The sequence below is a fragment of the Cygnus olor genome, chromosome 1, assembly GCF_009769625.2.
Source record: "Cygnus olor isolate bCygOlo1 chromosome 1, bCygOlo1.pri.v2, whole genome shotgun sequence".
Lineage (NCBI taxonomy): Eukaryota > Metazoa > Chordata > Aves > Anseriformes > Anatidae > Cygnus > Cygnus olor.
In genome coordinates this window covers 97276334-97348422 of record NC_049169.1, presented here as the reverse complement: position 1 = coordinate 97348422, position 72089 = coordinate 97276334, and the positions used below count along the sequence as shown (strand labels likewise).

The following is a 72089-nucleotide window of genomic DNA, read 5'->3' as shown; positions in this document are numbered from 1 at the left end:
CTGGTCACTTGAGCCTCAGTTTCTCCCCAAAGCCAGAAGGCATTTTTAAATACCTTGATGTTTTGGTTTAGCCCAGAGATAATGTAACTGGGAGAGAAATCTTCTGTGACTTAGACTGCAGCAGCACTTAAACAGGTCTTGCCACGTAAGTTTGAAAATCTTCATGAGGAAACTGCCATTTGTTCAGGAAATAGTGGACTGCTGATACTGAGATGTTTTGCAGTGAGGAATGGGCTTTGCCAAAGCTTGTGGCAGAAAGAAGGCACAGATATGCTGCCTGGCTTGCGTCTGTAAGATCTCAGTGAATCAGCTCCTTCCCTCACTTCTGAGTTCTCTGCTTTGTTAATGACTTCTGTTTCCACTAAGAGTCTTCTACTGCGCTGGCTGCTTCTGTGTTTCCAGGCACAACTGAGATGAGACTCTCAAGTCCTTGTAGGTAGATTTTTCTCAGCAATCTGCTTTGAAAGGCCACCCATCGTTCAAACTTCTCAGCTGTCCGGGGACACTTTTCTGCAAGTCCAGCAGGTCCTCTTTAACCTCCTAGGCAGATAACCCCTAGGAGCCAAGCACTTGAGGCAATGTGAAATATTCTAAAATACTTGTCATGTTTTTTCTCCCTTTCTTAACTTGAAGTAGATTTCAACCCCATCCATCCCCCCCACACACACACCAACAACAACATAAAAAAAAATAAATCAGTTCTCTTGGGGAGTAGGTGTGGAGGGGAACAGCCTTTTCTGTCTGGCTAGCTTTAGCCATTCTCTCTACTCAGTAATTTACCATCAATTTGTCTGAACTTTCTCTTGAAGGGTACGCATGTAAAACACTGTCAAGACAAAAACATCTCCATGTTCCCACCAGTGGGAATGTTGCATACCTCCGTGGTCCCGATGTCAGTATTTATGCCACGGGCAAGAGGTCCACTCAAATGCTTCTCCCAACTACTGATGCCCAGTGATCCTTTCTGGAAGGGGACTATCAGTAAGGGAAGTTTTGGACTTGTTGGGAGTGAAGCATGGAAAGTGCTGCGGAAGCAAAGGAAAATAACCCCCTTATTGGCTGCCTTCCTATTGAAACCCCACTGCAAAACATCCTCGATGTGCCTGGCGTTGTTGGGGTTGCGAGTGATGTGACATCCAACCCATGGAAGAGTTGCTTAGCAACTGTGTCCTGCCCTGAGGCTGCCTGCAGCCGCCTGTGATGTTCTGCTTTGATGATGGAAATTCTTCCATCTTGTGTTCTGGGGGCTCTCTGTGTATCCCACTGGGTATATGTTTTGTGCATAGATTTTTCTATCAAACTTGTCTGATCCTACCAGCTTAGATGCCAAACTCACCTGCTCTCACAGTTTGAATTCATTTTTACTAATTAAGGTTGAGGATTGTTTTTTTTATGATCTGGCTTGCGCAAGGAATTTGTACCAGTTGAATGCAAGTAATCTGAAAGCTAGATGGTTAAACTATTTTTTTCACCTCTCTTGTGGAAACTGCTTTTACACGTGTTCTTGGGGTGATGTTCCCAATAGGGGGCCAAGCAGGACAGCACAAACAAGGGAGAGGTTTGTCCAAGTCTGCTCAGATATCTAAAGCTTTTTTTTTTTAATTAGTGAACCTATTAGCTCAAACACAAAGTAAAGAGACAGTTATTGCCGTAACACTTGTTCCAGTAAGCACACATTTCATTTCCCATCTGGGTTGGGCTGAAGGCACAGGACAATGGAGCTGAGTTGGTGGGAGATTTATTATCACTGTCCACACAGAAGAATGGCACCACCAGCTCTAAGACTTGCTAGTTGAGATGATTGTCCCATTACTCTTCTCTGTTTCAGTCCAAACGAGCTGGTTTAGCTTCAAGAGTTAACACAGCAAATCCCAAACCTGCCAGAACGGACCGGGCAGTAACTTCTGGTGGAGGGCAATTCACCGCAGAATCCCCTTTCCTTGGCGTACTGGATACAGCAGAATATCCCGTCTGCAGTCTTAATCTTGCATTTGGGCATCTGCCGTGATTCAGTTAGTGTGGTAACTCATCGAGCCTCAGTAATTTAAATGCTTTGGAGAACGGTACCATATTCTTTTGGTACCTAAATCCCCTAGGAGTTGTTCAGAAAAAAATAACTCCATAAAAGTGCTGAGTTGGCCAAGTCTGTGGACACAGCTAAAAAAAAAAAAAAAGTCTCCCTCGTGTGCTACTTCTGCTAACAGCTCTTTGGAGAGGCAGCAAGCAAAGGGGCTGAAGATCAGAGCAGAAAATGGAAGTAGACAACTCTAGCTGTGTTTAGGTGAAGAGTTGTTTGCTTCCTGTGGTGTTTTCTCAGGATCACTGTCAGAGTCACCACAGGAAGAATTTTTCCTGTGTTACTATTGTCTCTGGGGATCTGCATGATAGGCACAATGTATTTGCTTGCAAGCACTTTAAATAATTGCCAGAGCTTTAAGTCCCAGGGGAGGTCTAATCCCAAACTGAGGCAGCTCAGTGGTACAGGTCAGACCCCTAGAGACAGTGTTAGATGAACAGGTTCACCTTACAGGGCTGGGGATGTCTCAAGCAACTTACAGGATAGTGGTGTTATTAGTAAACACATGTTAAGATAGTTTGTCTGCATTGTTATTACTATAAGCATTACTTTTACCATTGCTCTACATGTTTTGCTTAACACCTCTCATTTATACATCCTAAGGCTGTGTCTGCCTCAAGAAATCATGAGCTAAGACAGAAACAGAGGCATGGGGAGTCAAGTGACTTGTGGTGCATCTTTCAGGCTTGTGGCAGAGCCTACAGGTGCTCTCATCCAGAATCATCAAACTCACTCCCTGGGAGTGAAAATTAAGTGAAAAGAAAGGTAAAGGTTGTAGGAGAAGTCAGCTTCTTTTTTTGGACTAAATGATAGGTTTGGAAAAATACTGCAGGGTTTTTGGCACAACAGCCAAAAACCTAATGTGGTTCTTGCTGGAGACCATGTGAGAAGGTGGCCACCACAGCCTCCTGACTTTCAAGACTCTGTGCTCTTCTCAGACTTCTCTTCAGGCTTCTCACATGTTGGTTCCCGTAGGTGACTTCAGGATTTGGAATACGGCATATTTCCATTCACTACGTTTTGTGTAGGGAAGCATCTCTGTGGTGTGGTATCCCTGGCTGGTGGGACCTGCTCTGTGTAGACCCAGTGGTGAAGAGGCCAGAACATACTCAGCTGTAGGGCATGAGCGGAGGTGGTTGTAGACTGTCAACTGGAGGCACTTAAGCCATTACAATTCATTGGTTTGTTGATACTGAAACCTCTCTTGGGATAGGGTCACTGAACACTAGCAACCCTACTCCTTAGCCCCTGACTTCTCCTCAGTGTCAAATACTTCCAGGTGCTCAGGAAACTGTATGGATGAAGCTATTAATATTGTCCAGACAATATAACTACACTGGACACTGAAAACCAAAGGGACCTGAAACCTGTGCAGCAGGCCTATTCTGTGTTTTATGTGGAAAACCTATTAATGCTTATGCCAGTCATCTAGAGCAGGGACTTTGTTTTTATTCCTTGCAGCAGGCTCCATATTCACCACAGCTACTCAGCTGTCTGAATGTGTATGTAAAGCAGTATTATAAATCTGTGGTGCTAGATGCACGTTTTCATTCCTATTACACTATATACATATTTTATTATGTTTATCATTAATATTCAGCATGGGGTATTAACAGAAGTCAGAAGCAGTCAGTTCTGCTATGGTTCCTCTGATGAGCTTTTGGAAACCCCTTTTGAGAGCTCAAACCTCTTCATTTCTGCCTTGTCTTGTATGAGCTCCCTCTAATGCTCATGAGAATCCGCTGCATTTCCTTATCCATCCCTGTTCCATTAGCCTGAGATACAGTCAGGAGCAAACGCACAACCTTTTGGCACAGACCCAGACTTTGCCTAGCAGGATGAAAAGTGACTAGGATTATAATTAGCATCGGTTTTGGTCTTTTGGTTGCAAAACTGGGAGTTGGCCCCCTCAGCCTTTTCCTTTTAATAGTAATTAATTATTAATTACCTCAACAGAAGAGGAGGGAAAGGAGAATTACTGGTACTGTGTGGAATAGATATGATGGAAGAGGTAGAAAATTGTCTGGTGGGAAGTCGAGACTCCAGAGTCTGATTTGAGGAAATGCTTGACTGGTTTATTACTGCATCTTAAACAGGCTCTGAAGTCCACTGGAGAAAAGGATTTCTCCCCCTCCTTTGCCTGCCATGGGCAAGCACATGCTGGAGAACTCTATTTTCCTCCTCCAACCTGACCTCAGCACTGCTCTTGAGGCAGCTGGATGCTAAAAGGGCCTCCTGGTTAATAAGACAAGTAAAAAGCCCTCCATGTGTCACACAGTGCTTCAGAAAAGTCTGCATTGTCCCACAAGTCACCATGGCAGAAATCCTCTGTGGATGAGACAGTAAAGCTCTCTGCGGGCTTTGACACTTCCTTGCCAAACTATGGAATAGGCCCAAAGACAGCAACTAGGATAAGGCTTACCTAAATGGGAGCCATGTGAAACAAAAACTGAAATTAAGGCACCCCCAAAGTTGAGGGAAAGTGGTAGAATCTTTCTCAAACCTCATATCTGACTGAGGTAGATGAGTTTGGTGGTGAGGTAGATCTTGCCCATTGAAAATCAGAATTTCTTGTAATGATGTTTGATGGCTGTCCATTTCCTTATTTCTTGAGAGAAAACCTCCCTTATTTTCCCCTCATCTTGTAATTTCCTCATGGTTCAGTGCTATCGATCAAGGCAGTCTTTCTCGTGTGTTCTCTGTTTTACCTCGTGGTGTGAATTGTGCCTCACCAGCTACCAGCTTCTGCTCTCTCGCTGTTGTTTGGCCCTTGACTCTTTCCTCTTCTCCCTGACACAACTCATCATTAGCTCTGTTCTGTTTTCCTCTGCCAGTGCTAGCTGTGGAGCTGGTGTTGTCACTCCTGTGTGAGCAACACTCAACTCTCACATCTCCAGCTTACCCTTTCATCTCTCTTTTTTGTCTGCCCAGACTTCACCAAATCTCAGCTCTGCTGTAACTTCTTGCCTCGGAAAGCTTCACATAAGGAACTGTCTGTGCCCAGGTGAAATGTTCTTCCTTCTTGTGTGGAGACAACACGGACTGTTATGCAGGGTACTCATCACAGGGCCAATGAATTGGTGCTGTGCTTTGTTATGCTTCTTGGGCAAATACTTATTTCTCAATGTCTCTGTTTGCCAAGGTGTAAAATAAGGGTGATGGTGATCTGTCTTAAAATATTTGAGATCTGTAAGTGCAAACTGGCAAATAAGTGTGAGGGACAATTGTCAGTCTCTCTTCTAGCACCACCTTTTACTAAGATATCGCATTTACATTATTCATTACTAGTTTATCCACCTGTCAGGTTCATGCTTCAGCATCCCAAGCACACACAAGTTGCTTCTGCCACATCCACCCTTTAAGGTCTATTGTCATCTACTTGTCACTCTTTGACCTGTTCACAATTACCCCTTATGATATTCTTCCAAAAGCCATGCCGGATACAGCCCCAGCAGTCAGGAATACTGCAGTTCTGAAGGAAGGTTGAATAGCGCAGGAGAGAGGTAATTCCTCAGAGAGGAGTCCAGATCTGAATTACTTTCCTGATTCCCCCAAGCCTCTTGTGAAAACCTGTGATGTGGGTCATTGATTGACAGTGATACAATCACATATATCTGTCCCCCATTCCTCATTGTTGCTCCTTACTCTTCCTCCTCACTCTCATGCTTGTCCCCAGACACTTTCCTCCTGACTGCTCCTTCTCTGTCCATTCCCTACTACCACTGCTTCTCTGCTCCTTCTGTTTCCTCCAGGGCATTCCCATCTTGTTTCCCTCACCTTTCCACCCACAGTCAGAAACCTCATCACCGTGCTGTGTGCGCAATACTGTAGCTGGCTATGCGGACCTTTATCTGTTCTTTTACTCTCCTCTGTAAGGAGGTGCAGGATTATTTGTGTGAAGGATGCTACATGGAAATAAATTGCTCTGTGTAGTTTTCCATTATGCGAACTTACTGCGCCAAAAGAGAGCTGTTTGGCTGCTTTAATATCGGCTTCTCTTCACCACTTGATGGTGCTCTTAGACATCACAATTCTTTATTATGCTGCAAGTAGGGCCAGTGCAGCCAGCATCTCCAAATCTGGCAACTAACTGAGGGGCTTGAGTATCCTAGAGCTCCCTAACCCAAAACAAAATTCAAACCCACCTTTAAACTAGAGGCCTCTTTTTCAGTGACGTTGGAAGTAGTAGGTTCCTAAATTAACTGTTAGGATAAAAGGTTGGTTTCATCTTTTTCTATTCCTTTCTTTTTTCTTTTTTTTTTTTTTTTCTTTTTCTCTCAGCTAGCTTATTTTCCCTGTATGGGCAACCTTTCTGCTATTTTTGAGGGGGTTCCCACCTTTCAGATTTTGCCTCCCTCACGTTGCTTTCACCCATCTTCTTCCCCTGATGCCTCTTCCATGTGTCCCAGATGCATCTTCCTGCTTGTTTTAGCTTTTTTCCATCTCCTCTTCTTCCACTCTTCCCTTATCGAGTTCACAATCCTAGCTATAGAGTTCAGTACCAGACAAACATAACGTTCAATGTAATTTTCTTCCTCTTCCCTACAAGATGCTCAAATCTTGCATCTTTCTGCTTCTGCTACACGCACCTTGCATTAAAAAAAAAAAAAAAAAAAAACACTCCAAACTCATTCTCTCTTCTGCATCCTTCCTCTCATGACTGACTTTCTAGTTGTGTTGTTGGGAGGAAAAACATGCCCTGTAACTTAGCAGAGGAGTCTTAGTTCAGAAGGCCTCAGAGAACTTCCTCAGGCATCTGTCAGAGCCATGGAGAAAAACATTTGAACTGCAGTGAAGAAATTCTCCTAAGCAGGTGCACAATGATTCAAGTGTGGAGTTTGTGTTATTGGGTATATGTCTTATAAGCAGAATACCATGTAGCTTTAGCTGCTGCTGTTAAGGTTTGAGGATCACCAGTGCCATTTCAACTTGAGTTAAATTCCGTTTTTCACTCTAGATAAATGGTTAAATTTTCTTACAAAATGACAGCAGGCTGCTATCCAAACCAGAGGCCATACAGGCACTTTAGCAATGCAGGGAAGAAAACTTCAGCAGGCCCTGAAAAGATAGGGTGTATATGTATGTGAGAGAACAACAAACTTCAACACAAACATGGGGAAAGAAGGGAGTTGAAGCACAGCCTGTTTAAGCAGCTGGTAGCCTGACCCTAAGGAAAAGCTTAGAGAGTTTGATGCTATAAGCAAAGAAACTCTCTCTGGCTTGTTTGATTTCTTCTGCGTGGAAGAAAATAAGACTCCATGCATTCTTTGGGAAAAAAAAAAAAAAAAAAGATATAAAAGAATTTTCCAGCTCTCAATTCCCCTGGAATAACCCTCAAGACCCTAAATTTTTGGTTAGCTGAAGTGGGGGGGCAGAAGGGAAAATGATGCTATGAATTTTTTTTAACAAAGAGTCAGAACTCTACAAAATGTGTTTTATCTGTGAGTCTCAAAGCATGGTATAAAGAGTGTTTTCTTCTCCCCATTTTATGGAGATGAGGTGAATACTGAGGTCACTCACTGAGGTGAGTGTTTTGACAAGGGACTTCTCATAACTCATGGAAATTGAATTCTTAACTCCCTATCCCTGCCTACAGCTGTGTACTGTACTGCCTGCTGCACTGTCAGCAGTCCAAACCACAGTGAGGGAAGGGTTATCTGCTGCTTAGAGGTGAGGACCTTGTTCTGAGAGGTTTTACTGATACCACTGCGTGATCCTGAACAAATTGTTGCCATTTGTAGGGTGTAAATGGGGGTTCTGCTCTAAGTTGGGAGCCCCATGGTTAGCTCTCATGTCCCCATCTGGAAGAACCCCACCACCATGAAATATATTGGCATATTTCTCCTGTGAGACAGGGCCTCTGCTGTAAAGCATCATGAAGGTGATGGGGCTGGTGGGTCAGACTTGCCACATACACAAGGCAGCATTACAGTCTTCTGAACTGGTCCCTTGTGGTCAAAGCCAGTTGATTGATTATTTTTTCTGTAGGAGAAGCTTCCAACCCATGATGTCCCCATAGCTCTGAAATGCAAGACAGCCCTCTAACTGGGATAAGGTGTCGCGACTGAACCCGTGTGTGTGAGATCAGAACCCGTCTCTTGGCACTTACAAAATGATTATAATAATATTGACTCAGTGGGGCATTCTGACGATTAGTGAAGGACTGTGATATATTTTGAAACCTGCAGATGACAGTGGGAGAACATAATGATCTTATTCCTCCTTTAGTTCTTCTGTATATGGATCTCAGAGTACCTCATTAACATTATTAAACTCAGAATTCTGTGCGAGGGCATTAGGCAATTCAATGAATCTGTGGTCGCAGGAATAATTTTTGGTTGTCTCCACGCTGTACATCACGGTGACTTCTATCTTCGTTGAAGCATCAGTGATAAAACTCAGGTCCTCTTGCTCCAAAAGAACAGTCACCTGCCACGTGGGGGGGAGGTTGTGGGGAAGTAACATCTCCATTAATTATGATCATTGTGCGGACTATGCATCACAATTAGTAAATAGTGTTTCTAACCAAGAAGTAGGATGCAAACGGCCTGTCTGCGCGGCCAGTGTCTTAGCAGTCTCCACTATTGACTCACGTTAATTCCCCACAGCCCTGTGAAGGAACTGGATTTGCCTTACCTCTGAAGAAGCTCTGTGTGGGAAGCTTCCCCATTCCTTGGAATAGATTCAAGGAGTCTTTGAGTTTAGCTTCTCCTGAACAAGGAAATAAAACAAAAAGAGGTATCTTTCATACATAGCCGTTCAGGTTATGCTCGCTGTTAGTGAGTTAAGGTACATTTATACCCTTACCTCAGGAGTCCTGAATTCCCTTCTGGATGTACTTGCTTCTCTCCAGTAATGAAATAATGTAAACTCCACGCTTTGGTCCTCTGAATCACATTTGTTAGATACTCTATTATGATTATGTGACCATCTCCTTAATGCCATAGTTGGCAACACACTGCAGTCAGACTGTCCCCATGCTAACCCCATGGTTTCCCTCAGCTTAGATCCAGTTTCTTCAAGAGCTACTTTGCTAGGTCAGCCCAACCTCCACAGAGGGATATTTTGAAAAAGGACATTACTAAATAATATTAACCTCTGCATTGCAAGCACAGTGTAGGCTCCAATGCCTGCTCTTTCATCCTAAGTATATATATAAAGTATTATGTACCTCACAAGCTGTCAGGAGAACAATGGCATGAAGGTAAACTGAGGGGATGTTCCTTCCACTTTCTCTCTGCCATGAACAGGCACATCTATGTGTTCAAGTGCAATCAAAACAAACAAAAACCCCTCATTTGAACTGGTTGGATCTGAGCTGGCAACCATCATTTTTGTATGAGTGAGAACCAAACATAAGGTAATATTTTAATGTGTCCAAAAGCTAACTCCTGCTAGGGCAGCTTCAGCAGGCAGGAGGGATACGTGGACTATGTACACTTGAACTTGTCGATCTTAGCACAGTTTACAGTACCGACATTTGAATAATCATTCTGGGGTGTTAGGTGGAACACCTTGCTTGGGTGACAGTAGTGCACTGGGCTGCTCCTCACTACTCTCTGGAGAGTAGCACAAATGTTTATTTCTGCATTAGCTGTACTCCTGACAGTCACAACTGCTTGAGAGAATATGCATATATAGGTATATGTATAAATACGTACATATATAGCTCATATAGTTTTATACAACAGGTGTGGCTGTGGGATGAGAGCACCTCTGTAGAGGTGCAAAGTGAATGCCAACAGCTTCCAGAATGACTAGTTTCCTCACTACTCCAGGCCTCAGAAACATTTTTGCTTTGTTTCAGGGAAAATCGCATACTTCTCTAGCACAGCAGTTGTACTGTGCAGCACTAGAGTAACAGGGGAGGAAGGAGGAATCTCTCTCTCATTCTGCTGTATGCTTGTTCAAACGCTGACTGGTAGGCTAGGAATGGGGCTGTTTGAGATATGAGGTCTCTTTCTGGGCCGGTGAGATTTATCTATACGTGCTCAGATCTGCTCTGAAAGAGAAGGCAGGGTTGCCGCTTGCCTTGCTTGCGATCACTGCCTGGCTCAACGCACCTCAAGCATCCCCTGGGGCTCCTGACAGCTCATGCTGGGGGGGGACAGCAGCTGAAGGGATGAGCAGGAACAGGACAGGGCAAAATGAGTAGGGAGACCTAAACCATCAAGAGAGCTCGTGTAAAATCCCACTTTTTCCACTGCTGCGCTGTAAGGGCCCAAACAAATTGTGTTTTTTCATCGTGCCTCAGTTTCCCTGTTAATTAAATGGGGATAATAATACCTCTCTTGCAGAAGCAACATGGTGATAGATCAGACAATACCTTTAAAGTGCAGTGAGATCCACAGATAAAAGGTGCTGCGGAAGAGTATTGTTAAAAGTCCACAGTGAAACCCCACAAAACCTCCTGAACTGAGCCCTCTTGTCAACCTGGATATTTTCACTGCACCTTTGAAGATGAAACTCTGCCGCTTACACTACTTTGCTCCAATTCAGTAGGTTTTAAGAGGCCACAGGGGGACCTGTTAGAGTTAAAATGGATTGAAAATGTCTTTGAGCCTGTAGAATAATGAGTATTTCTCTTTCTTTACGTTTTTGGATCCAGATGAGATGCCGTTCAGTGGCTGTCATTCTGCCAACATATGCCTTTCCATTGCATTGAAACCTGAACTCCTAGGGTCAGGTATATGCAAGCAGATGAACACTTTTTTGGAAGTACATTAAGCAAAAGAAACTTAGGGAGGAAATTTTAATTACTTTTAAACTCTAAGCTACATCTTGTTCTACCCATTATAAACCATTTTGATTCTGCATTACGCAGATGCTGGCTATTCCTATTATCTGCATTAAGGTGATGATCTTCTTAGTGTCTGGGCACATTTCATGATTATTATTATTTCATATCTCAGCAGTGCCAAAAGAAGAGGAGAGGACATTAAGATGCTAGACTAAGGCCTGATTCCCAGGCCTGGCACTGACTTTCTGTGCGAACTTTGGCATGCTGCTACGAGGCCTGTCTCTGTGCTCCATTTTTTCATCTCTGAAATGACACTTCCCTGCTTTATGGGGTCAGTGCATTCACTGGTGCAAGTCGGGTCTTACAAATACTATACAGAGGCAAAGGCTCTGATTCATGTCCAGTTGTGCTAGAAGCTGTACGGGTATCTGTGAGGGGGTGTCTCTGTCTCACAGGGCTTGCAGATGAACGTGATCTACCAAAAAAGGAGGGGGAAAAAAAAACGCATTCTGTTATTCCATAAGAGATGAGACTCAGCTAAAACACCTACATTTTAATAGGATGGAGAATGAAGCACTGGAACAGGCTTGTTGGAGGCTGTATGGGGGTCTCTCTCACCATAAGACTTTAAGGACAATCTTGATTAGGATTGCCATGGTTACAGGTGGGATGGGGGAGAAGCTTTCCTTAGACTTTCTTTTTTTTTTTTTTTTTTTTTTTTTTTTTTTTTTTTGCTTGATGACCGTAGCAATTTCCTCTAGAAATGGAACTTGGCCAGAGTTGCGTCATTTTTTATTTTGTATTTTATTTGTGGAATCCTGAAATATTTTAGGGGGAGATGTGAGCTCTTTTTAGGAGCTATTTGTTCAGCAGGCTGCCATTAGCATAAGCAAACCTCCTGATTTTGGTGGACCTTTGGGAATAGTTGGTGATTTCTCCTTGGTCTCCTGTGGTCTTACCTGATGTAAACTGGACCTGCTTTAAACAGCATGATGGACCAGATGACCTGCAGTGGTCCTTTCCAAATCTAAGCTACGTTATGAGCATATGATTCACTTTGTTGTCAGAAAGTCTGAAAGATGAAGCAGACTTAATTTACCCCTCTCGTTCACACAGATAATCAGTTCACGGAGGCTAAATGTGTGCTACAGAATTGTAGAAATGCTGATTGGAAGGGACCTCTGGAGATCATGTAACCCAGCTTCCCTGGGACCATCATCAATACCAGAGCAGTTCAGCCAGGGCTTTGTTTAGTCGAGTCTTGAAAACCTCCAAGAGCAAAAATCCCACCACCTGATTTGCTCTGCAGTATGGTTACTGGGAAGGTTGCCAAAAGTCAGTAAGCGTGCCCTCTTTTTGACATCTGACATGAGCAAAGTCCAAAGATGGACTTCGCTTAGCCAAAAGCCCTCCTTCCTACAATCGCCCCATGACCACCCTGTTAGTCTAGACAATCCATGCTGATTGTAATTATGGCTTGTTGGTGATAGTAAGAGAAGCTCATTTAAGACACCTGGTCAATTAGTCCCTTTGGGCTTGGAAGATCCTGGCCACAATGACAAAAAAAAAAAAAAGTGTACTGCAGTCTTTTGCAATGGTCTTCATTTCTTCCTACTTGTCCTGGTGTCCAGTTTCAGTACGAGCAAGCCAGTGCTTATTGCCCCCAGAGAATGCAGACGCAGACATTTTCTGCCAGCCAAGTCTTCCCGCTGCAATCTCATGAAACATGCCCTTGTTGGCAGCAGGTTACAGGCATCCACCTGCGAGCTGAGGACTCGCAGCAGATGGGTCTAAACCACAAAGTTTGGTTTTGGATTCAGTTCTGGAACTGAACATTGTGAGCTGGTGTCAAGAGTAGGGTTTTTATTGGATTTTTTTTCCTTATGCTACACTTTCTACTGAACTTGTGCTAATTTAGAGCTTAGCTCCCCATTGGCCAGATCTCCGGGTGAAATTTTACAGGAAGTGACAAGAAACTGGGGAAAAATAATTTCCAAACCAAATGAAAGTCAGAAGTAACCGAGCAGCTCCCAGATGAAGCTGGTGAGAGCCTAAAGGAGATTCAATGCAGACAGACACATAAATAGGTGAAATACTAAGCTTGCCTTTCACATGTGGGTATCTTGAGTCTCTGTCTAAGCTTGTGGGAGCTGAATAATCTCACTTTTGAAAACTCAACAGACTTCTGTATGCATCTGTACACTGTGAAATATGCCATGATTTGTACAGCTCCTCTCCATTCTTCCCAGCATCTGAGCACGTATGCCTTTTTTCCTTTTTTTTTTTTTTTTTTGTAAGACATAGGAGAAAACAGGGAAATTTTGCAAAATCTATTTCAAGACAGTAATTTCCTAAGTGCTCAGAGCTTGTCTCTTTTTTTTCTATGTTAAGCAATTTATAAATAAAAATAAATTCACACTCACTCTAATATTTGCTTGTACTTGAATTCTATTGGCAAGATGTGTGAAAATTGCCTGATGGTTGAGATCACCAGCAAAACCAAAGTTACAGGGAGTAATTACAGATAGCATTATAGAACAGAAGGATAATTTGATCTAAAAATTCGATCTAATGCTCTTGTGCAGGGACATATTTCTCTGGGAGAGGATTTTGTAAAACAAAAGAAAAAAAATAGTATGGATGTGAGCTGGGGAAAAGCAATTATTCTCTCATAATATGGGAACACAGTGTGCCTGGCTCAGGAGAGGTATGAAATACAGGAGAAAGAAGGGGCTGCAAGGAGCCTTTATGAGCCCCAGCAGGTTTACTCAGGAAGGTTATTCAAAATGTGCATGGAAGACAGAAGCTCCTGAGCCCAGTGGGGCAAAACAGATGCATGAGGAAGGATATACAGCACATATACGGTGTGGGAGGAAGTTGTGTTGACATTTTAATGGTGAATGTGAAGGAGGTCCAGGATGCATCTGGCCTCCTTGAGATCTCTGCCCTGCCCACAACACTGACCAGAGGGGGCAGGAAGATTCCAGGGTTGTAAGGCAGAGGCTGAGAGCATCTGGAATCCCTGCAGAGGGGATTGCCTAGTTTTGGTCTTTTAAACACTTTCCTGGGCTGGGGAAACACTGGCAGAGGATATGCACTTCACTTAGTGCCCCTACTGAGATTCTCCAGGGTTGGTTGAAGACTTCGTGCTTCTCACCACCTACTGACTGCAATTCCCCACTGTGCAACCCCAAAGTCACAGCAAGGCTGGTCTATGCTCTACAGAGACACTTTGTCCCATTGACTGCCTTCATCTTAGTTTCATACCTCCCTCTTAAAAATTGGAATCTTACACAAACTGTAGTCTCAGAGAATGGCCTGAAAACAAAGGTGTGCAAAACATTTCAAAGTGTGTTATATGAAAGTTTACCAGTAAATACTTACCCTTCTCTGGCCTGACCTCCAGTGTCAAGGTGGCACAGGGCAGCAGCAGTCCTGATGCACATCTATGCTAGAGCAGTGTCCGTTCCCCACAGGCACTCATAGGTTAATGGCAATATGCAGCTCTGCTTGCAGCTAACAAGATTTAAACACGGGCTAATGACTGCATGTTTTCACTTTAATCAACGCACAAATCGCCCCTTTATTATTATGGGTATTTTTTTTACTCCAATTTAATTTATAATTGAATTATGCTGCAGCCTGTAATTGTTGATATCCACATCTTGAATTCCATGTTCGCTGTGTGCTTCACCCTAACCTTTCAGTGAGGGGTCTGAGCAGCACAGTAAGCAAGTTGGTGCATAGCACTGGGTTCAACTGTTGATCAGAGCATGAGAGAAATGGGCTTGATAGCCTCATGCTGGTCTGCCAGTGACGCTACGTTCTGGATCCACAGGCTCCTTCTCCCTGGCCGATGCTAGAAAGCACATGCCAAGAAGGATAAAGATGAGACTTCAAGAACCCAATTTGGTAGTCTAACATGATAATCGCCCTTCCCCCTTCTCCCCACACTGCTTTTGTTCCCCTCATTAAATGTCACCATCCTGACAGCCAAGCTTTTGGCAGGAGATTGTGAGAGATCTCCTGACCCTGTTCAGTGCAAAAGAAGTTAGCTAAGCTTAAATTACTTTTCAGCACAAAGGGCAATAACGCAGAAATAGGTGGATTCATAAGAACTGCCTTCCCACAACCTGAAGTTCAGTGTGCTCAGAGTCCTCCAGGTGTCTAACTCCTCCTGAAGTCGATGGAAATTGAGCATCAGCACAGCTACACACTTGCAACTAATATGATCTCAAAGGCAATGTTCCCTTTAGCATACATAAGGGCAACGATGGTTTGAAATACAGTTTTGTCAAGACACCTTAGCATTAGTCCTGACTAGCTGAAGTGTTGGAATATCATTTTTCTGTATGAGGCATTGAGTGATACTTGAACAACACATTAGTGAAAATGTGTTAAGTAATTAGACTTTGAGGATATTTTTTACCAGTGGAGACAGCTAAGGCTAGCTCTTGGTGTGGCAGTAATTCAGCAGCCTTAGCAAGAAATGCAGGTCTAGTCTAGGGAGCCCTGGACTGGGTGAACTAGGGGGCTGCAAGCAATGGCTGTGCTGGTTGTGGGCAACCCAGGCCTTGGATAATGAAATATGGACATCTTGAAAAATCAGGCTTCTCAAATGGCAGGCTGTTCCAGTTTTGAACCACAAGCAGATTTTGCCCAGATGTTGTCAATGGCATGAGTGCCACTCTCAGGAGGACCCTAAAATCTCTTGCTGTACTCAGATCTACCCTTCCTCAGCTGTGGGGGCAGTGGGTGCCTCCCTTCTGAGTATATATAGACATACTTGTCCAGCAGATCTTGGTAGAAATCAGTTGAGGACTATTTATAGCATATAACTGCTCTTTAGGTAAAACTAGAAAATGTGAATACTTTTTAACTCTCTTAGTCTGTAAATTCATACAAAGGAAAATATAAAGAGGAATCAAAGAGCATCACAGACTCCCTGGGAAGTCTCCTAGCCAGGAGATCGCTTCTCTTGCTCCCTGCAAACGAATGCTTCATGGGGTACATTGAAGTCTGATCAAGAGCTCTTGGCTCATGCAAACTGATGCTGGGTACAAATGCTGTATTAATGTCTGACAAGAGAACTGAACAGAAACTGCCCTAAGTATAGCCCCTGGCTGTATATATGTGATGCTGGCTGCTTGATCCTTCTCAGGTACCAGCACAGATACGAAGCCCTATCTTTATTGAGTTGGCTGGTCAGCTGCTCTGGGAACTTTCTGGGGAACTGAAGCATATTCTGCATTCCAATGCTAGACTAGAAGGGAAGGTTTTGGCAGTGCACGTCTCCTGGAGGTGTATCCCCATTGCCAAGACTAGGCTAGCTTCAGATTCCTCTCTCCTCAAGGCCCCACGGCTTGTTTCAAGACCCCGACTGTATGCACCAAGGGGTGTCTGGACTTATCCACATTGGAAAATCTCCTACTATGGGAGTGCGTGAAGAATTATTCTGTTAAGCCTTGGGACCTGCATGGACTCCCTGGGGGGACTGCTTAGTGGCAGATTTTCTGCTCACTAGTTACTTCCCCATGTTCCCCAACAAATGATCCTAGTGCACATTAATGCATGGTAGTTTATTCCATTTTCAAACTTGCCTCACCTAAAGGCACTCCTGTTTTCTGGCAGGGTATCCATTAGGGAATGAATGAAAGGTAGCTGGTGTGCTATAAAAAATCACACCCTTGCTTATTGCACACTAACTTCACTTTATATGTGGAATATTCCAGAATGAAGAGTGTTTTCACTTTAATCAATGCACAAACTGCCATTTTATTATTATGGTTTATTTTTTTCTGATGTAATTTATGATTGAATTATGCTCCAGACTGGAGCATAAAAAATACTTTTATTCCAGTATAACTACTCCCCTTTGGAAGCAGAGTCATTATAATGGAATAAAGTCCATTTTATTCCAGAACAATGTAGTGCTCTCTACTGCCAGCAAAGGCCTGAATGTTGTAATTTATAAAGAGGGGAAAGTGAGGGTGAGAGCAGGGGGAAAATTAAAGCAAGGATAGTTAACTGATAAAGGTTTTGAGAATATCATGCACGTGAGGACTGAATATAGCCCATAGTGAGGAACACTAAACATCCACAAACTAAATAAAAATAATAAAAATGCCTCCCGCCTTCACCTCATACATCTTACTAGGTGGTAGAAGGGGTTGCAGAGAAAGGATTGATGTCTCTTGCTAGGAAGTGAATTATTCAAACTCCTGGCTGCAGGGAGCTCCTACAGTTATGAATCCCAGTCTTCTTCGTGGTTGCCAAGGCAAAGGTAGTCTCCAGTTTTCTGTGGGAAAAGGGCATACTTTGGGCTGTGATCCCCTTTGCTGCCGAAGGTTTTGATGCCATCCCAGATGCACCTGAGATGCCTGGAGGCCAAGACCTGCTCAGGGCTGGGTGGTATGGGCATAGGGGAGCATGTGTACCTCAAGTATTGATATGCACGTGGTCTCCTGTGCACTCACAACCTCTGTGCTCCTCTCCATAGGAATTGCTGTGGTCATGTTCAATATTTGTAATGGCAGTTTAGCGGGTCTCACCCCTCCTCCAGGACTACCAAGAGGCAATCAGGTCCAATTAGTCCACTGAAGTCACCAGCAACCCCAAATCTCAGGTTTAATAGGCCCTAAACGAGTGCTTTTTGCTCCTTCAGACGGCGAAGAGTTATTTTAACCAGAGGGCAATTACAGTTCGCTAAATTCAGCTACAAAAGGAAATGTGATCACATTCGGTGTGCTTGTTTGTTAGTAATGGGCCAAACTGTCACATCTGTCACACCACTGCTGTGCTCTTGCACTTCTTGGATGAGGACTTGGTGAGCTTTTAGGATGCAGCGATAGAAGAGAGATGGTTCTTTTCTCTCCTGTCAATAATTCCCCATGTGGCAATCAATCTGATCTTGCTGAGGGCCAGGACCTGTCTCTCAGAGATTTCACGTTATGATGAAAAGGAGTGAAAGATGCTTTTTTCTGCCTGGTAGCATGAGGAATAGTATCCTTATTTCATAGCCCGTGCCCATACCCACACCCTACACAGAATGCATGAGACCACGCATCTCTGACCATGTGGCTTCCTCGCTGACCCCACACATCATCTAGAGGTGTGGAAAAGTCTGTCAAGATCATGCACAGCCTATCCTGGTGGTGCCACTAACACTGACACCAGAACAGCAAGATGATCTGACAACATGATAACTTGTTTCAACTCAGCTTTTACTTCCAGATTGGGTAACCCGTGCACAGGCAGCATGGTAAGGGCCTCTGTAGGAGCCCCAGAGAGATACAGGCTGGTGTCACTCCGTGGTGGCAGTGTCAGGAGAGGTGGGCACGGGGGTGGCAAGGGAAATGTATCTGATATGTCAACTGTATACAGTATCCTTCAAAATATATTGTCTGTTTGCTGAGCAGGGGTTAGCATGTCTAATAAAACTTTTGGCTACACATAAGGCAAATAAGTACTAAAAGATTTAGGTGTAAATTCTGTCAGGATCAAATAAATCTGGCTGCTTCTGATAGGTAGGCTCAGCAGTGTTTGTGGGAGAGGAGTCTGGGATGAGACCTTAACAGACCTCTCTCTGCACTGTGAGTATATTAAAAGCACTGAATCCAGCTGTGATCTCCTGCCTGTCAAGTCTGCTCCATCCCGGAGATGGAAACGTCTGACAGAGATGTTTACAAGCCACTTAAGGATCCTTCACGCGACCTTGCAGGCTGGGCAGGCAATGTCATGCTCAGACAAAGTCTCCTTCTCGGGAATGTCTGGTGGCTTTGGAAAGCCAGTGAAGCTCCTGCCTGGCTGCAGGCACTGCTTCAGCTACTTGAGTCCAAGTGGGAGAGACCCTGCCAGTTTTGCCTGTTTCTGAGTGCTTCTCTTTGGCTACTGTCACTCATATTTTCTTTACAAATCTATTAGCTTTACCAGGCCCATTAAACAGCTATTAGTCTGCCCGTTAGCAGATGGTTTTGATGGTTTCATGCACAGGTCTCAGCCTGGGCTCATTCTCTGTTAAGAGACAAGGAGAGAAGGGTGGGATTAGGGAGCCTGGACAAGGACTGCAATGTGGACAGAAAGAAAAGGGGCAGAGCTTCACCTTGGAGAGCTTCACTTCACTTCAGAGAGCTCCTTCACTTCAGCTTGGAGAGCTTCACCCAAGAGGGGCAGAGCTCTTTGGGAGTCTGTGTGGGGAGGGATAATTGGAAATTGGGCTGAGTTCTGGGTCAGCAATGGTTGCTCACCCAGCAGTGGAAGTGCATACACCCAATTGCCATCAGGCTCTTAGCAAGCACATCATTTCCTCATTTTGCCACTAAGATCACCTCAGAAATAAAACTAAAAAAACAAACAAACAAACAAAAAAACTAAATCAGAACAACTGCTTGTGGTATAGGAAGATCCTGGAGAAACCCACGGAAGGCTGCTCCAGACTGCAGGCTCTGCCTGCCTGCCAGGCAACTGGCTCGACAGCTGCAGGGCCATGCTGGGCTCTTTGGAGCACTGGGACCAGTCCAAGCATGCGTGGCCCAGGCTGGCGTCAGAATGGCTCTCATCACGAGCACAAATCACACAATTATCCCAGCCTCAGCCTGTGCTGTGCTGCTGTCTCTTTGCATTTTAGATCACCTGGAATCAGCTGGGTCCTCCCTGTGGGTATCCAGGGAGGCAGAGCTCTCCTCCCTGAGCAGAACCTTTTTCTTACAGCCAAATAGGGCCCTTTGTTGCCTACGGGTGGAGATGCAGGCTTGGGTAGGCATGAGGAGACAGCAGTCATGGCTGCAAGGGAGAAAGTAATGATTATGCTTCAAGAAGTGGCAAAAATTGAGCAAGAGGTGGCCGAATTTTAAAAGCGATAGTCCTGCACTGATATTCATGTATTACCCAGAAAATTCTAAGTGGATTTATATCATAAAGCTCTGCCAATACTGCTGATCCTACCCTGCAGCATCCTCTCCAATTCCGGTTCTTCCCATCTTTACCAAATATGCATATGTGCACACAGAGAGTTTGCCCAGCGCACCCTCTGCCCTGACCCTCTTCTCTGGCAGCTAAAGCGGTTCTGGGTATCCCTGAAGTCTGAGGAGAGGCAGCCAATCATGCTGAATTGTGTTTAGTGGAGCCAGGTTATTGTGATGCTGAAAAATGAGGACAAGATTGAGGCCATCAAGCTCATTTTTATTGTTCGTTGGAACTCCAGATGTGAAAGCTAATGGATTTGGATTGGTTGCTAGCAGCAAAGCCTCATCAAAGATCCTTTTTTTTCCTAAGGGCATTCAGTGCAATTCACTGATTGATTGGAGGCTTCAGACAGTTTGAATGTGGATCTGTGTTTTGGCTGGATCAGGCGCTCGAGAGGAAATCCAGCCTGCTGCCTTCAGGCCTGCATGGGACGTACTGCAGCCTCAGCTCTAGCAGGCTGGGAGGCTCTCAGTGAAGATGGCCAGTTTGCAGACTGGCTTTGTCACCTTGCTGGGTATAGACAATGAGGGAAAAGGAAAACAGCCAAATCTCAGGACTAGCGACTTCCCCAGTGGAAGCTTTTCTTACAGGACAAAAGTGCAGAGAGACAAAGTAGGCTTTGAGGAGAGGAGGTGAAGGACAGAAAGAAACAGAGAAGTGTTCCCCTGTGGGAAGGTGGAGGTGTTTATGAGGGTGAGGGGTGCTAAGGTGTCTGGAAGAGGCTGAGGACTCTGCAGGAGGCATGAAGGTTTAGGTAGGCCAGGTGAGCCGGAAGGTAGCATCAAGATGGCTTCTGTAACTGCAATAACACTGGGTTGTGGGTCACAAAGGACTTAACTGTGACTCAGGCTAAACATACTGTCGGAGTTTCTGATTACAGTTTTTCAACTTTTACTAAAAATTCCTCATTCTCCATCAGGAAGCCAGGCGAGTTGCAGATCTGTGTGTGCCTGTCAGGTGCCTGCTGCTGCCATGCCAGCTTGTCTTCTGTTGGCATTCATTTGGGTAGTTTGTTTCTTTGTCTGCACAAGTAGTTAATCACATGGAGAACCTAATTAGGTGGTAACGAACCCAGGTGTCTTACTTCTCTCAGTGTAATAGGACATCTGCCACTGCTCCAAGAGCACTTTACAATGACTGACTAACAATGGCTGTAATGTATGGTCATGAAGGGAGAAGAGCCTCCTTTACTGCCTCAGCTCAGATGTGGTTAGTTGGGAAAGTCTGAATCCCAGTTGCCTTGTCCTGTGCCAAAGATGTTGTGCTCCTGACTGCTGCACAAGGTATACCCCAAACTGGATGGTGTGGGCAAGAGAGATGCGAGGAGCCACTGGATCTCATAGTTCAGTCAGGAGAGGAGTGGGGAAGGCTGGATGAGTCCCCATGTCACAGCAGCCTCTGCTGGAGCTTGGTCCAGGCAAATCACCCACCAGCACAATTTTGATGTGGCACACACATGTCTCTGCTGAGTTAGAGCATACAATGCAGATGCTCTGGGGGATTTATGCTTTTATGCTGACTGCACGTCAATGACAGAAGGGCAGATGACACTCAATCCACTGTGAAGCTGGAGAGGTGCAGAAAGACGGTAGCTGATCTCACAGAGAACCAAAGCCCAAACTTGCACTGTCAAAATGTTCTGGTCAAATTTCTTTTAACAGAGTGAATTTATACCAGCTCAGCATCTGGCTCAACATAGCTGCAGAGCCTTTGATCCAGTTCAGAAAGCCCCGGGACCAGATTTACCTTTTTAGTCCAACCACAGACCAAAATGATTTGTTTTCTCCACCTGGCACCCAGGTGGGCTAGTGCAGCTGCCATCAAATTGTGGCCTGTTACTAGAATAGGGTGGCAGAATGCTGGTTGGTCCTGTGCTGTGGCCAAGCCCTGCCAAAAGTGCCGTGTTCTCCGTAACACTGAGCAAATCGTTCACAGCTAACAGTTTGGTGGATGCATTTCACTTCTTTCTCTGTCTGAGGAAAGAGGTTAGAAGTTTCTCAAAGCTGTGCCTTCAGCCTTTACCTGTAAGCCCCTTAGTTCTCTGGCTTGCTGTTAAATTTAGCTGTGTTGTGGTTGGGTGATGGGTGACAGTCGCATCAGGTTGCTTCTGCTCCCACCCTCCATATCCCTCCCCAGTCTGGCTTCCAGTGAGAGTGCTCGCAGGAGGAAAATTCGTGGTTCCTTTTTCAGTTAGTCTTTGTGTGTGCATTAACGTAGCCTTTGTATCTCGAGAGCATTTCTGGGAGCTGAACCTTCCCTTCTGTGGTCACAAGAGGCCCCGTGTCCTACCACAGCGAGTAGCCAAAGGTAGCGTGTGAGAAGGAGAAATCAATTCTAATTGTGCAGCATTACACCATGACAAGGTGTAAGATGTTTCTTCCTGACCCAAGCTGCTGATCGGCAAAAGCCTTGAAGCATGAGGATTAATAAGCCTACCAACATCTATCTTAACTAGCATAATTGAGAAAGCTGTTTCTATTCGTACTACTGTCTACTTCCATCTTTTTTGGAATGTGCTGAACCGTATCACTCTAACCGAACAGGATACAAATCCGTTTAGCAAATCCATAGCTCCTTTCCTAACCACATGCAAATACTTTCTCCTTATCTTGCTGACAAAAGTGCTGTGGAAGGGGAAGTACAATAGGGCGCACTCGATGTGCGTACCTCCCCCGGGCAATGAGGGAATTTTGCAACATGCTTCAATGAGATGCTCCAAATCCCTCTTGTTTGAATTGTCCCAAATTTGTTGGTGCTTAATCAAAGTTAAGCCACATTCTAGGCTTTTCTCCCTCCTTTTCAGCAACTAAGGAAATTTCATGCTCATGAAGCTCGGTGACTAATAGCAGTTAATAGCGTAGCAGCAGATGGCATACGAGCTCTGCAAGCTCCTAGGCTGGCTGTGCCAATGCCCCCCACAAAGCAGCCCTGCTGTTTCCATCTAGAGCCCCTCACCCGGCTCCTCCAGTGCCACCCACTGCCTCGCAGCCCCCCCATCTCCCAGCCCAGGGGTCCCCATCCCAACACTGCCAGTTCCCACTGCTGCCCCCCAGCTCTGTTGCCCCCCCACTTCCTGCCCTGCAGCACCCCTCGCTAATCTCCCTTTGTTTTCCTTGGCTCACTTACTACTTGCCAAGACACCTCAACTGTGTACATTGCGATTATACCGAAGATACCAGCACAGGCCCCTCATCAGCTATTCTGGCTTTGTGGCTACAGAACCAGCAAATGATAAGGTCTCTCCTATTTCATAAACATAAATGTCATGGGTCTTACTCCACAGCTGTTCTGAACTCCACACTTACTTTGAAACCAATGGGAGTTCTGTGCACAAAGCAGATCCCGAATAGTCAGGGTCTGTCAGCTCTATAATGTCACAAAATATTCCATGTGTGCAAATATTTGGATTATTATTTATTAGGTGTCAACAAAGTGCAAATATCAACCTGCCCCAGAGATGCATTATAACTTTCCAGGGTGGGAGGATGGGGGAAGGCATCGAATTCTCATAAAACAGCCGCACGCCTGATACCAGCTCTGAATGCTTGTGATAATACCCGCCGCTTTTCAAGTCCTTTCCATCAAATGACTTAAAAACCATTCCTGAATTAAGGCTGACATTTTCATTTAGAGGTGGCTGGTGGATGGAGGCAGTACATCACTAATTTGAGACACTCTGGGTCCGATTTCCAGAAAAGTCGCTACTCACAGCTTCTGTTTGAAATTGCAAACCTTGAGCAAAACTAAGATACCTCACAGAGCCTCTTCTTTGAGATAGGCAGGGGCTTGTTCTCTAACCATTTCACTATTTTTCCTGTCTCTTTTGTTGACTGATGCTGCTTTAGCCATACCTTTTCCAAAAAGCTATAAAAGGCGTCTGAGATTTTCTGCGTATTGCATGACGGAGTTGGATGCTGAAGACACTCTGGGCTTGTGATTCCATTTCTTGCAACCAGTACTTGCCTTCTGAGTTTGTGGAGCATTGCCAGCTCTGTCCTGGAGTTTGAGACCTCAAGAGGTTGCTGGAAAAGGTGATTTACAAGTCACTGACAGATGCAGTTGGGTAACCCAATTGTCTTGGCTCACAGATTTGGAGTCTTGGCCCAGAACCTTCTTTCACGGGGGGTGACACTTGCTGATCTGTGAGAGTAGTTTTTCACTTCTTATTCTTGATGTGAGGCAATGATATGTGAATATGAAAGCAAATACTGGGTATGCTGAGAGGAACTTGACCTTTATATTCCTCTCAGTCACAAGTTGATTTTGAGATTGCTCTCTTTCTCTCCTTTTTTTAAACAGCTGGCACTTTCTGTGTCCAGAAGGAAATATTTTATTAGAAAGATTAGTGTCTTGGATGCCTTGTGGCACCCTCTGGTCAGCAACAAAGCACACCACAAATTAAAAATGGAGCAGATGCCCCTAGGGAACAAAGAAATGGAACCAGTGGGATATTTTTTTTAACTACTTCGAGGTCTGCATGCTTTTTCAATGTCTGGACTGTTACTGATTCTTATAGTCCTGTGTCTTCAGGCCCTGCTGTCTGTCATGTGTAATGCACATCATACACTGTTGGTGAGCAAATAGCTTCAGTTAATATCGGAAGCTCCCACAGACTTCTTTGCTAAACCCATGCCATCATAAGACTCAGGACCACTCAGCTGAAAGTCCAGGCTTTTTAAACGTGAAAGGAAGGTCTCTAATGTGTCTGCCCTGGAAGGTTAGAAAAGTAAGAGTTTCCAGCTGTTACTGCAGAGTTTATGCAGCAGAGCTCATGTGCATTCCTTATCTGCTTCAGTGCAAAGTCAGACAGCTTAAATAAGCTATTCCTGTGCAGGATTTGGAGCAGGAGGACACCAGTGACCAGCTCCCATGTGTCAGCTGAAGGGACTATATCCTCTACAGTGCTTCAGCCCCACCTTATGCCCTTCTCACAGTAGGTCAAAACTAAACTAGGGGGCTAGCAGGGCTCGTTGAGAGGGCTTTAAACTAGGAAAGAAGGGGGATGGGGCTGAAAGAAGGCCTGTTGGAGCTGTGCCAGGGGGAACAATGGCAGAGCCGGGGAGGATGGCAATGGCCCAGCTGAAGTGCATCTACACTAATGCACGCAGCATGGGCAACAAACAGGACGAGCTGGAAGCCATCGTGCAGCGGGAAGGCTATGACTTGGTTGCCATCACGGAAACGTGGTGGGACCACTCTCATGACTGGAGTGCTGCAATGTCTGGCTATAGGCTCTTCAGAAGGGACAGGCAGCACAGAAGGGGTGGTGGTGTGGCTCTCTATATTAGAGTGTGTTTAGATGTTGAGGAACTTGAGGCTGGGAATAATAAGGTTGAGTCCCTATGGGTTAGGATCAGAGGGAAGGCCAACAAGGCAAGCATCCTGGTGGGGGTCTGTTATAGACCGCCGAACCAGGATGAGGAGACGGATGAGGAGTTCTACAGGCAGCTGGCAGAAGCCGCGAAATCATCAGCGCTTGTTCTCGTGGGGGACTTCAACTTCCCAGACATATCCTGGAAGCACAACACAGCCCAGAGAAAGCAGTCTAGGAGGTTTCTGGAGAGCGTGGAAGATAGCTTCCTGATGCAGCTGGTTAGAGAGCCTACCAGGGGAGGTGCCCCGCTAGACCTTCTGTTCACGAACAGTGACGGTCTGGTGGGAGATGTGGTGGTTGGGAGCTGTCTTGGGCAGAGTGACCACGAAATGGTTCAGTTCTCTATTCTTGGCGAAGTCAGGAAGGGGACCAGTAAAACCGCTGTCTTGGACTTCCGGAGGGCTGACTTTAAGCTGTTCAGGTCACTGGTTGGCAGAGTCCCTTGGGAGGAGGTTCTGAAGGGCAAAGGAGTCCAGGAAGGCTGGGCGTTCCTCAAGAAGGAAATCTTAACGGCTCAAGAGCGGTCTGTCCCCACGTGCCCAAAGACGAGCCGATGCGGAACTAGACCGGCCTGGCTGAGCAGAGAGTTGTGGCTCGAGCTTAGGAGAAAAAGGAGGGTTTATAATCTTTGGAAAAGAGGGCGGGCTACTCAGGAGGACTATAAGGATGTTGCGAGGCTGTGCAGGGAGAAAATTAGAAAGGCCAAAACTCATCTGGAGCTCAATCTGGCTACTGCCGTTAAAGATAACAAAAAACGTTTTTACAAATACATCAACGCAAAAAGGAGGACTAAGGAGAATCTCCATCCTTTACTGGATGCGGGGGGAAACTTAGTTACAAAAGATGAGGAAAAGGCTGAGGTGCTCAATGCTTTCTTTGCCTCAGTCTTTAGTGGCAAGACCGGTTGTTCTCTGGATACCTGGTACCCTGAGCTGGTGGAAGGGGATGGGGAGCAGGATGTGGCCCTCGCTATCCATGAAGAAATGGTTGGCGACCTGCTACGACACTTGGATGTACGCAAGTCGATGGGGCCGGATGGGATCCACCCGAGGGTACTGAGCGAACTGGCGGAGGAGCTGGCCAAGCCGCTTTCCATTATTTATCGGCAGTCCTGGCTATCAGGGGAGGTTCCAGTTGACTGGCGGCTAGCAAACGTGACGCCCATCTACAAGAAGGGCCGGAGGGTAGACCCGGGGAACTATAGGCCTGTTAGTTTGACCTCGGTGCCAGGGAAGCTCATGGAGCAGATTATCTTGAGGGTCATCACGCGGCACTTGCAGGGCAACCAGGCGATCAGGCCCAGTCAGCATGGGTTTATGAAAGGTAGGTCCTGCTTGACGAACCTGATCTCCTTCTATGACCAAGTGACGTGCTTGGTGGATGAGGGGAAGGCTGTGGATGTGGTCTACCTTGACTTCAGTAAGGCTTTTGACACCGTTTCCCACAACATTCTCCTCGAGAAACTGGCTGCTCGTGGCTTGGACTGGCGTACGCTTTGTTGGGTTAAAAACTGGCTGGATGGCCCAAAGAGTTGTGGTGAATGGAGCCAAATCCAGTTGGAGGCTGGTTACTAGTGGAGTCCCCCAGGGCTCAGTGCTGGGGCCGGTCCTCTTTAATATCTTTATCGATGACCTGGATGAGGGGATTGAGTGCACCCTCAGTAAGTTTGCAGATGACACCAAGTTAGGTGCGTGTGTCGATCTGCTCGAGGGAAAGAAGGCTCTGCAGGAAGATCTGGATAGGCTGGAGCGATGGGCTGAGGTCAACTGCATGAAGTTCAACAAGGCCAAGTGCCGGGTCCTGCACCTGGGGCGCAACAACCCCAAGCAGAGCTACAGGCTGGGAGATGAGTGGTTGGAAAGCTGCCTGGCAGAGAAGGACCTGGGAGTACTGGTTGATAGTCGGCTGAATATGAGCCAGCAGTGTGCTCAGGTGGCCAAGAAGGCCAACAGCATCCTGGCTTGCATAAGAAGCAGTGTGGCCAGCAGGTCTAAGGAGGTGATTGTCCCCCTGTACTCGGCTCTGGTGAGGCCGCACCTTGAGTACTGTGTTCAGTTTTGGGCCCCTCGCTACAAGAAGGACATGGAGGTGCTCGAGAGAGTCCAGAGAAGGGCAACGAAGCTGGTGTGGGGTCTGGAGAACAAGTCTTACGAGGAGCGGCTGAGGGAGCTGGGGTTGTTTAGCCTGGAGAAGAGGAGGCTCAGGGGAGACCTCATCGCTCTCTATAGGTACCTTAAAGGAGGCTGTAGAGAGGTGGGGGTTGGTCTATTCTCCCATGTGCTTGGTGACAGGACGAGGGGGAATGGGCTAAAGTTGCGCCAGGGGAGGTTTAGGTTGGATATTAGGAAGAACTTCTTTACTGAAAGGGTTGTTAGGCATTGGAATGGGCTGCCCAGGGAGGTGGTTGAGTCACCATCCCTGGAGGTCTTTAAAAGACGTTTAGATGTAGCCCTTAGTGATATGGTTTAGTGCAGGACTTGTTAGTGTTAGGACAGAGGTTGGACTAGATGATCTTGGAGGTCTCTTCCAACCTAGACGATTCTGTGATTCTGTGATTCTGTAAACCCATCACTGTCAACTTCATAGTGCAAGGTAACGAAAGAGAGGAATTAATGGAGGGATAAACTGAAAGCTTTCCGTAGCCTTATGCATTTCCTTCTACTTGATGGCTCAGTGAGTAGAGGTGAAAAATAATTCACCGTGGCTTGGAGTTTGCCCATCACACAGACAGAAATAGATAATGGCACGGGGAGATGCCAGAGACAGAAAATTCCATGACCAGCTTTATTACCTCTCTTGCACCACAAGTTGTGGTAAGTTTTCCCCATCCTACTTTGTCTCATGGAGATGGGAAAGGGATTTTCATTGTACATAGGATGCGCAGCATGACAAGTTTGGGATTTTGGTGGGCACTGAAAGGCAATAATATCATGTAAGCAGTCAATAATTAATATTATATTATTCTGAGAAAACGTTTTTTTTCCCCCCCTCAGCAGGGAGCAACTCCTTTGCACACAGCTCTGTTGTCACTTGTAGATCTCCCCCTTCTTTCTGTCCAAGCATGCATGGTGATTTTTTTTTTAATAGCTTGAAGCATTGTAGTACTGCCAGTCCATCGATTAGTAAAGTGCCCACGTGGCCCTGACTGTAAGCTCTGTTGGGAATGTTTCACTGTGAAATCTGCTCCCTGCTCTCACAAACACCTGTTTGCCTTTCCCTTGGGGCTGCAGTTGGGAGGCATCAGAGATCTGCAGCAAATCTTCATTGCACATTGGCTACAGACATCCCCCAAATGGAGAGTGAAGAGGACACAAGGGAAAACGAGAGAGATGGTGTAGGCAAGAGTTTGGTAGAAATTGTGGTTTGAGTGAACAGAGTAGTATGCAGCGGCCTTTACTAAGCACTGTAGTGGGAAAATTTTACAGTCTGCCTCTACCCAGAAGTGTATCCATCTATACAGCCCTGAGGCAGGAGCAGTGTGTGAAAATGTTGGATGCTGACTCGTGTAACGCTGTTTGGAAGCAGGTACCAACTCTACAAACTTTAAAGCTCTTATCCCCTAGGAATGTTGCTGTGTAAGTTGTTGTGACTTGATGCACATATTTGAGAAAGCTATGAAAGAGAGTGATGTCATTACTTTTGAGCCACAGTAATAATCTATCAATAAAACAGTTTTCAAGATTGTCAAGGAAACATCTTTTGAAGGAACAACAATGATCATTCATTTAGGCACAATTAAGAACCTGAAATGGAACAACTTGAAACATGGGCTCTTAAAATAAAATATCTTCAAATAAAACAGCAACAGCAACCAGACACGCACACACACACACACACACTCAAGGATAAAGAAGCCAGTAGCTAGTACCAGGCTTTTTCAGAAAGCATATGAAACACAAGCTAATATAGATGAATCATTTGCTTGGGACATGCTCCTAGCATCCAGATATTGACTGTTTATGGGCTGTGTCACACAATGTTCAGTCCACCAGACAAATAATACACATTGTTTAGCTCCACTTGGAGAGTTTGTCTAATCCCTTTTATGGTAGCTTTTCTGCCCAACACAGGGTTAGATGGTTCCTCTGCAATATCACACCTCTCAATTAGTCCTGGTTAGTTGACAGGTTCTGAGTCTCTTAACAGCCCTGGGAGATAGGTAAAACTAGAAACTATTGTTTCCCTCCAATGAAATGTCAACCTGATTAGCATTCTGGAAATCCAAGTTGGGGTTTGTTTATTTTTTTTTATCCCTAGCCTCTCTTATATGTGCCAGATACCTCTGGGGATATTGCTGGACAACACTCTGTTCTTTCACTGGGCTATTGACTACATGCCAAATAAGATTTCTTTCCAATCGAACACTTCTGAAGATTTAGACACTGTCTCTATCACAGTTGGTGGTATCTAGTAAAACAACTCAGTTCATTTACTGCACCTTGCCTGGGTCACTGGGGAAGTCAACTGCTTGGGACTATTAACACCCCATAAAAATACTTTCTTAGCTTTAAAGCAGTCTGCACCTAAACTTCAGCAGCTCTGCGGTGACGGGCTGCCTGAAGGCTGCTGTTGTGAGCCTAATATGTCGCTGATCCTTTGCAAAACAAAACAAAGAGGCAGCACCTAAACAGCAAAGCTGCAGGATAGTACTGAGAATCTCTCATGGAGACTTGAGGGGCACTGTTCCCAGGGTCTTGACAAACCACAGGCACAATGGCTACACCTGCACTTACAGAAAATAGCATGCTAAGCTCATCACGTCCTAAATTTTATGTCCTGATCTATCAAGTTTATGACAGCAAAAATGATTATTTGCATAATAATGTTGCCTATAGAAATGAAGTAATTCTCTGTCTACTGTAGGATGACACTATTCCTCCATATTGCTCAATAAATATCTGGTTTGGGCTCTCCAGCATGGGCTGGGTTTGTGCTGCAAATTATGCAACGTGATTGAGTGCAGTGGAGCTTTGCTGAATTAAGCCATGTGAGCATCAGTTCCCAAGGCCATGAGAACTTGCATTGGTTCAACAGAATTGGAGGGATACTGTGTCTCCACAGAGATGTGGTGTCTGCGTGGATAGCCCTGCAAACTGTCTTTGGTTCCAACAACCATAATGCAGCACCTGGATTCAGTGCCAGCTTCTAAACTCTTGGGTATTTTTCCAGGAACTTAGTTCTCAATGAGCTCCACGTTGCACTGCCTTCATTGTTTGCTGAAAGCTAGCACAGGCATGTGTGTATGTGCTATTATTTCACCTTCAGTGATGCCATAATGATGTAACCATACCTAAAATAGAGTGTAGTTAAGCAAAGGCTGCTGTGAGTGGAGATTGTTCCATCATTTCATACTTGGTGAAAACTACCTGTGTTATTAGCAGTAAAGGCCATTTTTATTTTATTTTTTTAAACAAACTGAGCTCTTTATTGTGAGTTAAAGAGAGTTTATAGATCACATTGACCACTGAACCAATTATATTCTGTTCCAGCACATAAAGTTGGGAAATGTCATTGCTGTGTTTAGGATAAACGTGCGACCCATGAAGATGGGCACCATGTTCCCTTGATTCTTGCTGAACTTATTAATTACTGCAGTGTTCATCTCTTGTTTTTTCTTAAGTACGAGTATTATGGGGATGGTTAGAACAACAGAAAGGATTGTGGTCTTGTGATGGTCTTTCAGCCTTGTGATGTGGTCTTTCAGCCTTATTACCCATGGCACTATGTAGCATGCAGCATTTCATCCCACTTCCCTGTTCACTCCTATCTTTTTCTTTTTTTTTTTTTAATTATTTTCTTGTTGTTTAGTTTGAGTCTGGACAGTCTGAAAATTGAGTTATTTCCTGAGCTGAAACCACATGAGCAGCAAACTGTCTCTGTAGTAGGAGAGAGTTAGTGGGAAGGAGCAACAGTGAGAAAGCCAGATGTTTTCTCAAGCCAGTGCCCACAGGCTGTGGGTGTGAACTGTCCATATGTCCTGCGTGCAGCATGTGAGGCAGAAGATTCTGTTGACTTCCACCCTCTCGAGCATGCTTGCCATATTTACAACAAATTCAGCATGAATCTTAACATATATCATAGCTGAGCAGCTGTCACAGGCCAAACTGCATTTTCAGTGCCCCCAGGGGGTAGTTTTGGGGATGGTTGTTGAACCCCACTTTACACCTGTTTGTATAACTGGTGTAATAGTTTTTATACCAGTCTGCGCTTGTCCCTCAAAGACAGTTACCAACAAAAAAATATTAAAGAAAGGAAGGCTGATTCTTTATCTGCTGTAGGAGATGAAAATGGACAGTGTGTTTGTGTACCTGGACTTGTGCAAAGCATTTGATACTGTCCCTGTTATATCCTTGTCTCTAAATTGGAGATACATGAAATTGACAGATGGGCCATTCAGTGGGTAAGGAACTGGCTGGATGGTCACACTCAAAGTGTTGTGGTCAATGGCTTGATGTGCAGGTGGAGATCAGTAACAAGTAGTGTTCCGCAGCGGGGTCACTACTGGGACCGGTGCTGTTTAATGTCTTTGCTGGTGACACGGACAGTGGGACTGAGTGCCCCCTCAGCAAGTTTGCTGATGACACCAAGCTGTGTGGTATGGTTGACATGCTGGAGGGAAGGGATGCCATCCAGAGGGACCTGGGCAGCCCTGTGTGGACCTCATCAAGTTCAACAAGGCCAAGTGCAAGGTCCTTCCAATGGGTTGGGGCAATCCCAAGCACAAATACAGGCTGGGCTGAAAATGGATTGAGAGCAGCCCTGAGGAGAAGGACCTAGGGGTGTTGGTGAGTGAGAAGCTCAACTTGAGCTGTCTTACAGCCCAGAAAGCCAACTGTATCCTGGGCTGCATCGAAAGAAGCATGGCCAGCAGGGTGAGGGAGGTGATTGTCTCCCTCTGCTCCACCCTTGTGAGAGCCCACATGGAGCACTGTGTTCAGCTCTGGGGCCCCCAGCACAAGAAGGATATGGAGCTGTTAGAACGAGACCAAAGGAGCACCTCTCCTATGAAGACAGGCTGAAGGAGTTGGGGTTGTTCAGTCTGGAGAACAGAAGACTCCGGGGAGACCTCTTTGCAGCTTTCCAGTACCTAGAGGGGGCCTACAGGAAAGCTGGGGATGGACTCTGTCAGGGAATGTAGTGATAGGACAAGGGGGAATAGCTTTAAACTGAAGGAAGGTAGATTTAGGTTAGGTATTATGAAGAAATTCTTTGCTCAGAAGGTGGTGAGGCACAGGAACAGGTTGCCCAGAAGAGTTGTGGATGTCCCATCCCTGGAAGTGTTTAAGGCCAGGGTTGCACAGGGCTTTAAGCAACCTGATGTGGTGGGAGGTGTCCCTGCCCATGGCAGGGGGGTTGGAATTAGATGATCTTTAAGGTCCATTCCAACCCAAACCATTTGGTGATTCTATGAAACCAGTTGGGGTGCAAGCAGAATTTGCCCATAAACCTCTGGCTTAAAAGACACAGCAGCATGGAGAGAAAGTGGTGGGAGGAAGTGGGAGAGGAAAGGAGAACTGGAGAGGCGAGATAGAAGTGCGTATATAGATGAGAGAGGAATGAGCATCAGCTCCATCTCCTTTTTCTGAGTGGTTGTGACAGCGAGGCGCCATGGCCTTCGCTGACCTCAGCTCTTATCATCCTAGGGTTGATGTGACCTTCTTGCTTCCCTGGTTTAAAAGGTTTTTTATTCTATCAATGGCCCAGTCCTTCTCCCCACCCCCAGCTCATTTTGTCTTTTATAGCATGTTAATGAGCAAAGTGCTTATGCAAATAAGAGGCAGAAACAATTGCTTTGAATAAGGAATGAAATTGTCAGGATAGAGACAGACTCCAACTTCGCTCCAATGAGTATCTCTGCTTTGTTACTCATGAAGGCCCTCCTGCCTAATGGTACACCTGAAACCACAATCTTGTTTTTTTGGTGTTGGTTTGTTTGTTTGTTTGTTTTTTAATTTATATGTCATAACATTAACGCTGATACCTGACCTTTTGGTAATACTTTTGTACCGCTTCATATGCCTATAGAATTGTACAAACATTAGCACCAATTTTCATTTTCTTGCTGTACAAAGAGAAACCAATGGGGAGAAGGGTTTCATCTCTCCCTAGCTTGCTATCTCTATGCAAATTTTGTGTCCGTTTCTAATTGTTCATTTAGAAAAGTGATTTTATGCTGTTTTATCAGCCACCCTTAGTGTGGATGCAGTCGCACACTAATGTGGAAGTGCTGGAAAGATGTGTAGCTTAGTCAAACTGGATTGTTACTTGTATGCAAATAGAAATGAGGCTGCCTTAAGGGTCTGTTCTGTTTTTACAACATTAAAGCATTGTATATGCTCGTGTGGGCAAATATTTAGAAATGTTGGAGGTGTTCTAGCTAGTGTTGTCCCATTTCAGCAGAGAAAACCTCAAGGATATTTACTGTAAGCATAGCAGGATATGGATGTTAACTCTTTAAAAAAGGTTTTCCTGTTATCAGGATGTTAAACAGCTTCTGAAATTAACTGTGATTTTCTCTATACATGTTTAGAAAAAAAAAAAAAGTAGGTATTAAAAGTAAGATGTTTATATGAAGGCTAGAAAAACTATAAAACACAGGGTAGGGTTTAGGTACCATAAGGTCCATTTGTTTTCATTCAATGGTGTGATACTCCAGGAGTCAGCCATATAGCTCACAGCATGGGTACAGGGACATTTCTTGCTTTCAACAGCAGGGTCTCTCAAGCACCTCCTGGCTGTGCGGAGGACAGAAACAGGCTGAAGCTGAGAGTTAAGACTAGGCTTTACTTCAGGCCAAGAGAAATGTCTGTGTCACAAAAGCCTTAGACTGGTGACCAAACTTAAGGCAACTTCTTCAGGCCTTTCCCATCCAATATCTCAACAGTAACATCTGTGGGAACACGATGCATCTTTTATATGACGGCTTGTGAAAAAAAATTCATTGTCTGTTATGTAGATCCTGTGCTTCCCTCTGTCCTAAGGCATCCAGCATAGAAATATACCTATACATGGGTATAAAAGGGCAGGAGTAATGACTTGGGGTTTGTTCAGAGCCCAACCCCTGCCCAAGAATTCTGTCTTTATTGCCATCATTTTAATTTTGCTTTACTGTCTCATATAAAGATGTAATTCATCCACTTCTTCAGCTTCCCAGAGCAGATGAGACCTGAATCTCTAATGCAAACCTTAATTCTGTGAAAAGTAAAACCAAAGGAGCTTAGTTTTCTACGGATTTCTATATTAAGATTGAGTCCCACTGTGTCTTCTGGTGGTTTTTTAGTGACAAGCCCATATGACAGCTGTTTTGTCCATGAAGACATTAAAAGGTCTTCCGCTACCTGCCTGGCTTTTTGCACAAAGCTCTTCAGAGCTAAACATCTCTGAGACTTGTGATTCTCTGCCAAACTGGGTTGAAACTGGCCAATAGACATGGTAGTTAGTAGGAGAGACTCGCATACAGACAGTATGATCACACGATCCAAAGAACATCAGAGTAAAAGTAAGCAGTACCAGATGTTGTTTACAGATGACCAGGATCATCTTTCACCAGTCACCTCTTCTGGTGAGGCGTGCCTTTGGACCTTCAGGAGGGCAGGCTGGGGAGAGGTTGTGCTGGCAATATGCACAAGAGTAGATGTTACACTGCAGGTTTAGTCCTCATTGCTGAGGAGATCATGTCCTCACATGTGAAGTGTGCGTTCGCCAGTGGGTGATGCACACTGGGTCCCCACCTGCAATTTAGGAGAGCGAATTTAATGCATGGTAGCACTGGTTTAAGGGCTAAGCCATTTCATCTGGTTTCTCCCTATCAGGCCCTGTGCACTTGGTCTCTGTAGACTATTCACCTCTGTGTTGTCCAGCTGATTTTACAGGTCTCCAGTGGTGGCAGGGATTTAAAATATTTCCTTTGGCTAGCTTAATGAGGTTGCTGAAAAGGGTTGCTAAAGCTTCTGATAAGCTTCTTGATTTTTATTTTCCTGGCCTTATGTGAATCAGGCTTTTGAATTCAGCCACTAGCACCTGGAAACAGGCCACCAACACTTGGGGGTTGACAACATTATTAATGCAAGTCATTATTTGTGAGAACAAACTCCTGGCTTATATGAAGCATGTGGATTCCTACTGTCTCAAAGGAGGCAGAAATACCTGCTGTATGCAGATAACCTACCCCCCTCCTCCCTTTCCTCACCAACAATGCCCACACCTCAACCCTGGCCTTCTCCAGCAGCCCTCTTGATGAACAATGTCTATCTTCTCAAGAGCCCCTTTGTAAAACTCCTAAGGTTTTATAGCAGTGTCAGGCTAACAATGTACAGTATAATTTAGAGGGATAGGCAGATAGAGAGATAGGCAGCTGAATATGAGCCAGCAGTGTGCTCAGATGGCCAAGAAGGCCAACAGCATCCTGGCTTGTATAAGAAGCAGTGTGGCCAGCAGGTCTAGGGAGGTGATTGTCCCCCTGTACTCGGCTCTGGTGAGGCCGCACCTCGAGTACTGTATTCAGTTTTGGGCCCCTTGCTACAATAAGGACATGGAGGTGCTCAAGAGAGTCCAGAGAAGGGCAACGAAGCTGGTGTGGGGTCTGGAGAACAAGTCTTACGAGGAGCGGCTGAGGGAGCTGGGATTGTTCAGCCTGGAGAAGAGGAGGCTCAGGGGAGACCTCGTCGCTCTCTATAGGTACCTTAAAGGAGGCTGTAGAGAGGTGGGGGTTGGTCTATTCTCCCACGTGCCTGGTGACAGGACGAGGGGGAATGGGCTAAAGTTGCGCCAGGGGAGGTTTAGGTTGGATATTAGGAAGAACTTCTTTACTGAAAGGGTTGTTAGGCATTGGAATGGGCTGCCCAGGGAGGTGGTTGAGTCACCATCCCTGGAGGTCTTTAAAAGACGTTTAGATGTAGCCCTTAGTGATATGGTTTAGTGGAGGTCTTGTTAGTGTTAGGACAGAGGTTGGACTAGATGATCTTGGAGGTCTCTTCCAACCTAGACGATTCTGTGATTCTGTGAGGGGAACAATAAATTAATCATTTGGGTTGGACCACAGTAAGAGTTTCTCAGATTACTTTTTGGTGGCGGTGAGATGAAAACGTAAAAACAAAAACCAACCAACCAAGCAAGTAAAAAAATAATAATAATAATAACTTGGAAATATCCTGGTTCAGCTTGAAATTGTATGTTTTTGTTTGTTTGTTTTTGATCTGTTTTCACTTTTTTGGTTCTTTTAAGATTATTCTTCTTTTTAATCGTGTGCAGAAGTCTATATCTATTTGTGCAGACCCATTTTTAAAATATCCAAATGAAGGTGTGAAGGTAAAAATACTTACAGGCAGGGAAGCAAGATGGCAGAATGCAGCCCAGGTTTGCCAGAGTATAGCCATACAAACTAACCAGGTGCCTTCTTTGGGAAAGTAAAAAAACTTTCCAGAGAGAAAAAAATCTGTCAAATCTCATTTATTTTGGACTACAGAAAGGTGATACCACATGGGAAATTACTACTGAAGGCTGGAGAAGACAGGGATTAGGAATAAAATTGCAAAGAAGGAGTGCACTGATGAAATTAGCTGATGAAACAAAACTGAGGCACTTTCAAGACAAGAGATATCGTGAAGGAAGCACTGGGTGACCTTAAGGATAATAGAAACAGCAGGAAATTAGACAGAGCAGAGTGAAAGGTTATATTCTTGGGATTAACATGAGAATTTCTGCTACGTGCCAGAATAAATAAATGCATAAATTGGAAATGACAGAAGGGGGAAAGGACCAGGGTATTAGTCATCCTGCGATCAGCTAGTCCAACTGTGAGCTGCCTCTGGGATACAGGTGAGAAACCAGCAAATGCAATTTTAGGATGAGAAGGATTTCTGAGACAGACAGGGAATTTTTAATGTCTTTGTATACGGCTTTGCTGAGGCCTTATCTGGAACATCGTCTTCAGCACCAGGCAGCCACGTGCCTAGATGAGCTCCAGCAGGGATGGATGCTGAAGAAGGCTATGGGGGTGTCCAGGAGGATGGAGGGCCTATCTTATGTGAGGAGACTGCAAAAGTGCTCCACTTGTCTAACAAAACAAAGGCTGAGAAGGGATATGATTATTCTCTATAAACACGTTAAGGGGATAAACGTCAAGGAGGGAAGAAGAGCTATTTAAGCTAAAAGACAATGTTGGCACAAGAGCAAATGGGTATAAACTGGCCATGAATAAAAATGGGAAGAAAATTAGAGGAGATTGACTAACCACTAGAGAAACGGGGCTGTGGAACAGCCTAGCGAACTGGTGTAGATGAGGCATATATTTACAAAGGTGGAGGCATGAGGAGTGCCTGTGCTCCCCATTAGTGGCTGGTGAGTGCTCCCACAGCTTGAGCTTATGCAGTTCTTCTCCCTCTTTCTCTCTGCCCCAACCCCATTATGATTAGGTCTTGACTGCTCTTGCTAGGATGGAGGCAAAATGACCTAACTACATTTAGGCTATTGTTTGATCAGTTGATAAAGGTGCTTATCTAACATGCTGCCTGCAACAGGAGAGGATTAGCTTCTGTACTGCAGGGAACACTCTGAAGTATGACTTTCTGATGTCTTCTCCATCTCCAGTATGGAAATGAATCCTCAGTTTTTCTCATCTTTAGTGCAACACTGTAAGTTCATTGCAGCAAATGAGAAATTGTGTGATAAAAGTAGCTATGTTTTGGAGGGCTGTGTTTAATTCTGTGCTTCCTCCTTTTTTCCCTGCTTACCTACAAGTTAGATTTTGGCCATTTTTGATAATGTGGAGAACAACTCAGGCGCTGAACATATTTTTTGAGAGAGCTGTAGCTTCCTCTTCACGTGCAAAGGAGGATGGGACGATGGATGGTAAGGAAAAGGGAAGGTGAATTGTTTCTTTTCACTTTCCATTGACTCACTGGTCCCTGCATTGTGCTTCCAACACAGCTGAATCACCAGGGAAATCAAGGCAGGACTCTGATCTCATTTAGGCTAACTTTAATTAGAAAGAGAAAAAGAGAAAAGGAAGAAGAACAGGAATTTAACTGTCACAACAGATTCTCAGTACATTCCTTGGGGTAAATAATCCCAGGTAAGGTGAGTCAGGTGGAGCAGGAAGGCAGCAGTTCAGCATACATCTTCATTTCAGTGTGAAGGAGAGAGACGGAGATCAAGATATTGCATGCTCATAAGCAGAGTATTGCTGAACTCTTAAGAATTGCTTTGACTAGTTCAGGCTCTATCTATCACATTTGACATTCACTAACACGTAGGATTTTTTCAGCTTTCACACCTCTCACACACCAGTCCCATTTAAATGTTGAATATTGCCTTCACTCCTCGTTGCTAGGTAAGGCCCTGCTCGTGAACATCTGTCATCTTTGTGGTAGCAATGGGTTGATAGAAGAAGAAAAGAAACACGAAAACTGCTCAGGCTTCAAGCTTTGTGTATGGGGAGAGCACCAATCACGAGCCTCTAATGTTTGGGTCAACGTGAGGTGTAAGCATGGGTGTATTCTAGTGCCCAAAACAAGATTTGAGAAGCAGACGAGTATGATGATTTTGAAACACCAGTACAGGGAGGAGAGCAGAGAAGTTCCCAGTGTCATGCTGTTCTGTCCTGTGTTTGGAATTTTGTGTTATATTGTCTGTACTGCAGTGCATTTAAAATACAGTTCAAATGATCAGTTTGACATGTTAATACATATGATCACAACCAAGGCCTTATCAAGTCCTTGGGAGAATTATTTTACTTCATCTGGAGGCTTGAAGAAGTCATTTGCCAGCCCAGGCTGCATCTCCCCTTGGACAGTGTGGGTACAGCCATTAAAAATGTGAAACATGCTGACAAACCTGATAATGGTGGTAGTGCTGTCCTAACGAGACTGGGGAAATAACTCTCCAAAGCACATGCAAGTTGGCTGAAGTCTACCTAATGTAGGGTAGGCTAATCTAATTTTAATCAAGATATGGCTGTAGCTCCTACAGCTGTACTCGAATTAGGTTTGCATTTGCTGGCTTACATATTGAAAGCTTGGAGTTGCCGCAGCACAGAGTTCAGGTCAGGCTGCAAAGCCTACCTGTGAAACAGGGCAGGCTTGGCTCTATACAGCCCCAGCCACAGTAGGAACACATGTGGGAGGGAGTTCTGGCTTTCAAAGCATCATCCAGTTGAGCTGCGTCTCTTTCTCATGTTTTCCCCTTAGTCCAACTAAAGTCTAGCTTTAGTCTCAGAGTCAGCCTCAGACGTGTGAGAAAATGCACGGTCTTAAAACCCATCAGATCTCCCCTTCTTCATTTAAAATTGTGTACAGCTCTTGGAAAAATAACAGGTCTCGAGACATGATAGCTGCAGATGGAGAACGTGCTATACTTCTAAGTAAAATATTAGTACAGTATGTACAACCGTTTGGCCTTGGGCTTTTCCAGCTTTGCTTAACGTGTTGCTTTTTTTGGTTTGGTTTTTAATCATGCTCTCCTACAAGACTTTCCTACAAACCCGCAGTCACTTGCCAGGAGAATATATTATGCAGAGGCAGGGTAACTGGGATGAGGGGAGAGGAAGAGCTTTATAAGACTGGGAGGCCTGGAACAATTAAATTCAACCGATTGACAGAGCAGGCGAGATGAGTTGACAGTAGAAAGATAACCTGTTTGTAAATGCAGCCCTATTTTATCTTCCCACCAATTAAATTAAGTTCGCTTTGGCCTTCAGATTAAAAAAAAAAAAAAAAAAAGGAAACCCTAAATAAACACTGTTATGCTGCATACATCTTAATACTTCTAATCTTCTGACTAGCAGAGCAAAAAATTAATATCTTCCTGCCTTGGTAAGAGGGAAAACAGATGCCATGGGGAGGAGGAAACAGGAGAGGATGAGCATCCCTAGGTTTACGTTTGTGTCTACATGCACATGCACACACACATATGGAGTCAAAAATAGCTTTGTGAAAGGATTTTTTAGCCTCAGTGTAATAATGCTCATGAGCACACCAGCAATGAAAATACAGCATTTCCACTTCAGCTTGGTGACCCCGGGCAGAAGGAGGAATGTGGCTTCAGCAGGCTTGTCTCATGGCAAAACTGAAGGGCCCTGCCCTTGCTGTGCGTTAGCTCGAGGATAAACCTCACATGCTGGCAGCCCCCAGGAAAACCCATGCCTTCCTTGCTTCACGAAGATGAGGAGTGAATGAGCCAAGATCTATGCCCTCTCCAGCGCCACTGCCTGCAATCCCAAGGCAAATGAGGGATGCTCTGGAGGTCTGGGCTTTCCCCAGTGTCCTCAGCTTTTGCCTCCTGTAAATGCGCTGCTGGGCATTCAGGTGCTGGAGGGATGTATGGCTGTGCTGCTGCCGCTGGAGCCCCACGTATCCGCAGGCAGCAGTGGAAAGGAAGCTGATGAATACTGCATGACCAGAGGGAGGGAGGTGGGGCAGGGGCTGCTCTCCTTGCAGCAGAGAAGCAAACAAACACTCACATGCCCGGGAGATGCTTTTGACGTTGGCAAACATCTCCCCGATCCCTTTCCCCCCTCTCCTTACCCCGCATCTCAGCAGCACGTCTGAGCATTCGGCTGTGCTGACCATGCCTTATGAGGCACTGATGTGCTCTGTCTTTCCTTTGGGATGCCAGGCAATGATTTCTGCTTTTCCCCACTCTCATTCCCAGGCTTGGACCTCTGACAGGGGAGGTGAGGTTTGTTTGCAGCTCGTCCCTGCAGCCTCAGAGGTGCCCCGTTGCAATCACAAGGATGTGTTGTGAAATGAGCCTCAGTGCTGTGGCTGGGCTCTGTCGCTGCTGCGGACACACAGCCATCACCAATACACCAAAGGCCTGACAAGACCAAATCCCCTGGTTATTGCTGGGTGCAGGAAAAAATAAAAATAAAAATAAAAATAAAAATAAAAATAAAAATAAAAATGTGGTCTTGGGAGCTAGTTCAGACTGCAGTAAGTGCACTTGGGCACATCTTTTGCCTTTTCTGTACTGGGTTGCTCAGACATACAGTAAGGAATTTGCCATCATCCATAATATTCCTACATTTTGTGTTGCTGAATATTGCGTCTCCTCTGCAAGCAGCCAGCACAGTTCAAAGCAACTCCGAGGCTACTGCACACTGTGGTGGGTTGTTTGGGGATGCAGGATTGTAACTGCAGATAGCAAATGTTGTGCCACTCTCTTTGGATGCAACTGTCAAATGGGACAAAACTGTATCTGTTTTACTCCCTCTTGTAAAAAAAAAAAAAAAAAAAAAACAAAAACAACAACCAGCTTACAAAGCTCATGGAGGGGGAGGCTTGCCAGCATTCAGACTAAATGTCTTCTGGATTCATTTTATCCTATTATCCTTAACTAGTTTTCCCTGGATCGGACTATTGCCTCATTAGCTTTTCATATGGGGAGGCATTTTCTGTAGTGCTGAACAAAAACTCTCACTTCCTTCTGGTTTACGTAACATTCCTGTATTTTTTTTCTTCCTTGAAATGTTATTGATTGATTTATTTATTTTATTCAGTATGGGCCTGAACCACAAATGTTATTTTTGTGTCCCAAATTCCTAAGCAACCCAGCATGTTTAGTGCAGGCACATTCACAGGTGCAAACCATCAGCAAAGGAAAATTATATTTGGGAAGGTGACTTTTAGAAGTACTCTAGATCAGTTTCTTTTTATTTTAATTGTCACTGATGATAAAATGCCACTTCCTGACTTCAGGGGGGAGTAGAACTGAGTTAATGTTAGTGTTTTGTAAATCCCACTCACCATGCAAAAAAAAATCTATAGTAGATCCCTGAGGTGAAGATTTTAATCACATAAGACAGGCAGTTCAGAGACAAAATGTACTATCAAAATAAACAAACAATATCACAGATAACTAAAACTAGAAAGCTTTTTAAAAAAACAATTCCCATTGTTTCCTATCTGTCATTTGTTTCTTTGTTCTATTTCCTTCCTTTGGAAGGAAATAACTAAACTAGTGACTTTTTATTTGACTTTTCCATGCCCTTTCAATCTGAAGTGCTTCTATTTTACATTAAAATAGCAGAAAAAGAAAAGAGGTCTCAGATGAAGAGATCAAAACATCTGCCTCCTCTGTGACATCTGCATAGCTCTGCCTCACAGCATGACTCTGGTTCTTGTAGGCAGAGATACCTTGGAAACTTAAAATGCACTAGAAGACCATTTTGTTAGTTAGCCACATAGGCAAGAATTGTTTTCTATTTTCCCTTCTTGCACCTAGCTGAGCTGGCTTTGGTACTTTTTGTTTATGTACATCAACATAAACAAATCACTATGTGGTGAGTCTAAGCTAAATTGTAGATTTGCTGTATGTTATCTACAATGTGGCAGGGTTTTTTGTGCTTACCTTATTGTAAATGTTGTCCTGGAACCGAGGTACGCATCTGTACTTGGGTAGCTACCACAGATCAGCCAGTGTGGTATGAATCCAATCGTGATAGCTAGAGTTTCTTACCTGCGGATGTGAAGAAAGTGACAAGAACAACTTCTGCAGATCTGCAGCTGCTTCTAGTTTCTTTACCTTCCTCAAACTTCTGTGCTATCTCAGACTTTCTCTATTTTAATAGTTTTTATTTGTTTGTTTTTTTTTTTTTTTTTTTTGCATGTGACTCTTCTGTTCACGTGAGCTTTTAAAGTTTTAAGCCACTGCTCTGCTGCTGTTTGCCTGAATCTCAAACTGAAAATATCTAACATCCAGGTGCAGTGACTATATCCCTTTCTGTGCACCCCCTTGGCTCTGGAGCCACAGGAGGCTTGGAGGAGCTGAAGAAGTTTGCTGGTGTGGCTGTGGTAGTGAAGTTATCTCCCAAATTCTTACACTGAGTGCCTCTGGCATTCCTTATGCATTGTGTTTCACACTTACGTCTATGCATCCATGTGCTCTCTGCAACAGGTTCTTTTTGAGATATGATCACAAACTGTACTATTTAGATAGGAATGTAAAAATGTTGCATATACACGCATATAAGATTATAGGAAACGTTTGCGTTATTTGTCAAGTCGTATGTTTTATTGCTCAGCACTGTGTAATCAGGCAATAAAAAACTTGACCTTTTATGTGATTCAGGCCTTTCCCTTCCCTCTGCATTCATTCATCTAGTTGCTGTGTTGTGGATTTTTTTGAGGGGGCCATAAATTTTTTTATTATTCTTTCCAAGTAATGGTACTGGGGAGAATTTTTCAGATGTTGCCTCTCCTCTATTACCATTCTGAAATCTGTTTATTTTTCTTTAGTTTCCTAAATCCAGGCCTATTTGCTAATCTCAGAACAACTAAATTGGCTAAATGCAGAGCAGATGCCGACAGAATTTAAATGGGGAGGGTGGCTGCAAGGTGCAAATTGATTTTTTAACTGTCCATCCCATGGAGGATGTAGCAGTCTTCCCTGAAAAAGGCAGGACACAAGCCTTGGTTATGTCCAGCTGCAGCTCAATTAAGAGTATAAAAGTGTTCCCTGGCAAGCAGGGCTTTCTTTTTTATGAGCTGTTGGACAGAGAGAAGAGGATGGAGCTAGTAAAGTGGAAAGGGACTCCCTTGGGCGGTATGCTTAGGATGCTCTGTTGCTTCTTTTCTTTGGTCCTAAGGGCCTCTAACAGCTTTAAAGATATGTTTATGCTGGGAGACCATTGCCTCCTTTGCTGCGGATGGGAAAGCGTGCCTCTCGCCCTTCCTGCAAACAGCATTGCAGTGATTTCCCTTCTGAGTGCTGTGGGTAAGTGAATTACATGGAATGAGATTTCCTCTTGTCTCTAGGTAAAGCTGGGTGACCGAGTGTAAAATTGAGAGAACTTTGCTTTCGCAATCTATCGCTGCCCTCCCTTAGCGCTCTGTGTGGTGTACCTGTGGGGCCTGATTCACCACAGTTTAAAATGGTGTGAAGGCAGTGTAAAAGAAAGACAGCTAGCTCCTTAGTGTGAATTGTCTGGCCCACCGAGACGGCTGTTGCTTGCTAAAATTGTGGCTCAGAGGGCCGCAGGTTTTTTTTCTACCCTTGTTATTCTTCCTGTTTCTCAAGCGTTGCAGGTCTCGTGCTGCTTTTTCTATGGGGAAAGGCTGAGCCTGTAATGCATGTGGACAAAGCTGAGGAGCATCTGTCTCTTCTGCAAGGTCTGTGTACTGCCTTCTGATTCAGTGCGGGTAAGCAGCCCCTCTGGCTAGGGCAGCTAGGCTTCTGGTTGCTGTAAGCTTCTCAAATGCTTGATCCTGCCTGATCTCTTAGGAGAAGAGTAGCTGATGGGACATGCATCATGCTAGCAGCTAGGAACAAAAGCTTGTTATCACTCATACAGTTACTCTAGATGCCATTGATCCTATATAAGAAGTGGGTGAGCTGAAAATTATAAGGAAAGTCCCTGAAATTGTTGTACGGCTGGAGGGAGGAGTAAACATACAGGTGGAGAGGGGGACTCTGGAGCAGTGTATCAGCTTGCTAAACTAAGTCTGTTTCCACTGTAGGTAAGTGAGGGTTTGTAACAGGTTTCTATATTACAGAAGCTTCAGTGGTAAAACCAGCTTAACCGTGGAGGGTCAACAAAATGACCTCTTTCCAATCCAGGACTGTAATATGATCTGGCTCTCTTTATTTTGCCTGAAAGCAAAACAAAACAAAAAATCTCTTACACTCTCACTTCAGAGATGGGTTTTAGAGCATGATGTGTGAGCAGTTAAAACTCTCAGGTATGATGGGGGCGGCCACTTGGACCTTTCTGGGTGAAAGGACGAAAGGGCTGGGACAAGCACAAGCTTCCAAAACTGTTCTTGCTGTCTGACCACTCAGTGGTTGTATGTGCAGCCTTTGGGATTCTTTTACAGGCATCTCCTCTGAGCTCTCATAATGGAAATGATAAAAACTGAAACCTGGGGTTGATGCTAAAGAACCTTCTGCCTGCGTAGAGCTACTTGATTGCAGAAACCTGAATGAGAAACAGTAACTGCTTTTTTTAAAAATATATATATATTTAGGTATTTGAAGTGTCCTTATAAGTGTTCCCTTTGGAACAGGAAGAAGAAGGTAGATAACTTGGCTGTTGTCTTACAGTTATCATGTGGGAATCTGATGCATTTTGACTGAGGCTTCTCCACCTGGATTTTCTTTGGCAACTCCATCCTCTCCATAATGCTGCTGGTGATGGCCTGACCTCAGCAGTAGGAGGACTCTGACAGTTGCTGTTCCTGACACTACATATTAAGTGACCTAGAAGGTAGACCATTCCTTGAGATAAGAAACTTACAGCACACTACTTGTTTAGATGTTAGACTATGGGATGGAAATGAGAGGTGTCAGCTTCTTAAGCTGAGAGTGAGCTTCATGCCTCTGGTAAGGTGTGTTTTTGTTTTTTAATCTTTCCTGCTGTTTTAAGCGAGAGAATATAGCTTTTTCTCATGACTGCTAGACTTGTACAGTTAACCACCTTAAATGTTAGGAAGCCATTGTCAATGGCTGGATGACTGGCACTACTCACTTAAATGGTTCAGGCATCTTTGCCATCCTCTGAGTATTGGGTTGGGGATGGTAAGTGATAGAGGCGTGATAGCACAGGAGTGAGTAAATTAGACTTGTTGATGCCCATTCGTTCTTCCTAGACCATGTGGATCAAAGGTAGACAAAGTCAAGTCCCTTAGGATACAGTGAAAATAGGTTTTTAAGAGTCTCCTGTGTGGATCTGGCTCTTAACCTTTTGGCTGAGTGTATTACTTGTTCAAAGCTTAACTCCAGACTCATTTACCCCGAAAACAAAAGCCTATAAACCATGGAATGATGGCTTTGGCTGTCTTTTTTCACCTTGGAAAGATAATGAATGTTGTCATATAATGTTGCCTAAATGGTGGGACTCCTGAGAATCTCACCAAAAAAATAACAATAAAATAAAAAGGTGGTCTCAGCTGCTGTTATGTAACTCACTGTTTCTCTGAAGATAAGAACTCAATAGCCTAGGGTGAGAGGATAGAAACCAGCTGTGGTCACTGGAAGCCAAAATAGACATGTATACCCCTGTCATGGAGGAATGGAATTGATGGTAGCAATAAAAAAGTGTTTGGCATCTCCCAGCCCAGCACAAATACTTGCAGTGAATAATTTTAGCTTTTTCTGTGCTGCCTGTTCTAGAAGAAAAGAGTTGCTGCCTCTTTCTCCCAGAAGTAGACATCTCCATGGAAGGAGCATGAATGGCTGGTTTTGGTGCGATTCTTGGTGTGTGAAGACAAGGTACTACTCCCATTTAAGTTGGCAACTTGTAAATTGGAGATGGCCATACAAGGAAGTGATGGTTCATGCAAGGAAAAAGGTACCTTCTTTGGGTTTAAATGGAGGTGGGTGAGGATACCTAGGTGGACAAAAAAAAAAGTAGTATTTGCTTACAAATAAGCTGAAGGTTAGGCAGGACACACAGTTGCCTTGACTTGTGTTTTGTTTGTTTGTTTTTCTCTTCTCTGGAATATTTTATAATCCCTCTTTAGATTAAAGGAAAAGATGCCTTTCCAGGGAGAGGAACTGAAATGCTTGGTGAGACTACCATGTGCCATGTCAGCTAGAACATCTGTAGAGTAGGAACATTGCAAATGTTGTGAGGAACTTCTGTGGCGATGTCCTTTGTACTTGAAACAAAAAAAAACGATGCTTCTTAAGGTAAGGATGATAAGAACAAGGATGTATTACAGTTCGCAAACCACAAGCATATCTCATAGTGGCATAAGCCTCAAGCTGGCATCTTTTTGTTGCTTCTCTGTGGCTCTAGACTCTTCCAGAAGCAGGCCATGCAATGCTGTTCTGTCCCATACAAGCTGCTTTGCACTGTGTTGTTTCTTCTCTGTGGCAGGATGTAAAGGGACAGGCATCTGGTATGACCCAAGTGACCGGGTTTCTCTATGTCAGTATGGTAACACAGATGGCTGGGAATGACAACGATAAGGACTTCTAGTAATGGAGAACTGAATGAGTTTAATAATAGCTATTCACATGCTCCTGTGGAGCATGATACTAAGGCCTAACCACAAGAGTTCTTCAGTCTTTGAAATAGTTCTATAGACATCTCAGTACAGAGCTGGTGCCACTTTAAGTGGAACATCTGGAGGAAACGTCCAATTTAGAAGCTAATGCTATAAAAACAGAATGTCATTATCTCAAAAAAATAAAAATAAATTCAATTCTGTTTCCATCATAAGGAGACACTCTTATATAGCTCTAGAGCATCCATAAGGGTTTGTGGATTAAACCAAATAATGCCAATTCTGTGGTACCTTTTCAGTAGTTAAAATACAGTGTCTTTTATTTTGAGCCATCTGTGTGACTCTAGTGGTGGCTGCAGCTAGACAGTATTCCTAACCAACTTTAAAAAAGAACTTTGGGTTTAATTCCTAAAAACTATGTTTTTTTACTGAAAATGAACTACAGATAGTCATATGTTCTTTCCCCTCCTGCCCCAAGCAGGTTTCCAACTAGAATTTGAAAAGCAGAGACCTCCTTTCCTGTGAAGTTCATATTGATTCAGGAAGTAGCTGGTTCAATATTCCCTGGGAGGGAGGCAGTATTAAATATAATGTCTAGTGATTGGAACTGTGCAAGAAAGCACTTTATTATTCCCACAACTTCAATGAAATAATCTCAAGTCTCTAAAATGGGAGAGTAATAGAATGAACTGCTGGTTTACAAACAAACCAACAGGAAAAAAAAAAGGCAAAAACACTAACGCCTCTACTTAAGTCTCTTGCTGGCCATGGCCATTTCCAGAAAGGTCAGATAAGCAGCTGAGTTTTTCCCCTTTAGTTGTAGTTGACCCAAAATGAAACCGTCCAAGCAGAGACCTCTGGGCTTGCCTTTGCCATCAGGCAGTGCCTCCATACTGTGTGCATCAGTCTCAATGCTTTAGTTCTGAATTCGGTAGAGCAGGGGCACGTAGCTATGAAACACAAAGTGCAATCCTTGGGATGTTGGCTATTCTGCCATGATTCTTGTCCCCCACCCTTTCAAATCACAGAACTATTTTTCTGTCAAAACTGATGTAATATTGCATACACAATTTGATATTTTTTTGGCAAAAACCTGGCATTTTTCTGATAGCTTTCCAACCCTTACTCCAGAAGTCAGTAAGTAAAACAATTTCATTAGAACCAGCTATGGTAGGCCTGAAATCACCTCACCCTTTGTTACTAGGCATTGGCAGCACCTGCAGACTTCAGGGATGATGAGAGAGAGATTTCTTTAACATATGCCAGACTTGGCAGAGTCAATATGTTGCTGGCTACAGCTGCTAGTTAAACTCCTGGTCCTGTGTTGTACGACTTACCCTAAAAGAACATAATCTTTGTCCTGAAGAGCTGCAGGCAATTAACACTCCCTCTCTTGAAACCTACCAGAGGAATGTAGCCTGATTGCTTGTTGGCTAGTAGTAGGAAAAACTAAACTGCTGAGGGAAAAGGGCATATGTGTAAAGCAGGTCCTTGAGAAAGAGAGACACTGTAGTTGGCTTTGCTCTCCTTCTTAGTGACCAAAGGGAACTATGAGGAGATGACAGATGGCACCACTCAAATGAGGTCTTGTAAGGGCTGATTGCTGTCTTTCTGTGCTAATCCAGTACGCATCCGTTGGTCACTTCTTTCTGGTCTCTTGAGAGATGAATGTGCCATTGCTAACTTAGGCTTGGTGCATCTCACCAAGAGCCATGGTGAGAGCTGTTGACCAGCCATCAAAAATAATGCCAGTAAATAAAATAATTCCAGTGTTCAGTATCAATTCCCACTCTATCCAGGTGAAACCACTTTCTGGGTAAGAAAGGATTGGTGAAGTTTTTTTCTAATATATATTAACTCTGATATTCCATGTAATTTAGGATTGGAATAGGTTATAAAAGATGATGTTCCTTGAGGAAGGCACTAAAATAGATTCTTGCCCTTTTAAGTTATATTAAAAAAAATAAGTGAAAGAAATCCAGTATAATAATCTTCATCTTTTGTAGCTGCACTTCTAAACTTAAATGGCAACGAGAAGTTTTTTTTAAGTCTATGGCTTGGACTTCTGTAGTGAGAGTGTCCTGAAAGTCTCACTAGAGACTTTCCTTTTTTCTGTATCCTTCCCAAGTCAGTAGACATTAAGGGATGAATGCTCATGAGAGTGTTTGAATTTGCATCTGTAGTCATGCCTTTTTGACACTTCTGTAATCATAGAATTATGGAATATCCAGAGTTGGAAGGGACCTACCAGGATCATCAAGTCCAACTTCTGGTTCCCCACAGGGCCACACAAAAATCAGACCATATGTCTGAGAACATTGTCCAAATGCTTCTGGAATTTCATCAGGCTCAACGCTGTGACCACTTCCCAGGAGAGCCTGTTCGAATAGCCAACCACCCTCTTAGTAAAGAAACTTTTCCTGATATCCAACCTGAACCTCCTCTCTTGAAGCTTCATGACATTCCCTCAGGTAATGCTTATTTCTGCTTCCTCCTGTGCAGAAGGTTGGAGACCACGGGATATGAGAATCAGCTAGTGGCAGACAGCAATATGAGAAGACAGATTATTGGTACTGTTGCACAGTATAATAATTTCAGATAACTTTTTGAAAGACTTGTACAGGAGAGGTGTTAAGCATAGATGATCCTACCCTTCTATGGATGTTAAGACCACAGGTAGTTGGGAAAAGCTTCTCCCTGCAAGTTTCTTCTGAAAAGTGCTTAATTGTTAACACTTTGGCTTTGGTGAATTCTGCTTTCCTGGTGTTCCTGCTGGTGTTAATGGACTGATATGATTTATCTAAGTCTGATAAGCTCTTCCACCTGCGTAAGACCTGCTGCTTTGGTTGTAAAGAAAACCTATGCAGAAATTGAGGGTGTTTAGTAGAAGCCCTCTGACCTCTTTCTGTGGTCATGCGGTCGTGCTTTTTTTTTTTTTAACTGGGGGTAAGTGTCACAACTCTGGGCATAAGTTCTGTGCACTTAAGTCACTTGTAAGACACTGTGGAGGTGCACTGAACTCCAGTGCAGAAATTCTATGGAGCTCTGGGATAAAAACTGCCTGAGATAGTTCCTGATTTTAAAATAGGCTCTTTAAGAATATCCTTGAACTTCTGTCTATTGATCCAGGCCTTGCAGTTTTCACATTGGTTTTTCAAATGACTAAAACCATCCTAGCTGCCCCCACAGTTTTAGTTCCTCCTGAGTTATCTGCAGAAGGTTAGGGCTCATATGAGCTTTGGCAAATGATGAAATAATGCACTATTTAAGCATTAATGTGGGGCTAATAGCCCGTGTGGATTCACCTCAGTTGCTTCTGCTTCTTTCCTCCTAGGTTTGCTTTCACTGCAGTGCATCAGCCTGTGTCTCAGATACTATGAAACCCTGCACACCTCACTGACCTCCTGAGAGGTAGAAGCTTACTTTGGAGGCAGTAAGAAAATGGGAGGCACCAGCACGAGTCTCTGTAGTGAAGGTGTGGCTTCAAAAGGCCTTGTGCTCTGATATTTAGGGTACCAGCTCAAGCTGGACGTAGACAATTCTGTGCAGGGACTTCTTAAACCACACGCTGTTAAAAGATGAAGGGTATCTGTAGCTGTGTGCTTATCTTGGCTTTCCAGGAAGTTTCTCTGAATTTTCTTGAACCTCTATAGTTGAAACCAGATGTGGGGTAATACCATTTTTTCCACTCAAACATCATGTCCTCTGAGGCTGAAATGTAGTAAGACCTATATTGGTAAACTTCCCTGGTTCCCTGAGTTATTTCTATTCTAACTTGTGTGGAGGAAGCCTATTTGAGATTATCACAGATGATGACAGAATGGAGAAACTCAAGTGTCTTCTTTTGTAGGGACACACGAATTCAAGTTAAATTAGTCATGTCCATTCAGTCTAAAATGATATATACAATACTGCACAAGAATATGGGTACAAGAACTAAAATGGAAGTAGTTTACGCATAAGTACTGGGGAGGAAAGGGGAGCTTTGTCTGGGGTTTCAAACTCTTTCTTATGGAAAAATATTCTAATATGGTTAATAAAGACTGGGAGCAGTGCTGTGATATGGCATGGAAAGACTGCATGGGGCTTGGGTCAGTGAAAAAGTTATAAGATTCTCTTCAATAAACATACCCTTTTCATCAAAGAAGATAAAATAACTTGTATACAGACTCCCTGCTATCTCTGAAGAGGTAGGGGTGGGGAAAAAAAAAAAAAAGGCAAGTTGAGCCCCAGGTAATGGTGTGAGAAGCCTAAGTTATAACACAAGTACCTGTGGATTTCTGTAGCACTGGAGCAGACTAGAGCCGCCTTTAGAAAGGTAACAAGTGGCTCAAGTTGCTTCATTTGCCAAATACTGTCTTGATGGGGCCAGTCATGTAATTCAGAATGGTGACTTTTGCTAGTGCTTAAAGCATTGAAATGGGGTAGTAAGTGACAAAATAAAGGGGATTCAGGTAACTTGCAATAGGCTTGCACGTAGGGAGGACCCTGTTCTGTACAGCAAGGGCTGGCTCTGAATTGTGACGAAGGAGCAAGTGGCAACAAATCAAAAACAGATTGCCTTCAGTGACCTGGAGCTTACTCTTTGACCACAACTGAAGATGTTCTTTCTTTCCTTGGAGCAGCTATGAATAATATGTTACATAAGGTGCTTTAGTGCCCAAGCAGGTAGGGAAATAACTGGAAGCACCTCAAAATGTTCATGTTGATACCCTGATTTCTCTACAATCCACCGTTCCAGGGGGTAGAAACATAATTCAGATCCAGATACTGGAGCTCTGGATCTTCTAAAATCAAGTCCAAGCAACTTTTTTCATGAGGTTGCAAAAGCGTTTTTTTCCTGTGGGTTGAAAGCTGAGTTCTAGATCTGTTAGAAGGCTCATTTCATGTGTCAGACACATCACATAACACCTCTACTTCCTTTCAGTTAGTAACAATAATATTAAGAAATTCTACCTATAATAGCAACAAAATGTGCTGCCACTAACTGTTGATCATGATTCTTTTTTGTCACAACTTAAGCTGCCTGTGACTAGTTATTGTGACACTATACGATCAGCCTGAGGCCTGATGATATCACTTCTACTGAAGTGCAACCTTACTCTGTTCCTTTCATGTTGGCTTTAGACTACTTTGTCTAGCTGGGACAAACTTCAAGGGCTTGGGAAGATTGATTTGGAATTCAAAATGATTTTGATCAAGTGGAGATGCAGTCCAAAATTAAACAGATGGAATTCAAGACAAGTGTAGAGATTTACCCTTAGGAAGGAAAAATCAAATATATGAATACAAATGGAGAATGACTCTCTCAGCAGCAGTGCTAGGGAAGACCTGATGGATTAAATGATCTGCAAATGGCAAGAGGATCATTCCATCTTCAAAGGGGAAAGGGGGGAGGGAAGAAACAGTCCTGAAGGAAGGATTAAAATTATGCTTATATAGAGGGAAGGAGGGGAGTACTTCTACGGAGGCTTTGTCTGTAGCATTTTGCAAAGTCTTTGTAACAGCTTCAGAGAAATGAGTTCTAGGGAAAAGGAGTAATGTGAAGACAGCTTCTCATGGGAAGTATTAACGTACAGACAGATGGGAATATAAGAGGGCTTATTTACAGGACACTTGGGGAGAATGCTGAGTAACCTACGCTGTGTGAGTATGAGAAGAGTATGAAGAAAGGGCAAATAATGCACTCAAATTGGTGCCTCAAGAAGGCAGTAGAATCAGCCTCATTTTATTTTTTTTTTAAGTGGTTAGATAAAGATCTGTAGAAATAACCAAGGTAGGACTGTCTCTCCTTCCTTACGGAAGGATAGGAGGGGCTTTCCAGTCCTATAATTTCATGATCTTTAAATTGGACCATAACTTTGACCTTGAGAAGATGTTCTTAAATTCTAAATCAAAATTGCCATTCAAGAAAAGTAGGGGTAGTGGCTTTGGGGCCTTCATGTGCCAGCTTCTCATTTATTCCTTTCTATTTGTAAGTTGTCTTCATTGGACAGGGACAATACAGTTGCCACAGTGCCAACACTGTTGTGGCTATGATACACTCCAAGGTGCTAGTATTGGAGCCATATCCAGAATTTACAGTCTCTGCTCATCTACAGGATCAATGTAATTGAAATATACTTGTAGGTCTTCCATTTGGGGTCAGGGTTTGAGTCATCTGCTTTCCAAATTCTATCCTGCTCTATTATTCTGTTTTTATCTTGGAAGAGTTGTTAGGAAGTGGATATTGCAGGCTCTAGCTGACGAACTACAAGCTAGTAAAACACTGACCTGAGAAAGAGCTAGCAACCTAGGCTGGGGTGTGAAAGTAGAATATCCTGTAAACCAGAGCTGTAAATGCACTGCAGATGAAATGGCCTTCCTTGCATTGCTGCAGCAAGACTAGGGACTTCATCAAAGGTAGCTTACAGGACATGTCAATCTTGTGTACAGCTGCAGTTAAAGAAAAGACAGGTCTTAATAAATCTCTTTACTGAAATATGCTTCCCTTCCCTCTCACCTCTGCTGTCAATGGCTTTCTTCGGTTACCTTTCTAAAAGGAGTGGTTGTATGTGCAGAAGAATCCCAGGATTATTTTCCTGCCTTTCTTCTTTCCTCTAGTAACCTGTCCCATCTTTCACTCTGTGCCTTGACATAGGTTATTTTCCGGAGAAGCTGGGCAGTAGCCAAAAGACCATACTAGTTCAATGAAAACATCAAATGGCTGAACTGAAGTGTTTGGAGTGATGCTTCAGAAATCTTCTGGATAGAAGGAAAGGTATGACACAGGCAATAGAAGCTGCTAATCTTCCTTTTCTCTGTGTTTAAGAGCTCTCTGAGCATGACATAGCATCCAACTCTTCTATAGCAGATATGCATGTCCATTGTTCCAGTGAACACAGAGTTAAATTGGGCAGCCCTTGTCCTTGTGAAAAGAGGGAGAGCGTCTTGCTGAGACAACAAAAAATTCTTCAGGCATGGAGGAGGCGGTCTTCTTTATAAAATTATCCTTTGGAATATCCTGTGTGACTTCTATCTGCAGTATAACATATTGACTTTGGCTCTTCCTGAGGTAATCTCAAATTAATGTTGTTGCAAAGAAGACTCAGAGATCTATGTTCTAGAGGGTCTTTTGTACAGCAGTTGGGTGTGGAATATGTCACGGAGAGGGAGCTTCCTGTGCAGGAAGCAGAGCGGCTGAGTTGGATCACTAACTCATAATCCTAGCATGAAGTACTCTTGTAGTACATCGTAGCTGTTTTTTTCCAAATACTTCTATATTCCGTTTTAATACTTTGATGCAAATTGTAACAGTCATGTGCTGTGAAATTTGCTCAAGATGCTCAGTAAAACATCTGCTGACACTTTCAAACTCGTGCTCTTCCAGAGTAGCTTAAGACTATTGCCCTACCACCTACGTGCCAGAAAAATCAGACTGAAGGTGTCCAAGGATTGGGTAAAGGAGGATGGTGGTAGGGTTACAATTTATAATCTGGGTAGCTTCTGGCTAGGAACTACAGCTAATGCTGTGACCATGGGGGATTGCGACAAAAGGTACTTACTGTTTTTTCCTTAAATGTGTAGTGATAATATACAGTTGCTGATATAACTGCCTGAGGAGATCTTGGTGCTTTCTAATATAACATTAAGCTCTCTCCATGTACATCTTTCTGCATTCTAATGTGTCTCTCAAATGCTTCAGTAGGCAGAGACTACAATGAAAAAGGTATCATATTCTTTTAATGCTGGTAGCTCAGTAACAACTTGCGTGAGATGCTTAGTCAGGCTGCAGCTGTCAAGCTGAACATCTTTCCTGTGGCAGGTGTAAACTTCATGCTATGTAGTTACAACAGGGCCTTCCCCTTACTTGAGGTACACTGGGGGAACAGTGTATGTTAATAAATTCTCTCCCCCCCCCCCCCCGCCATATTTGCCTAATGAGGTACCTCAAGACACTCTGAGTTTTTTTCATTCATGCTCATAGCTAGTTCACTCCCCTCTGGTTCAATCAAGAAATGAAATTAGGGGTTTGAAATTATATCAAGTAACTGACTGAACTATGATGTTTGGACTTGCATCCTCTAATTCCTCATCCACGTTAGCCACTGTCAGGGTACAGTTTCTGGCACTCAGTGTCTTTCATAGTCTGATCATCAAACTCATTGCGAAGTTCTAAAATTATTTTTGCTGGTGGTAGACTAGCTACAGGTGGTAAATCAGATATAAAGCGTAGTGTAGTTAGTGTAATGGAGAAAATCCAGCATTTGACTGATCAGTGAGGGATTACATTGGCTGTCTTTTAACTATTTCAGTTGCCACATTTCTGTCTGTGACCTGATTTGCCTTGAGATGGTCACTCCTTTTGTAATTTGGAGTACTTAAGGCATAAAACAAATGTCTTCACGGATAGACTGTTACAAACTTTAGAGATGCACAGCTTTCATTTGAAAACACCTAGAGTGGTCAGAAAGGAATATTTATGTCCACATCCAAACACCAAAATTCAAAACAACTCCGCTACCGCATTCTTGGGGTCAAGTGAGGCTTTTGATACTGGATTACTTCAGCAGACAGTTTGAAGTTTTCCATTTAATCTTTTCTAAGTCAAATCTATCAAATCATAGAGTAAGGTAAGCACCTTTTCAATATGCAAGTGCAATAAGGTGAAAGCCTTATAACTAAACTGATTTAATGAAAACCCTTTTTCATTAGGGTCAGGCAGCTCAGGGGCGACCTTATCGCTCTCTACAGTTACCTTAAAGGAGGCTGTAGAGAGGTGGGGGTTGGTCTGTTCTCCCACGTGCCTGGTGACAGGACGAGGGGGAATGGGCAAAAGTTGCAACAGGGGAGTTTTAGGTTGGATGTTAGGAAGTACTTCTTTACCGAAAGGGTTATTAAGCATTGGAACGAGCTGCCCAGGGAGGTGGTGGAGTCACCATCCCTGGAGGTCTTTAAAAGACGTTTAGATGTAGAGCTTAGCGATATGGTTTAGTGGAGTACTTAGTGTTAGGTCGGAGGTTGGACTCGATGATCTTGAGGTCTCTTCCAACCTAGAAATCTGTGTCTGTGTCTTTAATCCCATTAGTCAGTGAAGCACTATGAGAGCCCATTCTGTGACACCTGTGCTTCAGACATACCATGGCCTCAGGCTATGTGTTGGAATTGAAGTTTTAGCTTCCCGAATCCCAACCTGATCAGCAATTGAAATGTCATCATTAGAGTGGTGATTTTGAGCCTTTTTCCATTTGTGAGCATTTTATAGAATCATAGAATGGCTCAGGTTGGAAGGGACCTTAAAGATCATCCAGTTCCAACCCCATGCCATGGGCAGGGACACCTCCCACCACACCAGGTTGCCCAAAGCCCCATCCAGCCTGGTCTTGAACACCTCCAGGGATGGGGCATCCACAGCTTCTCTGGGCAACCTGTTCCAGTGCCTCACCACCCTCTGAGTGAAGAATTTCCTCCTAACAACTAATCTAAATCTCCTCTCTTTTAGTTTAAAACCACTCCCCCTTGTCCTATCATTTGAAATGTGTTTATTCCAGGGGTGGCATAGATCCTGGTACAGTGCATTAAACAAATTGATAATAAGCTTGATTCTCTGAGTCAGCTTTTTCAGATTGCTCCGGGAATGGTTTATGTCAGAGCTCCAAGGATCAAGCTGAAAAGTACTATTAGACTATAGGCAGAAGCAACGCATGGTCTTTCCACTCTGCCTTTCCCATCAATGTGTTAAAGCTCTGTAAGAAAAGGATTCATTCACTGTGTTGTGGATTGCCCTGATGTTTATGTCCCTTAGCGCTGCACTTATTTCCTTTAGGCAGAAATGCAACTTCCTGCTTATTTACCTGTCCTGGAGAACAAGTTGAAAAATTTATCCATAGAGCCATGTCTGCTAATGCTGCTCTCTAGCCACGCTGTCTGCGTTGTCCAGGGGCAAGACTTCATGCCTGAGTTCACTGCGTGCCCATCCAGCTATCTGTGTGAGGCTGACATCTTGTACTTAGGTATTCAGAGTTGCTCTGGCTAGCCCTCTTTGAAGGAAAATACCCTGTGTAGCTCTTCACCTCTTATGTTGTTAAACCTGAAACAAAGCAGTGAAAATGCCTTTGGGCTGTAGTATGTTACAGATTAATTTTAGGAGAGACTCTTGTATTGGTACTCTTCTTTTACTTCCTGCCATTTTTCTTCTCTACCTGCGAAATGGGTTCTCCACTGCTTTCTGGGATGAACTCTTTCAGTCTATCCCTGACAATGATGCTTGCTTTGTATTGTCTGCACTGTGGACCTCCCTAGTCATTGGAGGGGAAACTGGGAAGTGGAACATTAATAATATGCATTGCTTATGTTAGAATCAGAGGAACTACAATAAGGATGCACTAAAGGTAACATTAAAAAAAAGAAGCAAAAAAAGAAAAAAGATGGGTAGAGAACTAGTAGATATGTCAAGATGGATATGAATGAAGAAGAAAGGGGACGGACTGTATGTGGCAGGGCCAATATGACCAGGAGAAGGTGTTCTGTAAAAGTGGAATGTGTTGATGTCACCTGGTTATCCAGATCACAGCCCATCTACCTCCAGCTTCCCAGGAACCCTAGGTCAAGGAGGGATAAAAAGGACGACTTTCAAGTTATGAAGAAATGGTGGCACGAAGATGAAGAACAGGACTGGAGCTTTACGACACCCTGTTAAGGAGACAAATGTCAATCACATATCAATGAGCCATAGAGCTGAGACAGAGTATTATAGTCACTGTTAGCTTTTTAAAGGAGGTAGTGTGAGTGAAATCGTTTGGTTTGAAAACAAAGACATTCTCTCCTCTGAAGTCTCATGTCATTGCTGCAATGTTGCGACGTCATCTACTACCCCGCCACACTCAAAGGCAGACTCTGCACTACACTGTGCAGGCTTGAATCCACAGTGCCGTCTCCAGCTAAGCAGCTTCAGTCTACATATATCCTTCAGCAACAAAGCTTTTTCTAAGGTATAAAATCAATCTCTTACCACAGTCATATCCTGTAGGTTCTTGCTTACTCTACAATGGACGTACAAAAACTTAATTCTACTTTTTAATGAAGTTTAAAAGTCATTGTGACTTACCCCTGTCTCTTTTTCTGCTAAAGAAGCCCCCAAATGGTTCTTTATTCATAGTCCTATTTTGTAGTCCTCCAATAATACCTGTTCCCCACAGGAATAGTTGGAATTGATGTGTGTCTTAGTTGAGGCAGGATGTCCCAAAACTAGGTGTGGTAATGCAAATGATAAATTGACAGCACTTGATATGGTGGAAAAGTTGGTATAAACTCACTAATTGGAGCCAGATCATTAAAGAAAACAAACTAGTGAGATGATATCTAATCGGCAAATAAGAGCCACTGTAACTGCTGAAGGCTCGATACAGAACTGGGATTGAAGAAAAAAAAAAAACCTCTGCTTTTCTTTTTAAAACAATTATAGGTATTTTGAGAGGAGCTGAGGAAATCTTCAGTCTTTTTTAGGACGGGAGTACATTTTTAGTTTTTAGTAAAATTATTTTTTGTTTTGCTTTCAAGGTTCTAAGAAAAAAACAATAGATTTCTAAATGGTGTTTCTAAGCAAGTTACAGGACTTCTAATACACTGAAGTGAGATGTGGTGAAATTTGAAACTTCTCTTTAACCAGTACACCTGGGTGAGCTGGACATGAGTTCCAGAAATGTTTCGCTCAAAATCTGCTCTGAATCTTCTCTTCAAATGTAAGAAGAATGTAAACATATTCTTACGTATATATAAATATACATATACTTTAACGTTCATACACATATATAAAGTGTGCTTTTTCCATCCAAAACATGCATGTACTTTACATGAAGAAAAAAGCAGCTGCTGATGCTGAAAGCTGCTAAGGGAGTAAATCTGAGAGTGCTCCAGTTCGGGACATCACGTCTGAAGGTGTCATGGCATGGAGCAGAGAGGAAAACCCTCTTTACATTGCTCTAGTGCAGCCACTTTTGAAATGCAGCACGGCAGTTTGGACACTTCACTTCCAGAATGTCTGACAAGGTTGAACGGGGTGCTGCATGAGAACATAATTAAAGGCTGGCATGACCTTATTTACAAGGAGAGACTTAAACACGTACAGCTTGGTTAAGTTTTGAAAAAGGGGTTTACTCTAACTGTCAAGACATTTGGAGAGCTGTAAAGCCTGGAAAGCACAGGGCTGACTAGGCACCTAAAGTAAAATTTCATGATTGATGGCAGAAAGCTCCACTGATGATGAGATATCTTAACTTGCAGACTGCTCTCCTTGGAGAGACAGAAAGCATCCTGTGGCATGGGGCTTTTGTAATGTGCCTGAAAGAGAGCAGCAGCAAATATGGATGTATATCCTTCCCTGTGGCAGCAGCAAATATGGGTGCATATCCTTCCTTCCCTGTGGAAACAGTCCTGCACTGGCCAAGGTTTAAAAGTGAGACAATATTTCTTCTTCCAGACAAAAACGCTGCACAATGGCAGAGCATAAGCAAAGCAGACTTGTAATGGTTTCAGTTGAATCACTTTTCTGTTTTGAAACGTTTAAAAACAAGCTGTGGTTAAAGGGGTGAATTTTGCTTATTTCTTCAACTTGGAATCAATCTGAATATGAGGAAACATCTCATTTTTACATTCAGTGAGAAATTCTGGATTCCTATTTCTCATCAGACTGTTCTTTGACCCACACTTCAGAAAAATTTCAGAACTTCAAGTTACACAGGATTGTTGAGAGTGGAAGGAGGATCCAAAGACCGTCTAGTCAAACTCCCTTGTTCAATAGATGGTCACAAACAGTAGGTAGCTTGAGGCTGTGTCCAGCTGGGTTTTGGATAGCCCCCAGGCTGGAGACTCCACAAGCTCTCTGAATGACTTGTTCCAGTGTCTGACCCTCACAGCAAATAAATATATAAAATAAAAAATTCTTATGTTGAAATGGAATTTCCTGTACTTCAATTTGCACCTACCACCTCTTGCCCATTCACTGGGTACCACTGACTAGAGTCTGTCTTCTTTACTGCCTGCCATTGGGTATTTATACACATTGATGAGATTCACCCTGAGTCTTCCCTCCTTGAGGCTAAACAATCCTAGTTCTGTCAGCCTCTCCTCATATATCAGAAGCTCCCAGTCCTTAATCATCTTAGTTGCCCTTTGCTGGATTCATTCCCATATGTCCATGTCTTTACTGTACTGGGGAGCCCAGATTAGGGCTCAGCACCACAGATATGATATCTTAAGTGATGGGTAGAGGGAAAAGCTCATCTCCCTTAACCTGCTGGTAATGTTCTTAATCACAGGAGGCTGCTGACTGCCTGTACTGCAAAAGTGGACTTCTGGAGATGCAGAGCTCATTTTCAACATGTTGGCCCCAAGCATGTATTGGTGCATGAGGTTCCCCAGGTGCTGGAATCTCTGTTTGCCTTTGTTGAACTTGTTGAGGTTCCTATTGACTCAATTCTTCAGCCTGGCAGAGTCTGCCTGAAGGCAGCACAACCTTCTGGAGTATCAGCCATTCCTCCTCGTTTTGTATCTTCTGCAAATTCGCTGAGGGTGCACTCTGCTCTGCAGTATAGGTAGTTAACGAGGAAGTTGAATTTTATTGGTCCCTCCGGGGTACACCACTAATGACTGGTCTACAGCTGGGCTTTGTGCACACAAAGATCACAACCCTTTGACCCCAGCATTTGAGTCCGTTTTCAGTCTCGCTCTCTACTTACTTAGCCTGTAGTTCATCATTTTGCCAATGAAGATATTATGGAAGATGGTTTTAAAATGTTTGCTGAAGTCAAGATAAGCAATACCTATTGTTCTTTTATCATCTCCTGAACTAATTATTTCATTGTAGAAGGCTATCAGGTTGGTCAGGTACGACTGCTCCTTCATAAATCCATGCTGACTATGCACAATCACTCATTTTTTGGTCCTTAATATGTTTGGAAATGGCTTCCGGAAGCATTTGCTCCAACACTTACCCAGAAATTGAGGTAAGGCTGATGGGCCTTTAATTGCCCAAATCTCCTTCTTGTTCTTGAAGATAAGAGTGATGTTTGAAGATCTAGAAATTATCAGTATGAACTGAGTGCATTGATTTGCATCCTTTTTTTTTTCCTTCATTGGTTGGGGAAAGTTTGTCTTTTTCTTGGAAGAAAATATTAAGGTACTTTAAAGCCATTTCCTGGACTGTAAGAAATGCTTCTATAGCGAAGCTTGGGCAAGTGCAAGGAAGTCAGTGATTGGGGACAGATCCTGCAAGCTGTAGTTGAGAGCAGATAAAACTTGTGCTCAAGACTCTGATGCTGATGAAATAAGGATGTTTCACTTCTTCCCTCCCATCAAGGACAGTTATCATCAAGTAGCTGCCCACCACAGCTGTCCTATGCATCTGCAGGTCACTGCTGCAGAGTGACACCAAAGGACTCCCTCCTTCAAACTGCTGGGCGGAAGGGGACTGCAGAACTGGCCCCTCATCAGCTTGTTCTCCCTGCCGCTTTTGTTCTCTGCCTTAATTCCCTTTTGAAGGGCTGATATTTTATTCAGCAGCCCCTGCTGTGCTGGAGCCCTTAACAGAAGTTTCTCAGAAGCACTCTGCCGACAAAACGCTAACAGCTGGGCTTTGAAACTCCAGGAGCGCCAGGCAGAGAGGTGATGGTGGCAGGGAGCAGAGAGGAGGGGGAGGGAGAGAGAGAGAGAAGAGGGGGGACAGGAAATGCACTATTTGTTAGGAATAATGAGGCAAAGATACGACAGAGGTTTTTATTACAAATAATAGACAGTGAACTTCAAACAACAGCAGTGAGTCATTAAAAAAAAAAAAAAAAAAACAGCAACAGAGTTAAATAAATGCCTAATTAGCCAGCACCATGAAGGTGGAATTTACAGCTCCAGAGATTCTTAAGGGAGAGTCAATGAATTAAAGATGGTTTTTTTCCCTTTTTTTTTCTTTTTTTTTTCTCCCCTCCTTCCTTTCCCCTCAGGCACAGAAGAAACTGTGAATGAGCCCAGGACTGTTGTAAAGGTTTTGGCGGGATTTCTCTCCTTGTTGGCACGAACTGCAGCCCGTGTCTCAGCAGAGACAGGGCTGCCCAATCTGCCCTCCCAAGGGAGCCAGGGTGATTTGTGAGTGGCAGGAAGGAAGGCTCTGTGTGTTTGGAATCAAACCTATGAGTAACTGTCTCTGGTTCAAGGACAATTCCAAGAAAATGTAGGAAAATGTGTTGCAAGCCCTGCACACACCTTTTGTGTAAGACCGCACGTGATATAGGACATCAGAATATGTTACTCCTGCTCTTCAGTTTTGCAAAAGTGTCCGTGAATTCTGCAGGTTTCTGTGGTGTGGGTCTGAGTTATCACAAGGTGAGCTCTGATCTGCATGATCATGTAGAAGCATGATGCTGCTTGTGGATCTGTGCACAGAACGTGGCATGTGGGTCCATTCTGCCATGCAGGGTTAGAGTGGGGCTCATTTTAAAGATAACAACCTATACTTGTCATTACAGCAGCAGTAGGATTCAATAATGATATATTTGCACAAGATACGCCTCCTGTTCCCTTCCCTCCCCACTGCTCCCCATACTAAACCTGTGTGAAAATGTTCCTCAACAAAGATTTCTTTTTTTTTTTTTTTCCCCAGGAAAAAAAATGCAGTTTAGTTCTGAATTGATTCCAAGCTGTATTTCCCTAGGGTGTATTGCTTTCACAGATTGCCTTTCCAACACCCCTGTCTCCACTCTGTGTTAGGTTCAACCAAAGGCTGGTAAACCCATAAGGCAATGCAGTCAGTTTTGTCTGGTCAATTGAGGCAGCACCCTGTGTGAGCTCTGTGCCTCAGAGTGCGTTATTCGAGCCGTAATCTGGCCAGGAAGCAACCACACAGCTAATTCCTGTAAACAGCTGTGTTAGAGGGACATGCAGTTTGTTGAAATGCTTTAAAATAGAACAATTTAAATTACTTCAGTAAAACTAAATGCTTAGAATTTGAGATCATCAGAAATCTTTTTTTAATTAAAAAAAAAAAGTCAACATTCAGTATCAGTATTTCCATTCCTTGTGAAAGAGTATAAATTTAATTTTTTCATCACCAGTTTATGATGAAAAAAATCTTCAGGTTTCTCAAGAGATGAAAAATCTGAACCTCACCTAGTTTTTCTCTGCATTACACAGTGACTCCCCCCAAATTAACTACAGAACAGAATAATTTCCTTCCTCACTTCTAATCAAACTGCAGAAAAGCCAACTGCACGTGGTGCCATTTGATTTAAGGCAGACAGGTCTGTGCTCCAAAGTGTCAAAGGTTAAAAACCCAAATCTGAGTGAAAGCACAATGTGTTTTGCCATAGGGTGTTGCCCACTCACCTAACCATGCTACCCTTGTCTTGAAACAGTGAAGAAGATGCCTACTGATGTGGATGAGGGCACATGCAACTGCCAACACCAAACCTACCATGTGAAAGCAAACAGACAGTCCAATGGGCAGTCAGGGAACCTGAACTAAAGGAGTGCACCCCCTTTTTCCACTTCTACATCTAAAATTTTTATGTCAAGCCTGATTTTTGGCTGCACCTGCAAGAATATGGACTACAAGTGGAGCTGGACGCCCAGAGCTGGAGTGCGCTACCATGAGAGAAGAATGATTCGAAAATGAGAAGAGGGACTGAAACTGTGAGGCACTTCCTACTCCTACAGCTAAAAGACAAATAGTTTCAAGAAGGAGATTTTTCACAGATTATCTGCCATGATAAACACTTTTCAACAAAAAGGTAATGAGAAAAAGCAGTTCCTAGCCCCGGGGGGAAAAAGAGAGACAACAGAGATCACATCAGGCTATCCACATGGCACCAAATCAGGAATTGATACTAATGACCAATGGACATGGGAGATAAAATCAGAGCTGTGCTTTGAAGCCTTGCTCTGAGAAGCCTGTGCCTACCTCTGATGGAGATCTGGAATTCTGTTTTCTCTTTATACCACAATATTGCATGTACAGCTTATCTCTCCCAGTAAAACACTATTGAGCAGAACTGCATGCGAGCGCTGCATGGGGTGGGTGTGTGAACAGGTCTGTGTGTGGGAGAACATTTGTTTGCTTGTCTCTAAGGGTATGAGAGCCCCAAGTGCATCTCTGTACCTGTGGGAGGCATAGGGCCGGGCATATCAACCCCTTCGCACCTGCTGCTAGGAGTTAATAGGATTAGTCTGAGGTTTTAGAAGAACTGCTGTTACAGATTTTGTATTAGCTGAACATGTGGGTTACACATGGCACCTCGCTCTGCCTTGTAGGGGGTTTGGTGGAAGAAATCACAGTGACCAAGTGTACTGAGTTGTTGCTACAGGGTATTATCTTCAACACAGATGGCATTATTCTTGCAAGTGAAGCAACCAAGGGGAACGGGAATTGGATATTGAGGTCACAGAGGGAAACAGCATGAGGCACCACTTACATGCTGGGATCAAATATTAAGGGATACTAGGGTTTGACTCGTGAGGTTTTAAAGTACTGCTCTGAAACCACTGCACTTCATCTATGCCTGGCCAGGACAGAGGGAGGGAGTGCTGTGGGAATTGTGGGATGATCACAGGTGCACCCTGTCTGTTGTCCTGGAAGCCAAAGTTTCTCAAAGAATGACAGGAATGCCTACATGGATGTGGCACAGTGCTGGGTGGGCTGGAGGTGTGCAGGTTAGGACAGCATGCTGTACTGGCAGCCAGGACTGTCTCGGGGTAGGTTCTGTGCAAGGTATGTCCTACTGCAATACCCAAATATTCTGAAAAAGTCTCCTCTTGTAGTTCCTCACGGTTGGAAGGGTACAAGAGAGACAGCCATGCTGGGAGGGGTGGCAAGACTGGTCTTAGTAGGCTTTCTCATCCAAGCTTGTAGCATGAAATCTTGGAGAGGTAGAACATCAAAGGCAGCTGCACCAGGTTGTGGAGAAATAGGAAAAAAAAAAAAAAGACAACTGTAAAAATAACTGTAAAAATAAAAAAGATCTGCCCTTAAGCCATTTCATGATGGGCAAATTGCTTTTGCTATGACAAGCCCACACGGCCTTCTCTGACCTAGCCTGATCTGTAACTCACTGCTGCGTATGTCCTGTGCTGATGCAGACAGACTGAACTCCTCTTTCTGCTGGCTACCAAATGGCTCACTGGGGGACTGTTGCAGAGGGCACCAGGAAAATAAGGCTCAGAAAATTTCAGGAGGTTTTGAAATAACCTTCTCCTTGGAGAAACTCTGACTCTCTGAACTGAGCTGGCATTGGTTGGACATAAAGCCATAAATCAGGCTCTGACTCCTTTTGAAATCACTGTGGGTTTTTTTCATCCCTGAATTTCTATTTTGTGAAAGAATCCAGGAGGGTTTTGCGTGATGAGCCAGCATAATGCTGTGGATATGCTCAAGAGCACGCTCCAGAAGAGCGCCTCTAAACGTCGTAAGTCAGCAGACCAGAACTGGCTCAAGGCTTGTTTGCTGCAAGGATGACATGGAGGGGCCTGCAGGAACAGACTCACCCTGATGCAGCCAGGAACTGTTTCCTCCACCCTTTGCTTCTGCCTTGCTGACTCCATTTGGCCCCTGCTCAGGCTGTGAGCTGCACCTCTCTCATTTCTTCTTGCATCTGTGGCGGTTTTACCCAGCAGGGCAGCTGAGCTCCACCACAGGTGCTCTCTCACTCCCCCTCCTTAAAGGGAAAGGGGGAGAAATGGGACCACAGGGTCCATCCCCCAGGAGCAAACTGCTCCAGCACGGGTCCCCCACGGGCGGCAGCTTCCCCCAGACCCCCTGCTCCTGCGTGGGCTCCTCTCCACGGGCTGCAGCTCCGGCCTGGGGCCTGCTCCTGCGGGGGAGGGCTCTCTATGGCCCGCAGCCTCCTCCAGGCCACATCCACCTGCTTTTCATCATCTCCCCATATGGAATTTAGGGAGCACCATGCCAAAATGGACCAGAACTCAGCATTCGCGTGGTGAGATTGTTTTTAAACTGCTGTAAGCATCCAGAATTTGCCAGAAAACTGTTGTGAATTTGCAGAAAGCAGTAGCCTTTGGTTAATAACGAAAAGTAGAAGACATGCATGAAAACAGAGGTATACAAAAGTGAATATGCAGTCCTAGCTGCAAAAAGTTTTCAAAATGGCTGCACTGACTCAGCTGGTATGGGTTTGTATGTATAATTGCAGTGGTTCTCATGACACTTTTTCTTTCCAAAAGCTTTCTGGCAGAGACAACTTATCTGGCAAGAACAACAGTGCGAAATGAAGATAAATGAAGAATATGGGCACATGAATCCTAAGAAGTAGGCTGGGTCAGCCTTATTCAGAGGAAGGTTTTAAGGTACTGTTTTGTAGTATTTCCTCAGCTTTAACAACAGAAGTAACAACACATATTGCAACTCAAATAATCAGTAGAGGAAGAGAGCGGCCCTGTGGTTGCTAGATCAGCTTAGGGTTTATGAGAACCCAGTTTAGGTCTTGCTTCTCCTATAAACCTGTGTATACCTTTGAATAAGAGACACCCTGTGCCTTCACTTCGGAGTCTCGACTTAAGCATGTTTTGACATGTGGCTTGGAGCATGTATGCAGTTTCCCATTTTTGCAAGGACTGTTTGGTTCTGCTGTAGATATTTTAACACCAGCATGGGTCAGTCAGGTTCTGACTGCCTGATTAGCACTTCCACAAGCTATGGCACTCTTCCCCCTTTTCCAGGTGGACTTCACATAGGAGATGTCAAATTCTTCCCTGTCTTTGGAAAGCATTTAAAGAAGTCATCTCCAATCTGATCAAGACGATAGCTCAATAATCAACAGGGCAAAGACATCTGCCCACACACAGACTATTTTGGGAGGGGTAGTCAAGTTTGATCTCTTGACTCAGATGATCCCTTCAAGGGAAGTTCAGTAAAATAAAATTCCACTTATTATCAAGCTATAAGTCACAGCAAAAGAAGAGACAAGTATAGATGAGTCACAGGTCATCGATTCCTTTTCCTCCTGTAAGAGGCTCTCTGAATATGTTAGAAAGAATATTTTAATAGTATCAAATTTTCTGCAAAATCCATCTTGTTCTTTTAATTACCCTTAATTTTTAGTTGTCTCCTTTGTGGTGGGTGTTTGTATATACAGTACTTTACATGCTGGATAAAGATGTACAGAAGTAACCCTTATGTCTACTGACTTCTGTCAGATTAGTTTTTCTCCAAGAACTCATTGCAAAAATTGTGGTTTTTTCCTTTTTTTTTTCTCTTTTTTTTCTTTTTTTTCTTTTTTTTTTTTCTGGTGGGAGTACAGTTTTCTGAAGGAGGAAAATGAAACATTTGGTCTAAAACTCAGGATAGTTTGATGCTACAGTGCTGCTCTAGGAAGTTGTACTTTGGGTGTCGCTATAGTTGGGTTCCAAAAAATGAACTCAATTCCTGACACCATTTTTTTTTTTTTTTGAAACTGATAATATATCTCATGGGAGACAGAGGATGAGCTTTACCAATCTAAACTTTAAACTCCTGCAGTTTAGATATCTAGGTCTGAACTTATCATCCTAGCCCCTCTGTGAAGAGCTGCTGTGATTCTCATTGCCAAAGGGCAGTTCCCTTCAGCCAGGCTGCTTGATGAAAGGAGCTAGGAGGCCTTAGGCTCCTGTCCTCGTCTTTGAGGAAAAGAGAGATGTAAGCTTGTACAGCCATGGACAGAAAACTCTTCCTGCGGAGACTAGTGGAGCCAGCAGTGTTATAGGTAAAGGGACAAATGTGGCATTCACCAGAAAAATTCTTAGGTATTTACATGTTGATTTTCATATTAGGATATTTTTGCCACATTTTATTGTTTAAGAGGAAAGACTTTTACACCTACTTCTTGGGAGACTACAGAAGGATTAGATTCTTAAGCAGGATTTAAAGAAAGAAGATCATTGGGCCCAAGAGGAAAAGGTCTCTGTGGCTACAAGAATTGTGAGGATGATCAGACAGGTTATACAGTCCACTGATTGTAGAAGACACACCTGTGATAAATTTTGGTACTGACATAGAAAGTCCTGTGCAATTCCAGTCCTACTTAGAAGTGAAATCAACTTCGATGGGTAGTGGTGTTCACCTGAATTTTGAGACAGCCTGAATCACCTCTAAATAAGTATATAGATGTCTTGTTCATCTTAATTGACTTTCATTTTACTCTGAAACCTAAACTTGAGTACTTTTCATAGCACTATTCATCCAGTGTGTTTATTTCTCCCTTCCTCTGCCCATCATAGACAATCCCCTTCCCTACCTTGAGTTAGAAGAACCACATCTTTCCTTCCCCTGCTGTCAGCTTTCTTAGGGAGGTTTTTGGTTTGCTGTTGGTTTTTCACCATGCAGGTTTCCTTTCCATTCAACACAATAAATTTCAGGCTGGATTGATGTTCCTGCAGAGCAAGGTTTTTCCTTGTGGTAAATAACACAAGGGCTCCCCATGCCGATCAAAGTAAGTTAGATTTCCAAGGTGACAGAGTCCATAGATTTCTTGAAAGGGATTAGATTTAGAGTTTTCTGAAAAATTATTGGTATTTTAATCATCTTCTGTAGCACGCTAAAAGGGCGTTTGCCTTCTCCAGGGCTCAGTGACAGCGTGCTGGAGTGGATTTTGTCTCCTTTGCCTGTCCATCTGAACATCTCTGCTTCCTTCACGCACTCTTTGGAGAAAGAGATGATGGTCAAAATAGAGACTGCTCTGTTCACATTTTTCATTGTTCATGCTCATTTTGGTGGATATTACCTTTTAACCTCCAGAGCTCAAGCGCTCATGTGGCTACATGTATGCATATTGCCAGGATACCTCATGATTTTCACCTTTGTCTTCTAAATGCTCTCCGCATCTGAAAATTATTAAGATTTGATAGCTGGTAAGTTGCCTTTCAGATGGGCAGATGAGATAAAACAGAGCTCTTCTTCCACCTCCTGAAAAAATTCTGCTCGTATAAATAACCTTCTTGTTGGGAGGTTAGCCAAAGAGGGGTGGGATAGAATGAGAGACATACTGCAATTTTTCTTCCTTCTATGAATCCCTTCTCAATTTTAACTGCAGTTTTTTATAGGGTAGGAAAGAGTGAGGGAAAGAGAAATGGGTCAGTGGACAGAGAAACTAGTACTGGTATTGCTTGCAGACCTAAATATACAGCATCCCTTTACTCTTGCCGTTTGGTAGTCTGGTACCTTATGCTATAACAAAATTAACTTAATGCATCCACAAACCTTTGGGAGAGAAAATATAGTCAAAGAAAGGTAGAACAGACAACATAAGAAAATGGTAGTGTCCAACTAATCAGGCACCCTCAGACCCCAGTGTTGCTTGATCCTCATTACAAAAAGTAAGCTGATGACTTTGACCTTTTTAGTACCTTAATTTTAAAGACCTATTGCCAGCACTTAATACTTTTCATATGTAAGATTCAAAGTAGCTTAAAAAATTAGGGAAGTTGCAGCAATCCTTTATTACAGACAGACTCACTAAGAGAAATGATTTAACAAAGCCATTAACAGCCACAAGGCTTGCCCGTTCTGCGTGTGCATGGAGTTAACATACCCTCCAGACTCTGCTTACCTCGTCCAAAGTTATGAAGTAGCTCAATGAAAGTGCTTCATTAATAATGTTCTTCCCTCCAGCTTTCTGATGGCAGTACTCCCAACCTGAAATCCCATGATGTACTGTTTTTCCCCTGTCTCTTCAAGGCATACAGAGTTATGCAGTCTGCATTTATCTGATGGCCTTTTCTATGGTGCCTGAGTTATCCCTGTGTAATTGCTGGTCTAAAAAGAATAGCAATAAATAGCAATAAAACTTAATCTGGATCTTAGCTTTGAATTATGTTTGGATATGGGTACCAGTTTGGTTCATTACAGGGACAGGACCAGCTGTAAAGTCCAATTAAGACAGTGCACCCAAGTATCATCAGGGCTGACTCTGAGGCCCTCGGTTCAGGTCTGAGCCCAGACTGCGCTTGTCAGTGAGGAGAGTTACCGACCCAGCACCACCTGAAGATCTCTGAGGAGCAAGGTTGCTTGTATCCATCAGCTTGTTCCTGAAACTGTCAGAAATAGCTTCTGCAATGTTTCTACTTCACAGCCTGGTGAGTCCTGACCTGGGCAGAGCAGTCACTGATGAACCAAAAGAAGGCCATTTCAGAGATGTGGGGAGCTGAGTGTGCTGGTAGGATGCTCATTACAGTGACTGCCTGAGAGGGTTCTTGGCATTTGACAGGATGTGCCCCAGTAAATTCCCTGACATTAACAGATCCCGCTCCCTAGCTTTTCCTTCGTTGTATTCTGTATTTGGTAGTGTTCGATGCTATGCATAGGCACCTGAAGCAGTGGCTCGTGTGAGGTTTGAACCAGCAGAGATCAGAGCAGCATTTCAAAGTCTTTTCAGATTCCCTGTTGCAGCTTGTTCCATCTCCTCTGGACCTGCTTCCTGCCTGAAATGCCGGAAAGAAGTTCTCTGAATCTCTGATCGCACATTCTGTTTCCCCCAGTGGTGCCTAGTAGAAGAAATCTTGTCTCTTGGATATCCAACTCAAAAGCCAAAGTGAGAGAGAAAATAACAGTTGCTTTAAATAATGAACGAAAGTGCCAGGAGATTTAATTTCCCCCACCTTCCTCCCTCCCCCCATGTAGATATTCTCTTCTTTAAAAACAATTTTACAAAGTGAGCTTCATGCTGGATCGACAGCCCTGCAAAGCAGTGTTCTCTGTTCGCATACCAAATGGGAATAACTAATGCGTGGGAGTGCAGGCTTCCACTCAGCGCTAGCAGCATGTCTTGGACTTTGTTGCATATTTGTGAAGGTCTTGGGTTATCTCCCTGGTCCATTCAGTGACAAAATCCGGTGATCTTCTGAAGAGTAAGAACAAGAGGAGAGATGGTCATTTATTCACTGATTTCTAAGGGTGCAATAAAAGATCAATAAATAATTTCACTACAGTAACGAAAAAGAGTTTGCATGATGAAATGTATCTTGCTGCTTCTGTCTGTTGGCCTGCAATGTGTGTCCTCCAGGCAGAAAGCTGTGGATGTTGCTACAAATCTCCTTGAACCTGTTTTGCTTTTGCAATTGGCAGGTTGGAATTGATTATGAATTTGACACTGTTCAACTCATGTTCTGTATGTTTAGAAATGTGAAATGCTGCTACTTTGCCTTTTTTTTTTTGTTTCCTTCTGCACTTTCCTATAGCCCTTTCTATTTTCTCTCAGTCTGCAATTGTGATTGGTCAGCAAACTCACAATATTGATGCTTTCTTAATGGCAGCAAGCAGGTAAGAGCTCCTGGTGTAAATACTTGCCTACAGAGCTTTAATTGCTGAAAGTTCTTGTGCTGGTAAAAAAGAAATCATTTGATAATTAAAGCAGTGAGCAAAAGAGGGTATGAGGCCACTTGAATTGCATACATTTGACTAATCCGAGCAATTGTTTCTGAGCATTTTTGTTGCGTTATTTTTGGATGTCATAACTGTAAAATATTGTTAGGGGTATTTTTAGGATGAACGGGCTTAATCATCTAGAATACAAATCAAATCTGAACTCCCTCCAAGTTTTAAACTGAATAGGTTTTGAGGTTCAGAAAGTTTAAATTAACTTTTTTTTTTTTTCTTTTCATTATCACTGCACTTCCAAATGTCCAGGTGTCAGCAGATAGCAGATTCAGAGAGCACTGATGTGCTCTGGTAGGGTTTATTCTTATATTATTTCTAAACTAACCAGAAGCAGGATGAATTTGAAGTCTTCTCTTGAAAAAGATTGCTCTGATGAAAATTCTGTTCCAGTTTTCTAGAAGACTGGGTATTTCAAGTGAGGTCAGGAGCGAATCAAGTGCCTTAACTGGAAATAGGAATTAACAAAGTCCAGAGCCAGGCTTTTAATAGCTGTACCTACATCTATTGTTTTTTTCCTGCCTGTTAGCTAAACTTAGAATGTCATTCTCAAATAGATAAATGAAGTTTTGTCTTGAATTCGTATGTCCCTGAACTTAGAAGTCTTG

At 43.7% G+C, this 72089-nt stretch overlaps 1 long non-coding RNA gene across 1 annotated transcript; it reads left to right on the top strand.

Annotated features, from left to right (window-relative positions):
* The first annotated feature begins 65980 nt into the window (after positions 1–65980).
* On the top strand, positions 65981–71081 carry LOC121079032. Its single transcript, XR_005824845.1, has 3 exons — positions 65981–66055; positions 66300–66422; positions 69958–71081. It is a non-coding gene; the product is annotated as an uncharacterized LOC121079032 (long non-coding RNA).
* Positions 71082–72089: the final 1008 nt, after the last annotated feature.